Raw genomic sequence first — 72,089 nt, forward strand, 5'->3', positions numbered from 1 at the left:
ACTAAATTCAATACAGACTGTGGTATACATTCTTATTTCAATTAATATTTAAATCATGTGATAATATTATTGTTTTACAAAAATAAATTCAGTTTAAAAATGTATCTATTTCTGCATTTCTTTATTCCGTTGATTTCTTCCTTAACTTTCCTTCTTCCTAGCCGCGAGACTATGCACGTAGTTAACAAATATTAACTATAGTTTGATATAGTATCAACATTTTAATATTTTTATCAATGTTTTACCTAAGTGAATCTAAGTATTTTTACTTTCAATTTTAAATTGTTATATATTATTTGCATTTTTTTAAATATAAAAATAAAATATTACCTGTATTCAAAAGTATATAACATATTGCTTTCACAAAATTGTATGGAATTTAAGAAATATTAATGCTCCAAATCTCAAAAATGTTCTAAAGCAAAGGGTCATAGAAAACCAAAGGATCAGTTATTTTATTACTATAGTAAACTGTGGTTAACTACAGTAAACTATTGTTAACTAAAGTAACTTAACTATTGTTAATTAAGTAAACTGTTGTTAACTACAGTAAATTATTGTTAATTATAGTAAATTATTGTTAACTAATATTAACTTTGTTTGATATTATCCAAATCTTGATAGCTTAATGTCTTTAAATGTTTTATCAATTTTATTTTTTATCGTTCTAATCTTCTTTGCTTCAACAGATTTTTATGAATATATGTTTTGAATATCCTCATTTGAATATTATTCAACATTTTTACTTCATTGAATACTAGAATCTTTACAGAAAGCTGTATTACAAGTAATATCAAGACTCATAGAGAGATCATAACCGAATAGATATCATTTGTTTTGTCTCTCAGGATTTAATCATAATTATCATTTGTTTACAGATATGTGGTCCTGCCCCCATTGTACCTTTAGCATCGAAGGATACAAGTCAAAATGTTCAATCTGTGGGTCACAAAAAGGTAAGAATTTCCAGAAATTGGAAATGATGGATGTTAGCAAAGCAAAAAAAAAAAAAGAAAAAAAAACCTAAATGACGTGACTATGATCATTAAACTTACTGAACAAGAGGATGCAGACTTATCCACTTTTGAAAATGTTAGCGTTGGATATATTTTCATTGGTAATTTTCAGGGTTCTGGTTTCGGGGGACACAGCGAAAGAAGACGGAGAGGGGGACGCTCGAAATACGGAAAAGCGACTGATGAGGAAGTGCGCATCGTCCTTCTGGGAAAAACTGGAACGGGTAAAAGCGCTACCGGGAATACCATCTTGAATGACGATTTCTTTGACTCCACAACATCTGGCACTTCTGTGACATCGCGTTGCACCAGCAGACATGCCCATAGGTTTGGCAGGGACATTCAAGTTGTGGATACACCAGGGATATTTGATACCAACGTCCCAAATGATAGAGTTCAGAGAGAAATTGTCAAATGTATCGGAATCACCGCCCCGGGTCCACACTGTTTTCTTCTTGTCTTCGGACTTTCCCGTTTTACGCAAGAAGAAGAGGAAAGCGTTAACCACTTTGTCAGTTACTTTGGAAGGAAGGTTTTTCGACATTTCGTCATCCTCTTTACAAGAAAAGATGATCTGGATCACCACAGCTTGACATTGGATGATCACATTCGAACTGTTCCAAAGAGTCTGCAATCAATCATACAGGAGTGTAACAATCGCTGTATTGCCTTCAACAACCGAGCTACAGGGTCCGAACGACAAGATCAGGTAGAAGATCTTCTAGAGATGATCGACGACATTGTTCGCAAGAATCATGGAGATTGTTACACAAATGATATGTACTCTGAGGCTGAAAAGGTTATGAAACAAAGACAATACCAAATAAAAGGGAAGAAAAGGGAACGACAACGTGAGCGAGAAAGAAAAGAAATCGAACGTGAAATAGAGCAGAAGTACAAACGCCAAATGAGCGGTCACTCTCGAAACCAAAATGCACTAGAAAATCGAGTTACAGAGCTGGAATCTAAACGAGACTACTATATGAGTCGGTCTTCAGAACTGAACAAGGAGATCCATGAGCTCGAGGACGAGATAGAAAACGAAAGAAGACAACATGGTTCTCCTAGCTCCCATCTTTTAAAGAAACTCAGGAATTTAGAAGACGAGCGTACTAGATTGGGATCCGGAAAAGAGAAGGAAATGGAGGGGGAGATAGAAGATCTCAGACAAGAGCTCAAACGCATGCACAAGCACTCAAAAAAAATGACAAAGGAGAAAGACAGAATGTATCAAGAAAAGCTGGAAGAGCATGACCGGAGGTTTAGAGAGATGGAGAATGCACGTCACGAGGTAAGGCAGGAAGTAGAGACTGGTTCCGGTAATGTGGGAGAGGCTCTTCTTGGTGGTATGATGGTCATAGGGAAGCTAATATGGAAAGGAATACAGATGATCTTTTAATAGTTGAGTACTTCAATTTTCAGCTGCATTTAAATATTTTTTATAGACAAATGGGAAGACCAAGCACTTTTATTTGGAATGAAAACTGTTTTGTTTAATTGTTATTCTACTTTCTACATTACTGTACATTATAGAATTAAAATATTCTGTAAATTGTTATTGTACTTTGTACATCTATACTTATAAATTAATAAATTTTGCAAATAAACTCCGAGACGGGTGCACCAGAGTTCTTATTAATAAGAACTCTGGTGCACCCGTCTCGGAGTTTATTAACTCCTCTATGAAAACACAAGATGATGTCCATAAACTTTATTCAGATTTCACTCGCAAGGTAAGTATCGTACATTACATTAAAAGTCTATTCTCATTTTCTAACAACAGCCATGAAATAGCAAAACGGTGAGTACGGTGACGTTCCATTTGGAGTTACTGACAACTTTTAATGAAAGTGACAACAAGCAATAATCATTTCTTTATTTCATAAAACGTCATCACTGAATTAATCAATCAAAACATGATTTAAAAGAACTGTTGTTATAACCGATTAAAAAGGGGAATGTGCAAATTGTTTTCCTCATTCACCGATCTTAATATTGACGGAAACTTCTAGAACATCATATAGCATCGAGCCCGATTTTAAAACGAAAAACGAGGCGATTATAGCTGCATGAACATAAAAAAAGCTTCTGTGTGAATGGTCATTTAAATAATGGTAAATCATTGATAACACTATAAGTTGTGAATATATTTATATATCGAAAGACTATTAGTAGGTTTTCTTAATAAATTTGTATATTCCTCACTGTGAGCATACTGGCAACAAACCTGAAGTACAATTTGTACTTCGTAATACATTTGCTTACATGAAAAGAGAAAATTAATGAATAAGGTATTGTTCAAATACAATTAAAGCTGTAAAATTTTTGTGCTTTAATCAACACATTTCAGTTTTTTTTCTGAATACAGTCTTTTGTATCAAATACTTGGCCTTTTCATAGGGCGTTAAAAGCTAATGTTTACCAAAAAAAAAAAAAAAAAAAAAAAAAAAAAAAAAAAAAAAAAAAAAAAAAAGAAGAAGAAGAAGAAAAATCATTTCATCATTTAAATGTGCATATTCACTGCTTTTATCCTTGACAGAAATGAAATTAGAGCTCCTGAAGTACAATATCCATGACATTACATAGTATAACAGGTTTCACAATAAACGTCAATTAATGAAATTGTTATTTTTCAACTTTTTACAAAGGGGGGGGGGGGTACGTCTACTTCTGCTCCAAAGCTAAATGCAAGATTTTGAACAAAGTATTTGTTCCTGCTACATGTAAAAACCTGTAGCATGTCAGTAAAAACAACAATATATACATTATGTATTACTGGAATTTTCTGTCGGTAGTTGTATAAATTTCTACAAAGTCATTATCTATCATCCCTGAAAGTTCGTTGATTCTATCTTTAACCGTTCTTTTTTAAAACCGCTTGCGCTTTAAGAATAGAGCTGTCCCTGAAATATCACAGTGCAGCAGCAATAGTAACTTCTCTGAACTACCTAGATATGACGTCATAATAGCATATGACGTCATGTTACTGCAAACTTGAGCTGACATGACGGGGAGAGTGTCAAAAATTTTACATTCCTGTCTTATGACATGTAAAAAATAATTTAAACTTGATGTTGAAGTCAGCTGTCTGGATTGTTTATAAACTTCAATATAATTGTGAAAATTTGCATTGACATCATGATTTCTTTCTCTTGTCTGCTATATAGCGTAATCAAGCAGAATCCGCAGAAAAAGTTAGAATTGATACATCATGTAAAAATAAGACTGGCAGAAGTGATTAATAAGGATAAATTAAAGATATTCTGTGTGAATCTACGAGAGTACTATGTTCTCTAATTGAATCTTGCTGGAGGATAATTTGAATTATAGTCTAATTTGCATAAATTGCAGTAAATTGCAATACACTCATATGTGTGGGTAAGATGTTCTCGTGAAATAAATACTATATAAAAAAAAATTCAGACTTGCCTCAGCACTTTAAATAAACAATACGATACAATTAATTTATTCATATAACAAAAAAGTTCACAATGATTTGTTTATCACTTATGCCGATGTAAGTTGTGTGCAACATATTGGAAATGTTACAAGTGACCGTCACGAGATCACGGAAGTCATGTGACATCACAAAAATATATATGTTAATCTGATCCTACCTGATAAACTATCTTCGCAAATTGGCTTTACATATATACATAAATTTCAAACTGAAATCACAACACAGACCAGTATTTTTTTAAGTGTGTGCATTTTAAGACTTCGAACAGTGTGTGCATTTTAAGACTTCGGACAGCCTTAATATAGCCGCGTGGACAAAATGTGAAATAAGAAACAGAAAACCGGTTTATTCGCAACAGGAAATAATGCTGGCAAAATTACAAAAAAAAGTTCAATCCTATAAGTAATTTCTCATTCATTGTTGAAAGTTTCATGAAAACTGTTGAGAGATCCATGAGAAACTGCCTGCACAAAATCGATTAAAAAAATTAGCCGCGCTTGTTGCAAAGCAACAAATTAGTCTTTCATCTAAGTTTCAAGGAAATGAGATCGAGAGATTCTTGACGAGAAATGACGAGATGTCAGACGTCGTCAGTAACATGTATCAATGATATCTACGCTGATTTATTACATTTATTACTACTTTCTGAGTGACCGGAAGTGATGTGATTTGACGGCATTTGATGACCACTTTAGCTGCTATTTGTTCTTTCAAACAATTTTTCTTTTATGATGCTTACTGCTTCTCAATACTTTTGGAGATACCAGGAAAATCTTTTTGTCTCCTCTAGCTCCCCAATTTAAGGGGCCAACCCCTATTTGTTATATCAGTTGAAAGACTGTGTCATTCTGTACAACTTTTCTTCTATATGTATTCTCAAAATATTTACAGGTAGAGATATATTATGAAAAGATAACTTTTTGAATAGTTTATAAGTGCAAAAAGTTAATTAGCAGGATTTTGAAATTTTAAATTATATTATTCAAACTATTTTACAAAAAAAATAAGCTCGTGTTTATTGTTTTGATTACATCTGGTAAAATATGAAAAATGTTAAAGTGATTAGCCCGAAAGTGACAATTTAAGCGCATGAAGATCAAATTATTTATACGTTGCTCGGTAAGATGCACACTGATTCCCCCATCCCCAGTTTAGTTGCGATTTTGAGTAGTCCTATATGAGTAGTTATCTAAAATATACTTCACAAAAATCTTCGATATAACTCATGTATCGAGTGACATACCTGAATTAGATCGTTGTTGAACACTAAGTACAAGAAAGTAGAGAACATCCCTCCCTGTCTCACACCTTGGGAGACAGGAAACCATTCAGAGTATGTTTAATTAACAGCAACAGGACAGGAAGTGTCAGTGTGACAGTCATCAGTGAGAGACAGCAAGAGGCCGGATATTCCCAACTTGAGTTCATGTCTCCAGATAGTGTCAAATACCTTCTGGGTATCTTGGAAGGCAACATAAACTGGACTTCCGTATTTAATATTGCGAAATATTGTCTCTTGTAAGTTGAAGGAAGCAGTGATACATGCCACCTTTTGCTGGAATCCTTGTTGTTGGGGATTGTGGAAACGATTATTTTGCAAACAGAATGTTTTTATTCTCGTGAATAACAGCTTTTGGAAACATTTCAAAGAGACAAGGGAGTAAAGCAATTGGTCTGTAGATTTTCTAGGTTTAATGCTGCCTTTGTAGATCGCAGTGATTAGATCGCGCCTCCATGTTGTGGGCACGTTCCCTATCTTTATGAAGGAGTAAAAAAGGTGAGCAAAACATTTAGTTAGGCATAATCCTCCGTAAATAAAGGGTTCATTCTGAATGCCATTGAGCCCTGGGACTTTTCTTCGCTTGATGGTAGAAGTGATAGGATGGATCTCCTCGGGAGTTATTGAGCCTCCAGGTATCGAAGATCCCCTGTCGAAATGAATTGGTCGTTTTATTTCTTAATATGATGCATGACCTTTCGATAGTGCTTTTAAAAGGTAAATCATAATGACTACTGTCATTAAAATTGTAAACATTTTCGAGGTGTTGTGCGAAACACATACCAAGAAAATATAACCATCAATTGTCGCCCGGGAAGTAAATGAAGTAAAATTTTGATCACCAAACCGCCTCGATTTGTGGCATACGTCTGAATGATCGAGACTATAGTCGAGAAGATTTACGGAAAACTTCTAATAAGATGAAAATCGAACAAATACGATACCGTTTTAAACTTTACCATTTCCTCAAGTAACTGTTGGCTGCATATTTCTAAATTAGAATCAGACAAATGTATCACCTATCATCAAAAATATATTTGACTTAGTGAATATAAAACTCAAACGGTGTAACGTACGTTTTTATGCGACAAGTAAAATTTTATGTTCTGAAAATGGGACATGTCGTTTTGTCGATAGTAAATGATAAGCAACTTTGTATATTGCAGATGAAAAACATATATATTTTAGTGGAAGTAAATATATTATGTATCTCTTAATTAAAGGGAAAGAATCTTTTTAATGTATAGTTTACCTGAATAACTTCTACCTCAATCCCATACACCAAAACGTAAATTCAAATGTGTAGAGCAGCCCGGTTATCCGGGCTGCAATAACTTCAAATGGGTAATCGTATGTTTTTACAGTCTATTTTATTTCAGTGAAAATTCTGCAGTTTCGTGGACGTTGATGGTGAATTAATTCCCAAAACTAGCGCAGGTCACATTCGGAGACTTCGTTGATACTACTGATTACTTTTGTCATATACCGATCATACTCTTAGTTAATTAACTTGTAACCAATGTTTCTTTTAGCGCACTTGTAGTATCTGAAAGACTCGTGTCGCATTCTTCCATGGCGACCTTCACAAAATCCAAACTTGACCTTTTTTCACGTTCTAGGGAATGTAATATTTTCCCATTTGGTGTCCACTCAGGTTTAAATAAGGTCTGTGTAAACCATTAGGTATGGACAAGGATGCAGCACTGTACAGCACGGCATGTACATTTAAATCACACCAAAATGAACTGACATCGTCAATAGAATTTATTAAATATCTTTTCTTAAAAACTGTACAATTTAATCTTCAATAACCATTTCAAATTATTTAACTTTCCTACTTTTCACCTTACTCCATGCGGAAAGCGCGAATTAAGATTCACATAATACATAACATTTCACATCAATATTTAGCACTATCGGTGATTGCAGATGATCCGATGTAAGAAAAAAAGATCCCTCTTTGTATACTGTTAAAGTGGAAAATATTGGTTTTATTTTCATGTCTGCGATCGAAGCATTTTCCGGGAACATTAAGCCATCGTTAATATTGTCGACAAAACTACATAGCATCCATATATCTATTCACTTTAAAAGCATGTTTTCCTATTTCGTAAAAGTAAAATAGTAATTTATTGAAAATCATAAGATGACCATTTAAAATCATAAGATAACCATAGGTTATAACAATTGCGGGTAAAAGTTAGTTTCTTGATGCGTTTGTTTCCAATAATATTTTAAAGAATTGTTCATTCATTTGCAAATATTTAGTTATGAAAAATTTGGTGACCATGAAATTATACCATCTTTTACAGGAAATCGTGAGATATTAAACACGTGAAATTAATGACGTTTACGGTATATGATATTGTTTTACATGTTTATAAAAACCTCACTACGTAGTAAATAGTTTAAAGTAGTTTGTGTCTGAATGAAGGTATAATGTGAACCTAATGCAGAGATATCAATGCCAGGGCATCCACGTCGTTCCGTATTACAAATTCTTTTAAAAACGTAGATTGATGCAGGTTTGATCTAAGCTTATCAGCATTTAGGAAACTGACATTGAAATCATCTGGCAACGAAAAATAATTGAATAAAGCATCAAGGATGTTTAATTTATTTATATTAAACTGAATGCTACTAAATGAGGGGAGGTAAACACCAAAAATGTACAGAGATCGCTTGTGCGAGCCCGAGCGTATTAACTCAATAGTCCTAATATGCCAAATGAATCCATATCAGGTATTTCACGCACTGAAGAAAGTAAGTCTTTTTATACATGACAGTAAACATGACACCAATACTACCTCTACCTACAAAATATTCACAAGTACAGTCAACACCAGATTCAGTTCGTCAAAAACACATAATTATAGTCTTCGGAATTTCGATGGGAACTGCTAATTTATTAGCCAACCTTTCTTATAATCCTATGAAGCAGAATTTATCCAAAAACTTCTACACGAGAAGATAAAAACACTTGCTATGGCCCTCAACTCAACATTCAGATTTATCAACGACTTTATCAACTACAGTGTACCAATAGCTACTTCAATTCATTTATTTGTTTGTTATTTGTTTGTTTATCTTCCTTCAAGATTTTTCACTCAAATTTAAAAAATGCAACCACTTGCCGGTGGACAGCTGCCTTTAAACCTTTACTCAGCACTTCCTGCCCTTGAGCAGTGAGTGATCTTTTTCGTGTCGGTACCTACTGTGACGCGGAACCTCGGTTTCCTAACCAAAAAAAAGTTTACTATAGTGATAACTTTGACACTATGAAAACTATAGTGATACATGTAACTTTGACACTTTGATTTTCCATAGTGATAAATATGAAAACTTTGATTTACTATAGTGTTAACTTTGACACTATGAACACTTTGATTAACTCTAGTGACCACTATGAAAACTTTGGTTTACAATGGCGATCACTATGAAAACTGATTTACTATAATGATCACTTTGACACTTAGAAAACTTTTAAATACTATTGTGTTCACTGTGAAAACTTAGATTTATAAAAGTTGTCACTCAAATATATTTTATATCATTGAGGTAACTCTACATTATATGTCTTGTTTACATACTTGATAGCATTAAATTATGCTATTTACTATAATATAAAAAAGATCAATTTAAATAAAAGCTAAACAATTTTCATTTTAGAAATGTTATTAAGTTGAAGTCTTTGAACACCCATAGTTTATTGTTTTCAAAAAGTATAACATTAAAAATAAAATTGAATGCCAAAAATGAATTGCATGCAAAGTGCATGGGATAATTTGAAATCTTTCGTAAATTGAGATAATCTGCAAAACTGGATAATACCAATGTTGTGAAATCGAATAACTTCTATATGTATATCACAGAAAATAATATACTGTGGTAATAATTTTTTAACTTTTTTAAAATATCTAGAGACTTCATGTCTAAAACTTTTATAAACCATAATGCTGAGTTTGAAATTTTGATTTACCAGTGTGTAAAGGTTGCAACTTTGATTATATTGATCACTCTGATAACTATAGTAAAATCATCCAAAGGACCGGTCTCCGCGACGCGGAATCTTGATTGATACTTTCTCATCCAAAGGACCGGTCTCCGCGACGCGGAATCTTGATTGATACTTTCTCATCCAAAGGACCGGTCTCCGCGACGCGGAATCTTGATTGATACTTTCTCATCCAAAGGACCGGTTTTCGCGTCACAAAGTTGATTCGATTCCTTATTCAACAGCTCTAGAACAATTGCTCTAACTACTGCGCCACGCGATTGACTTCTTCAATTTATTTGTCGACTCTATCTCAGTAAATTTGAAAAAAAAAGAAACCACAGAGTATGCTACATCTGTTTCATATTGGATGTTTTACTGACTAAGGACGACTTTTGTCCTTTTACTGAATTACGACTACCCCATACCATCCAATGTGCAACGGACTCGTTAAAAAGTTTAATTCAACACTAAAACAAATGCTTAAAATGATGTTCGCAAAGAGGCCCAAGGACTGGGATAAATATATCTAAATCCATTACTGTTCGCATATTGTGAGGTTCCAAAGGAAAGTCTCGGGTTTTCTCCATTTGATCTTTTGTATGAACATAATGATGATTCTTAATGAGTTAATAACTAAAGATATTCCCGATGAAGAAGTCAAAACTACATATCAATATGTCTTTGTTCTGAGAGAAAGACTTGAAAAACATGCAAAATCGCCCATGAGAATCTAGAAAATGCTAGAAAACGTCAATGCAAATATTACAATAAGAAAACAAACAACCGTCAAATGAAAGGAGATAAAGTGTTAGTCGTCCGTCCAACGAAGTCTAACAAACTTCTCATTTCTGGAATGCGGAATGGAACTAATAGTGTCATACGGAAGACTGGACCTATAAATTACAAGATTGACCTAGGAGGCAAGACGAAAACGTATCAAGCAAATCTGTTAAAAATTATATCGAAAGAGATGAATCTAAAGTTGAAGGTTTAACAGCATGTGCAGCTTCTCTCATAGATTTCAGTGATGAAGTCACCAATGAAGCACAAGATTCAATTTTGCTGCCATCAGGAATTCAAACAGAATCAGTGAAGGATATTCATTTTGCAGAACGCCTTACGCCAGAGCACCAAGATGTGGAGTTTCTATGTGAACAATTTAGTGAAGTTTTTATTGACATTCCTAGAGGAACAAAGTTCAAAATCGAATTTACATTGACTTAACCGATGACAGTGAAACATATTCAGTCATACCGTTTCAGAATCGTAGCAATAAAAGGAAGTGATAGCGTGGGAGCAGACTATCTAAGTCGGCAGTAAACGACAGTAGTAGATAATTCAATGTATGTATGTAGATTACTGTAAATACGTTCAGAATTTCAAATATTGTGTCTAAGAGTGACTGTTCTGGAAAAAAATTGTACAATTTTCTTTTAGGGTGTAACAATCAATAGTTTAACCCTTTGGGTACCCCTTGTATTTCGTACAAGTATTACCCTTCAGTACCTCTTTATTAGCACCAAGAATTCTTTGCAAAAAAAAGCTCAGCCGATAGGTAACAATAGCTACTGTTTTTATGCCCCCGTATCGAAGATTCGGGGGTATATAGTTTTTGCCCTGTCCGTCCGTCCGTCTGTCTGTCTGTCTGTCTAGCTGTCTGTCTGTTTGTCCGCAAAAACTTTAACATTGCCCATAACTTTTGATTGGTTGGAGCTATGGCTTTCATATTTCACATACGTATTTCTTGTGACAAGACCTTTCTTTGGTTACCACCATATTTGACATTTTGACCTTGACCTTGGAGTTTGACCCAGTTTTGCATTTTTTTCCCCAATTTTAACCTTGGCCATAACGTTTGAACAATTGGAGCTAGGGATTTCATACTTCACACGTGTAATCCTTGTGACATAACCTTCCTTTGGATACCAACAACTTTGATCCCTTGACCTTGACCTTGGAGTTTGACCTACTTTTAAAAAACTTTAACCTTGGCCATAACTTTTGAACGGCTGGTGCTAGGGCTTTTATACTTCACATATGTAATCATTGTGACAAGACTTTCCTTTGGATTGAAACAACTTTGACCCTTTGACCTTGAAGTTTGACCTACTTTTGGAAAACTTTAACCTTGCCCATAACTTTTGAACCGTTGGTGCTAGGGCTTTCATACTTCACACATATAATCCTTGTGACAAATCCTTCCTTTGGATGCGAACAATTTCGACCCTTTGACCTTGACCTTGGACTTTGACCTACTTTTGGAAAACTTTAACCTTGAACACAAATTTTGAAAAGTCGTTGCTAGGGCTTTCAATTTAACATGTTTTTTTTCCTTCTGACAAGACCTTCCTTTGGATACCAACAGTTGTAATCCATTGACCTTGGCCTTTGAGGTTGACCTTCTTTTGAAAAAATTCAACCTTGGTCATAACTTTTGAACGATTGGTGCTTCAGCTTTCATATTTCACCTGTATTTTTCTTGTGAGAAGGCCTTTCCTTAGGCACCATTAATTTTGACCATTTGACCTTGACCTTGATGTTTGACTTACTTTTGAAAAACTTTAACCTTTTCTATATCTATTCAATGGTTGCTGCTAGGGCTTTCATATTTCACAGGCATATTCCTTGAGACAAGACCTTACTTTGGGTACCAACATATTTGATTTGCATTTGAGAAAGTTTAACCTTTGCTATAAGTTGCATCAGTGTTTCACAAACACATCTTGTTATTGTATTTTTTTCACTGTATTTCTTTTTCATGTATGAGTGGTAGTAAATGATCAAAAGTACTGTCCGCCATACAAACTGTTTGATGATAATGAAAATAGCTTAGTGTTTACAAATAATATTGAACTCATACATTACTAAGTGGTTATTAATTAAAGCCAAGTAAAATAAAAGGATAGTATTTCCATACGTAGTGTAAAAAAATTTACTGATTAAGGAGGGTTAATGTTTTAGCAACATGCTGAGGAGTGCACTGTATTGATGATGGTGATAACGATGAAGTCGATGGTGACGACAAGGCTTATGAAGACGATGTCGATGATGATGATGTCTACGAAGTACATGTAGCGGGAATCATTAATACTAGTGCCACTGATCCCCAACAGCAGTCCAGGATTACAGCCCAGGAGGTTGATGGATAGTGTAGGACTACTGAAAGAGTACTTTCGTATAGACGAAATATGAAGATAACGAACGGTATTCAATCTCGAAAGTCCAATGAATCGATACGAATTTGAAGCAGAGCAAACAAGGACCTCAAAATTTAGAAATGGGATCAGGTGTCATGGACGAGTGAGCATCTCCTGCCGACCGGTCACACTCGCCGTGTGCTCCTTGTCATGATCGGGAAAACCCCCCGGAAATATCCGTAGACAGTTCAGTGTATAGATAATTACCTAATAATCAGTATGAAAAACGACAGTCAGCATTTGACTCAATGACATGTTGTATGTGCTGTCAAGGTCATTGTATCGACCGAAAAACCTGCGAAAAGATGACATCATACGAGACTGTTGATATCCTTATAGTTTTTTTGTTATTTGCACCCCTCTTTTTAAGTGAAAGAAGTACTTAAATTTGATAGCACAGGTGGTGACACTGTTTGAATATTATTTGAACATTTTTTTCATTGAAAATAATATTTTTGATGATCATTTGAGTGAGTGTGTGTGAATCTTTGGACTACCATGATAATTCACTGCTGAATTTATTCGTTTTGGCCTCAGACTGGTACTCCCTTACGTTCAGACATCTTAGGGATTGCAGATATACCTTGGTAGCCTTACGTGAAGTTTCACATCCAAGTACGTGTGTACGATAATCACTTTGTAGTTGTTCGATTTCTGTTTGAAGCGACTCATTTTTTGACTTGAGATTAGTAATAATTCGTCTGAGATTCTGGATCATTTTTGTACCACCTAATTGAACTTTTTTCTAACTATAAGTTAGCTTCTCTTTGCAGAAGTGTTTGAATGGTGGAGCGCATTTCAATTACCCAATTTTTTGGAAAATCGTTTTGTTCATGTTTAGATTAATCAAATACATTAGACAAAAGAAAGCATCATCATTACAAAATATATACATACAAAGTCAAACAGTCTCTGGCATATTTTACTACTCTCGAACTACGTTTGGAAGATTTCCTCAATGTTAAATTATCTGAAGGACACCTTTCTATTTCTTTGGCCTTTTAACAAAGGGCATCGCTATAGTCTATAACTAAATTACACCTCTTTAACCGAAAGAGATAAACGAAAGAGTGAAATATGGAGATAACGAACAGTAATCAAGCTTAAAAGTCCATTGAAACAATACAAAACAGGAGAAAAGTCTCCGGAAATTTTTTTAAAAAGTTGAGGAACGAGGGTATGGACTTGTGCGTTTTATGTTTGCATTCATACACGCACGGTAAAGCAGCCAATCAGAATCATCCTAAATATTTCATAACGTAATGAACAACTGCGCGGCGAACGAGAATCGAACCTGGGCCTCCCAATCAGAGAGAAAGTTTTACCACTAGGCTACCGTTACTGGTGACGAATGAAGAAAAAGTTTTACACCACTCCTACAACTCAAATTTCATTGAAAACGACAATGGCAAAAAGTATTCTAACACTCAACCATTTATAAACAATAGACTCAAATTAATGTCATTGTAAATGCTGATTTTCCTAAAAAGTAAAGATAAAGTAAATTCATTGTCTTTTCTGGGAAAGGGAAACTTATTTTTGTCTAATTCTTCCCTCCAAAGAACACATGCAACGGAATTTGATGATTACTAATATTTTGTTAAATGAAATTGGGAAGATTATAGGCAAACGAACTTATTAAAATAATTTTAATGATTTGCAAGTATAAAATAAAGAGTTGATTTTTACTTGTCAAGGATTTTCCCCATTTTTTCCTGTACATTAGATAAACTCAGTTTGGCTGGTTTATCCTATTTAGCGAGGAAGGAAGTGAACACAACAGAGAAATACAAAAATACCATTCTCAAGAGCTAGGTTTAGAATACGGAAAAGCATTGAAGAGGAAAGCCAATATTGTTTTGTAGCGAATAAACTTGAAAAGTTACTGGAATGGGTAAGTTTTTAAGTCCATTTCTTGATGTACTTCACTTTTCATCGGAAATTTCAGGTTTAATTAAGCATTACCTCTAAAATAGATATACCTTATTTTTGCTTGCAAGGTAGGAAGACTCTAGGTATACAGTAATTATATTTAATCATTTTCATTGCATATATCATCAGGCTGGCATAAAACATATTCTTGGTATACCCGGCAGAAAAATTGTCTCTATGAATATGAGGAGAGGTACATCTTAAAAAAACTGTAATAATCTACCCAACAGGAAACATAAAAAGGAGTCGTTTTCTTTTAAAATATTAGATATTAGACAATTGTGTATACATGTATGTTCATTTTTTAGATAAAAGTATTTTTATGTAAAACAGAACATAAACCCACTTTATGTGATGTAACAAAAATGTATTCATATTTCAGATTTTTTTTATCCTTAGTAAACTATAAATTCGTTTTCGAAAATTTGAACACTTGAAATGTGCCTTTTTGTTTTGCACATTCAAAGTATATGCCTGGATTTAACAGATTACTTTCATTAGAGTTAAACACTGGCATTTTTGGATTTTTACGTCTTTCACGATTTGTTCATTATTTCATAAACGAATCCTATAGGTTTTGATAGATATATATTATTGACAATTTTGTATGTATAAAATTTTTTAATCATTTTGCATGGCAATTATTCTACTAGTAAGTTACTCAACTATAAAGTTGATGGAACTGATCCTTTTGATTGTCAATAAAATATGTCCAAAACAAGGATTATTTAGGTCTGCCAAAAAAAAATTATCGCAATTCTTCGAATTTCTTTAAAAAGAACTTTTCTAGTATTTGTTGTTTTTTTTTATTTCTATGAGGAGAAATCTAATAAAGTTTTAAAAAATCAGAGAATCTTATGTAAATTAGTTATCGGTATAATACCGTTATATGTACATTTTTAATTTTTACATTTTTTTTTAAAGATACATATTTAATTTACAAGATCATTTAATCCTAAAATGCCATAAACCCAGTTTTCAGGGACATGCTTAACTTGTTACAGAAAGAATCTATGCGTTGTTTTATTATTATTTCAGCCTCAAAATACTGGCTGTGCAATGGCTGTACACACTCCAATGAACATAGCCGTAAGAAATGTGTGCAGTGCGGGAGCAAGAATGGTCCCAGAGGTGACAATGGTAATACATATAATTATACATAATTGATAAATTTGTCAGATAATTTAGTGATTTCAAAGCCAAATTACAGGCTGCAGGCATTGCTTAATCTAATGACCTCCTAAGTATTATAACAAATGTTTGGAAAACTGGATTATAAAGAATATTAAAGCTATCATTGTTTTATTTGGAAAAAACTATGCAAACAATTGAGATCTGAACAACTAAGAAAAATTTGTGACAATCAAATTACATGCATATATATTAGCAACCTGCGAAATAGTTACATGTATAAAGCAAGTACCAAAAGTGGACAAAAATCTATTTTGAGACCAACACATGACACGAGGATTTATCTAAACAACACGAGGAAATTTTTCATCGAAACCGGCGCATAACTAAGGACGTAATGTTTCAAACTCTGAGTAAACATCTCCAAGAAACACGACAAAATCGTATAATTTTGACACTACTAATGTACTTTCGTTTAAAATTCACTCCAGACTTTCTTTGGAAGTTATCTAAACATTGATTTGATGAGGGTATCCCTAACAAAAACAACTATAGTAAACTATATTGTACTGTTAATTATAGTTCACTACAGTATCAAAGTTCGTACTATTAGAATAGAAAATCAAAGTTTTACTTATCTAACGATTACGAATCTAAGTATTATAACTTTGAATTTCAAATTGTTATATATTATTTTCTCCGATTATTACATGCCAATTTTTATCCCCTCGTAACGAAGTTGGAGGGGATACAGTAATGTGCTTGTGTGTGTGTGTGTGTGTGTGTGTGTGTGTGTGTGTGTGCGTAACGGCAGTCTCGAAAACTATAATTTATTTCGGGGTCGATGTGCTGATGCTCCGCTTTGCGGTGCCCTTGTTTATATTAAAATGAAATATTACATCTATACAAAATGTATTAAGAAATTATTTTTAAGATTGTCCCCATAGTATGAAATTTAAGAGATAACAAGGTTCTACATCTCAGAAGATTTTCTAGAGTTCAGTGTCATAGTAAATCAAAGGATTAAGTATTCACTAAAGTACACTATAATTAACTACAGTAAACTGTAGTTGCATGTAACTATTGTTGACTACAGTAAACATTTTTTAGATAAGGAAGTTTTGTTTGGTATTAACCAAAAATTGATGATTTGATATCTTTAATTTTTGATTTTTAAAATTTATCTATATATTTATTCATTCATTTTTTGAAAACTTTATTCTTTATTTCTTACCCCTCTTATCTTCTTTGATTCAACAGATATTATGTACATATAATTATGTTTTTAAATAACCTTATTTGAATATTATTCAACATCCTTATTTCACTAAAAACTGGAATTGATTTTTTACAGATAGCTACCGGTATATTACAAGCAATATCAAGACTTATAGGGAGATCAATACCTAATAGGTACCATTTCTCTCGTGATTTAATCATAACTATCGTTTGTTTACAGACATGTGGGCATGTCCCCAATGCACCTTTAGCAACGAAGGATATAAGTCAAAATGTTCAGCATGTGGATCACACAAAGGTAAGAATTTTCAAAAATTAAAAATGATAGACTTTACTTCTCTTCATGTTAGCATAACAAAATAAATCTACAACTGACAGAAGCATAATCATCAAACTTATTGAAAGAGAGGACGCGGATGATATTTACTTTTGAAAAATGCTAACATCGGATTGAAAAGCAAAACTATATGTACATAGTACACATCTTGATTACAAGTAAAACGTATGTATTTGTTTGTTCGTTTGTTGTTTAACTTCCCTCAGAGAAATTTTTACTCATATTGAGACGCCACCACTTGTCTGTAGAGGGCTGCAAATTTAGATCTGTACTCGGCATTTAGGGCCTTTGAGCAGTGCGGGATGATCTTTTTACTGCCAGCACCTACTGCGACACGAGACCTCGGTTCATACGGTCTCATCATCCGAAAGAAAGGTCTCCATAGTCCGCAGTGGGATTCGAACCCACGTCGTAAGGATCAACTCCTTACTTTGCGACCTCAGAGCAAACGCTCTAGCCACTGCAAGAGCTCGTTCCGTGATCGGAAGGTCGTGTGTTCGAATCACGGCCGCGGCTGACTTAAGTCGATAAAAAATTAGGTAGCAACTCTTCGCCAAGGGATTTGAAGTGAAAGTTGCGACTCTTTCGGATGAGTCCTTAAAAACCGAGGTCTCGTGTCACAGTAGACGTTGGCACGATAAAATAAATCTCACTGCTCAATGACCCTGAGTGCCGAGTAAAGGTCTAAATTTGAAGCCCTTCACGGTATATGGTAAGATCTCTATATTAGTGAAAATTCTCGAATGGGATGTAAAACGACATGAAATATATGGAGATTACAAACAAGCTCAAAAGTCCATTAAATATTACAAAATAGGAGCAGAGCAAACACCGACCTCCAAAACATCAGAGGTGAGATCCGGTGCCATGAAGGAGTGAGCATCTCCTGCCGACCGGTCACACCCGCCTTCTGCTCCTTGTCAAGATCGGGAAATAACGGAAAAATCCGTCGACAATTCAGTGTGTATATAATGGCCTAACAATTAGTATGAAAAACGTCAGTCAGCATTTGACTCAATGATAAATTGTATTTGCTGACAAGGTCATTGTATCGACCAAAGAACTTACGAAATGATGACTTTAAACAGACTGCTGATATTCTTTCATCAACTTGTTTGTCAATAATTTACCTCGTTTTAGAAATTGTACATACGTAGAACATGCTCTTGCGTATCGAATCAACTGAGAGACATAAACCCCGTATAACATACAATCAATCAAACAGTCTAACCACTGCGCCACGCGGGCGACTGTATATATTTGTTTTTTGAAAGTAGAGTATATCAACTAATGTCAATCAGTTATTTTTTATTTTCATTGATATTTTTCAGGTTCTGGTGGCGGGGGTCACAGCGCAAGAGGTCGAGGAGGGGGGCGATCGAAATACGGAAAAGTGACTGATGATGAGGTGCGCATCGTCCTTTTAGGAAAAACCGGAACTGGAAAAAGCGCCACCGGAAATACAATCTTAAATGGTGATTTCTTTGATTCCACAACGTCTGGCTCTTCTGTGACATCGCGTTGCACCAGCAGACATGCCGAAAGGTTTGGCAGGGATATTCAAGTAGTAGATACACCAGGGATATTTGATACCAATATCCCAAATGATAGAGTTCAGAGAGAAATTGTCAAATGTATTGGAATCACAGCCCCAGGTCCACACTGCTTTCTTCTTGTCCTCGGACTTTCCCGGTTTACACAGGAAGAAGAGGAAAGCGTTGATCACTTTGTCAATTACTTTGGAAATAAAGTTTTTCGACATTTCATCATTCTCTTCACCAGAAAAGATGATCTGGATCACCACGGCTTGACATTGGACGATCACATTCGAACTGTTCCTCAAAGTCTGAAATCAATCATTCGGAAGTGTGACAATCGCTGTATTGCCTTTAACAACCGAGCTACAGGGCCCGAACGACAAGATCAAGTAGAGGATCTTCTAGAGATGATAGACGACATTGTTCGGCAGAATCATGGAGATTGTTACACAAACGACATGTACTCTGAGGCTGAAAAGGTTATGAAACAAAGACAATACCAAATAGAGAAGAAAAGGGAACGACAGCGTGAGCGAGAAAGAAAAGAAATCGAACGTGAAATAGAGCAGAAATACAAACATCAGATAAGCGGTCACTCTAGAAACCAAAATGCTCTAGAAAACCGAGTTGCAGAGCTGGAATCTAAACGAGACTACTATATGAGTCGGTCATCAGATTTGAACAGGGAGATCCATGAACTCGAGGACGAGATAGAATACGAAAGAAGGCAACATGGTTCTCCTAGCTCCCATCTTTTAAAGAAACTCAGGAATTTAGAAGACGAGCGTACTAGATTGGGATCTGGAAAAGAGAAGGAAATGGAGAGGGAAATAGAAGATCTCAGAGTAGAGCTCAAGCGCATGCACAAGCACTCCAAAAAGATGGCAAAGGAGAAAGACAGAATGTACCAAGAAAAGCTGGAAGAGCATGACCGGAGGTTTAGAGAGATGGAGAATGCACGTCACGAGGTAAGGCAGGAAGTAGAAACTGGTTCCGGAAATGTGGGAGAGGCTCTTCTTGGTGGTATAATGACCATAGGAAAGCTAATATGGAAAGGAATACAGATGATGATTTAATATTTGTGCACTTTACTTTGACAGTTGCACTCAAAATCTTTCCTGTTTTGTTTGTTTGTTTTTGGGAGGGGGATTTGGTTTTGAGAAATCGCATGGGACTACATATTTTTTTTAAGAGCGAAAAGTGTTTTATTCAATTGTTACTTTACATTCGAATTGTACATTTTAAACTTGTAGATTAACTGTAAAATGTTCTGATTTCAAGATGTTTAAAATGTTCATCGTAGCAATCTCACAGGCGTGGTGGACGAGGTCGCGGTAGAGGAAGGTCACGTAGAAGCCATATTAACCACGAAATTCCACCTGGTTAGTTCTGGATGCTGACAGTCTTGTTTTCTATTGTTTGAAATATACAATGAAACTAAATAAATTATACAATTACTTGCATTGATTTGTGTTATCTGCTCCATTTGTCACAAACTTTATTTGTACCTATTAAAACTTGAAAAAAGAGAAATTTTGAAATAGATTGATTTATTGACCTTGACACCTGACCTGCTTATATAATTCATTTGTATTCCAAATTATCATTATCATAATATCTTGCTAGGTAGTATATCTTTTAAGGAAGGTTTTGCGTTTAAGCATGTGCAATGTTTGCCAAAATATATACTTTAATTTAATCCTGTCCCATTCAAGATTTCTTTGCTGTAAACGGACACCACTTTGCATGAACTTAAAGACATACACGCTATATAAACGCGACTTTTTAAGGAAACAAAATGATTAAATGATTTGAGAAACATGATATGTAATAAAAATAATACTTTCCATAAAGTTTTACTAAATAAGTCGTTGTAATTACTGAACAATTAAGCAAAATCAGGAATTAAGAAAGGAGTCTTTTCAAGAATATTGATGAAGGAAGTGCGTAAACAGAATATAGATACGCATGTCCGCAAGAAATCAAGGATGAGGAAGTACGTTGCATTTTGACTACAATTATGAATAAGAGGTTAATATCTGCCATTACAGAGTAGATGGTTAATACTGGATGTTTTAAAATATAAGTATCTTTAAGCATTAGACGTGTGTAATCTATATCAAACGTTATTTGTATACTAAACGGCCTAACTCGTTTTCTGTTTATCAATCTAAAAGTAGCGACGGTGTCACATGATGCATTAATTTAAAGAGAGGCATTACTTTCCTGGCAGGAAAATAAATAATTATAATTTGAGACCTTTATAACACGTTAATTTTCAGTTGTGTAATTTACAGTATTTTTGTAGCTTTATTTGGTAAGCAAAATATATAAATTTCAGACTTTATTTTTAACTGACGCAAGTTATAGCGTTTATATCTTTAACATTCCATATCATTTTTTGTAGCAAAGACATAATTTTTAAACGATTTCAAAGTGTCATGTCCCAGCAATTGTGTCCCTGGGAAAAGAAGTGTCTTAAATCTCTTTTTATTGAAAACAAAATTAAAATTTCACTAGTTTTAGCATTGACACGAATTCTGACGGATAAACAGTCGTAATAATATCCAAAAAAAAAAAAAAAAAAAAAAAAAAAAAAAAAAAAAAACTTATCCAATAGAGTTTCAAATCAAATTACCAAATGATTGTTTACAGAATTACGTAGATTTTTTTATATATATACTTTTTTTAATCCATTTGAAATCTACAACATTCATCCCCTATAACACATATGAAATCTTTTTAAAAGGCGGAAGAATACACAATAGGAACTAAAATACTTTTAATACACTAGGAACATAAGAATGTATATAAATGTAGTTTTGGCTCAAAGGCAATTTAATTGAAAAAAAAAAAAACAGTTTACCTATTGAATTGTTGTAAGAGTATAAAATTCATTTTATATTAAATATTCATTTTTACGCCAAAAAGGCTCTTACCACACCTGCTCTGAAAAATTTATTACAAGATAAAAGGAAATAATCATTTATGAAGAGAGAAAATTAGAGAATGTAAATATAAGCATTGAATCTTTATTTTTGGGTGTCATTGGTCGTATAACAGCACCTGTCCGTGCCGGAAATATTTAATTTACGATCGACAACATCCAAACATAAGAATTCGATGCTTACGGTCATATATGACTTATTTTTTTATAAGTTCAGACTGATTAAAATTAGAAAGATCTTTCTATTTGTTTTATTACTTTATATAAAGATAGGACTTTCCTGTAAATTACACAATTTAAATCAATCTCGTTTAAAGGTATTAGACATTCAAAACAATTACCTACATATATTTATTTACCGACTTCGCATTTAGTTAACAGACCCAGTTTAAAATCAATTTAACGATGGAATTGTGAGGTTCAAGTTCAAAATCGGGGAAAATTTTGATTTGAACGTAAATAACATATATCGTGTTTATCTACACTCAATCTCGTATTTTTATTTTTTAGCTCAGATACGCCAAATATAGCTTTAAATGAAACTTAAACTGACTACATCAATGTACAATGTATTTGTTAATTTTCGGGGAGAATATTTATATGCATCTTTGGCAATGCTGTAGCAATTCTTCATATTGCAATATTAACCACTCATGATCTAGAAAAGACTTTAAGCTAGGAATTCACGATTTTCTAAATCTAACCAGTTTTATGCAGAAAATAGAATATTTATAGCATTTGACGTGTACGGAACATGATATAAACTAAGATGCTTAATATTTGGACGGAGTCCAATTGTCCAGTTGTGTCTTGTATTGCCAGAAAAGACAAGGAAATTACCAGAAAAATTAATTGACACAAGGAAACAACATTCATGAAATAATTATTTCCAGTATTATAAAACATACTAGTTAGAGAATGTTTTATTTAAAATTTGCAACTCAATAAATCAAAATTCCTCCGACTTCATTGTATAAATTAATGATTCTCTAATCATGTGTGCCAGTAGTGATTTCAACGGAGGTAGGATTTTCATAGATTTATTGTTTAATATACCTTTTTGACGGTTGGTTCTAAAAGTCAGTGTCAGACTTTTTTTTAAATTTGTGTTATATATATATATATATATATATATATATATATATATATATATATATATATATATATATATATATATATATATATATATATATATATATATATATATATATATATTCGACATAAGATAGTACTTGACAGTTTAGTCTGTATAAAAATTTATGCACGATGTTCTATTTATGTTGTAGTAAATTATCAGTGAATTGATTTAACGATTTGGCAGGGAATTTGGAAGAAGATATCTTTCTCATAAGATTAGTTTAATTTTATCAATAAATTGGTTTTTATAGGATGAACTATCTGAATTTGCTATACTCTTTAAGCATCCTAGGTTAAAGTTTTTAGAACACATTTATTTTCCAAGAAAAATGCTGTATACATGTACTTGCATAATTCGACCAAAATTACAAGGACGATGCATCTAGCAATACCTGCTATCATTCAAGCGTCGGATGCTACATTTGATCTACGTTTCCTGGATGATAAACTAGTTTAGACATTTCGGTGCAGAAACCTAACCCAATCAGTTTTTAACCAACCTTGCACGATAGATATATGACCATATTTGGAAGCTTACAATTTGGTCATACTTTGGATGCTGCGTGTGACCTGTATTATTTGGATGATCAGATTCAAGTCCCTCATTGCTCAATGGCCCTGAATGCCGAGTATAGGTCTAAATTTGAAGCCTTTCGCCGATTTATGATGATGTCTCTATATGACTGAAACTTTCTCGAATTTATTCAATCAATCAATATTTTGTTAGTGGTTACCATGGCTGTTGATTAATGATAAAGTAATTTCATTTATAATTTAATGAATGTAAGGTCATCCACTAATACTTTGATGCAGACATATGCATGGTCTATGTTTTCATGATTAAAGTTCTAAGCACATTCGTTTTTTTTTCATCTTATAAGATTTTACATTATCAATATAGATTACATTCGGCAAAAAAAAAAAGGGGGGGTAATGTTTCCTTTTTAAACACATATCGCAACGTAGTTTATTTTCTTATACTCTCTATATAATTGAAGGACATTTGTATTACTTTGATAATGGCAAATGACGCTGAAAGTTTTAGGAAATATCAACTAAAACTATATTCATTTAGGTATATTTCTCTTTGAATAACTCAAGGATTTTCATCGTTGGATATCTATTTAAAACCAATATTTTTATATACTGATATTTGTTTTTGTCTAAGAACATCTGATGGTACTACCAGTTTAAATTAAAAATACATGTATCTTGAAAAATCATCAATGGGCAAGGTACTTTAAAAGGTACGTTGCGCATGACCCTAAGAACTAAAATGTATAAACAACGAAGTAGATGAAATGTTCGTAAAGATTCTAATTCATAGCCAAAATCATAGATTACAATTTTCCATGGAAACTAATAAAGAACTCTGTGCCGTCCACTCAGATCATTTTCAGAATGCTACATCGTCGGAACCCACGGGTTTTCTCTCCGTTACACTACATTCAACGAGAAAACCCGTGGGTTCCGACGATGAGAATGCTAGTACATGTATACAACTGTGTTTCTCGTGAATACTTTACAAATAAGTCTGAACACGAAATGCAGTTATATTAACTATTCAAAGGATATGGTGGAGGCCACAAACATCCAAAGAGAGGAAGAGGGCGCTCCAAATACGGAAAAGGTGTAGATAATGAAGTACGAATTGTTCTTCTCGGAAAGACCGGAACAGGAAAAAGCGCCACCGGAAACACTATTTTAAACGGTGATTTCTTTGATTCTTCGACTTCTGGCTCTTCTGTAACGTCACTTTGTACTAGCAAACATACCCAACGGTTTGGCAAGGATATTCAAGTTGTTGATACACCAGGAATATTTGATACCAATGCCCCAAATGATGTTGTTCAGAGAGAAATTGCAAAATGTATCGGAATCACTGCTCCTGGTCCGCACTGTTTTCTGCTTGTCCTCGGACTTTCCCGCTTTACACAGGAGGAAGAGGAGAGCATTGGTCACTTTGTTACATACTTTGGAAAGAAAGTATTTCGATATTTCATCATACTCTTTACCAGAAAAGATGACCTAGATCACCACGGCTTGACATTGGACGATCACATCAAAAGTGTTCCGCCAAGTCTGAAATCAATCATTCGAAAGTGTGACAATCGCTGTATTGCCTTCAACAACCGAGCCACAAGCCCCGAACTGCATGACCAAGTAGAAGATCTTCTAGAAATGATAGACGAAATCATGCGCCAGAATCAAGGAGAATTTTACAGCGATGAGTTGTACACAGAGGCAGAGAAAGTGATGAAACACCGACAATATCAAATTGAGAAAGAGAGAGAACGGGAGAAAGAGCGAGAGAGAAAGAATATTGAAAGAGAATTAGAGCAGAAATATAAAAGTCACATGGGAGCTCATATCCAGAACCAAAGCGCTCTAGAGCACCGCGTCGCAGAGCTTGAGTCCAGAAAACACTACCAATCTAGCCGAACACCTATACTTCAGCGAGAAATAAGTGAGCTAAAGGAGCAGATTGATTACGAGAGACGCCAGTATGGGAAACCAAGTTCCAACCTTTTGACCAAACTCAAACAACTTGAAGACGAGAGGGTAAGCATGGGGTCTATGACAGATAATGCAATGGAGGAGGAGATAAATGACCTCCGTAAAGAACTAAAACATATGAAAAAACACTCCAAGGAAATGGAGGAGGAAAGGGACCGATCTATCCAAGAAAAGCTACAGGAGCATGAGCAGAAGTTCAGTCAGTTGGAAAATCCTCGTCAGGAGGTTAGAAAGGAAGTAGAAAGTGGTTCTGGACTCGTGAATGAGGTTTTGATGGGCGCTATAGTGTCTGTTGGAAAGGTTGCATGGAAAGGAGTAAAATGGCTATTCAATTTCTAAAACTAAATATTTTAAAAAATATCAACAAGTGTATCATGTATTACGTACTTGTAGTTAACTTTTAAATAATTCCTTATCGACCTGCAAAAATAATGTTGAATAAAGATATTGTAACCATTGTCTAACTGAAAATATATATTAAATTAGTCTGTGGAATAAAATTAAAGTTAATGTGTTACATATATGGAATTGAAGTGAAAGAAAAATGAAATCATAAAAAAGTTAAGAATAAGATGTGGACATGGAGACTCCAAGAGGGAAGTAAACACGATTAAGGGCTGACTTGTGCAGCTGCTTAGAATCAAAACAAATTTTAATTCGAATGTGGAATGTTATTTGGATTTACATTAATTAAAGGTAACCTTGATGGTTTTTTTTTTTTTTTTGAAATATTATATATAGGCTATATTTAACAATGTTTTGACAATGTATTTAAAGGTTTATCTCGTAGAGTCTAGGGAATATTAGACTCTTGTAAAGTTCTTCCTTGTATAGAATGAAGAGTGCTTGAAAGGTCATAAAATATCAAGTCTTTATAAGGAAATGAATATTAACTCGAAGGTGGATTGCGTAATTTTCAATTGGTTAATATTTATAGAAATAATATTTTGTAAAGTTAAATCATGATTTTCCTTATATAATCATGTTTTTTTAATTATGTATCTCAGTTGGAGGAGACCTTATATATATAGGCTTTCCTCGTGTTGAATTAAGAAATCACTGTCTACCTTATTGGGAATGCGAGGGCATTAACGACAATTGAAAACGTCGAAAAATTTGACAATTGCATGACAGGCGAATAATAATTAACTGTCGTTAATATCTCTGGCATACCCAACAAACTAGACAGTGATTCTTTATACTGTTATATTTACATTTTTTTAAGTTATTAATTTTTACTCGCAAAATAGCTCCTTAATAATAATTGAGAAAAATAATTGAAGGTGAAATATCCCTCTGCTCTAAATTTCACCATTTAAAAAAAAAAAATCCCAACATTGCTTTTCATCGACAACAATAGCATTAGATTCAAATGGAAAATAGTTTGAAGTATGAAACGTCGCTTACTTTTTCAGAAATGAATATTATGTCTAATCATGATATGCAGAAAATTTGATATGGTGAACAGAAAGATCAATAATTTATCTCAACATAAAATTTAAAATATGAGGTATATATGAAATTAATATTTACTATCATACCTATCTAATTCACATTAGAAAACATAATGAAGCGTTGCTTTTTAAATCAGAATATCACATTGTTTTCTGTACTTGTAAAATAAAAAAGCATCCCTCTACAAGAGTTTCTTTCCATCTACAGGAGTTAGCGTTCTTCAAAATATTTTTTGTGAAAAAAAAAATAATTTATTGATTGTAAAAAGTCTGGTTAGTCTGCATCTGAAATTTCTGTAACAATTAAAGATTATATGTTAAGAGATAGAAATATCTCAATTTTAACAGTTTAAAGGAACTGAGCATAAATGTTTTAGGTAAACTATTAATATAAGTAATTATTATATAGTCTATTTATAGTCCCTATATAATCTATACAAACGCAAACAGTTCATAACACTACATATTCACCGGATTTTAAGCCGTATTCACCGGAGGGTCGGTGCGCGTGCAGCGGCATTGTGACGTCACAATCAACACCTCAAACAACGTTGTAAACAACGGTTGCAACGGCCGGAGCCAGCTGTGTATCTGAGCAGGAAAAACATTAACCAAACCTATCGCAGGATTATTTTCTAAACATTTCGATTTCTTACAAACAGCAAAAGGAAAACACGGAAGCACATGTAATCTGGACATTTTTTTTAGTTTTCCACGACAGAAGTTTGTAAATGAAAGTGGTATCATCATGCAGCCTTCAATGTCTTATTCATTTGTAATGGTGGATGATTTATAGTGTCTATATATGTTATTAAATCTTTGTTATTTATTACCATGTATCTAGTCACGTATTAATATGAATAATTATTGTAATATTGTGTTGTGTAACATTATACTATTATTATTATATTATTATACTACATTTAATGTCGGGTTCGTTGCCGACTTTGCGCGTGTGTCAGGCCGTTCGGGACAACGTCTGGACGTCTGTTAACGGCCTGACCACCGTGACGTTCGCAACGGCCAGATTAGATCAGTGCTTGCCTGAGACAAGCTGCGAGTAGGTATCCACCATCCCCTAGACTTGTAATATTGTTAATTGTCACTTATTTATTTATTTCATTTAATAAACCTTTGTTAACCGTTATAAATGTTTTTCTCTCTGTAAATCACTGAATCTGGATTTATACATGGAAACGGACAGGTTTCCCGTTACATTTTTGGGGGCTCGTCCGGTGATTTACAGTTGAGAACATTTTTCGGTCTATTGTAAAAAAAAAAAAAAAGAAAGAACCAAACGTATCAACAATTTATGTTCAGAATTTTAGGTGGTATCTAAAGAAAAACATTTTTTTTCTACATTGTATTTTTATGGTTTAAATGGCGTCAACACTTTTCAGTAATCTGTCCAACAAATTTAGGCAATGGTTTAGCTTTCATGAACCGGAAGCAAGGGCTAGTACTAGTGAAGAAAGGAGCGGATCTCACGGAAATAAAAATATTTCCAACAAAACTCAGGAAATTCAAAATCAGCACAATTTCTGGGATGCGGACATAAGATCAGATAGACCTACATGTATTCAAAGACCAATTGTTAACAATGACATACCTGTTACATATTTCGTGGAAAATAAAGAAGTTCATGCTTCTTGTAATGTTAGGCCTAACGCTAGTGTACCACACCGACAAGAAAACCATGGGGTTTTTCAAACAAGTCTGGAAAACGGTCACAATGTAGGGTTTGAACGAAATGTTCAGAACAATTTTGACTCGTATCTGAGTGATAACATGTCCAATCCATATGAAAAACTGTCACAAAGTAGCTCAGCTTCACAGCATGTTTTCAATCGAGGCGATCACGTGACACAAAACGGGTACTGGGGTACAGAAAGGGGAGATAAAAACGACCCATATTACTCTGGTCGAACCAGGGGAAATTATTTTGCACATAGTACACCTATGACAAATATTCAAAATCGAAATGTGGTGTCGAATTTTGAAACAAATAAAACTCCTTATCGGGAGGTTACAAACAAAATGCAATATTTTGAGCCAGAAAATAAAATTGAAAGTGAAAGAGAAAATTACTTTTTCTCAAGATGCGGACAAGATAATGTCACTTCTCCGTATCCGAGATGGTCAGATGGGGATCAAAATTCATTAAATTACCCCTCCCCAAATGTTCACTACAGTTCAGGGTCGAGAGTAGAAAATGATTATTTCGCTGAAAATAAATACGGCGCGCAGTCGGTCTATCCATTAGACTCGGAGGTTCGAACACCTTACCGGAATTATTTTGATCGGAATGATCAAAGACCTCCTGTTCAACATTCTTTTGAACAAATGAAAAACATGCCCAACAATGTAAAAAATTTTCAGAATTCTGAATGTCGTTTGATAAATGATAGTTTTAGCAAACAAATGTTTCCAACAGGTGCGCAAAAGTTCGAAGGCCCTGATCAATTGAATGAAAATAATTACTTTCTAGATCAAAGACGTAGACAAAGAAAAGAAAAAGAACCTGATCTTTTTACCGGAGAAAACGTGGAATGGGCAGATTATATTTGCCAGTTTGAACAGGTGTCACTCTGGAACAAATGGTCAGGAAGCGAAAAAGCAGCACAACTCGCAATGAGTTTACGAAGTGCTGCTCAGCGAATTCTCGGTGATCTGTCTCGTGATCAGTTAACAAACTATGAATCTCTAAAATCAGTTCTAACGCAAAGATTCAATCCCTTAGAGCGCGAGACTGCTTTCCGCTGCGAGTTCCGGAACGGAAACGACTTTCAGGAGAGACAGCAGCTGACTATGGCTACTCTTTAAAAAGACTAGCTACTCGCGCATTTCCGACAATACCAGTTTCACTTCGTGAGAGTATTGTTCTTGAACAGTACATTAACGGACTAGGTAGTCAAGAAATAAGAAGACATGTGCAATTTGCACACCCTACTACGTTAGACAGGGCTATATCTCTTGCACCAAAACATACTGAAATTCAGTCTGTCCGAGCGCTGAAAGCAACAAACGAGTCTAATAATCTTGAAAATAAAAGACCTTCAGAATTAGAAAAATCGCTTGCTCTGATGCAAAAATCTATTCAAAAATAACAGAAAGAGACAACCAAAATGGCAGAATAATTTCTCGCCGTACGCAAGATGAAACTCGAAAGAAAATTGTCAAATGCTATAACTGTAACCAAACAGGCCACATTAGTAAATTTTGCCCAAAGTCACAAACACCCATACTTGCATCAAGTCCTAGAAAGGTTACATTTTCGGATTCTGTCTCAAAATCTGGTGATTTAAACTAAATGGGGCTGAGCTCGGGACCAAAAGCCCAGCCCACAACGATTTAACTACTGAAAATTTGACAAGGCCCTCTGTAAGGTTGTCGGCAATCTCTAAGAGTTGTTGGTTTTCTGTTGTTGAGATTGGTGGTTTGAGCGCAAACATGCTCATTGATACCGGCTCATCGGTGTCTCTGTTATCAAAGGAGATATATGAGACTTTGAGTTTCAGACCGATCTTAACAAAAGTCGCAGACAAGTTAACCACAGCTGACGGTGAACCCCTGCGTGTTTGTGGGAAATCGAATTTCCCGCTCCGAATGAATGGAGTAAATTTTAATTACCCATTGCAATTATAATTGCAGAATTGGGTGATCTTCATGGTATATTGGGATTAGATTTTTTGTCTGACAACGAAATTGTAGTGGATACTTGTAGAGGAATTTTGATGTCCTCTCACTTTCAAATTCAGTTATGCTGGGAAAATAGTTTAAATCATACGTGTGCAAGAGTTCAGATTTCTGAAAATGTTCGAATACCACCTAGGTCTGAGATGTTTATTACTGGCAATGTCAAAGGTAATATTTCGGATGATGTGACGTGCATCTTAGAGCCAGATAGGGACCAGACAGGACATGATGTCCTCATACCTAAATCAATTGTCAACATCACAAAATCATCTGTGGTGTTTTCTGTCCTTAATCCTACTGACAATGATATACATTTGAAAAAAAATAAATGCATAGCTAGTATACAAGCTGTAGATTATATCATAGACAATGATGATTGCAAAGGTTCAGGAGTAGAAAATAAAGATATGTCTTTACAATCAAGTGTACCAGATAATTTGCAATCGCTGCTAGAAAATGTGTCAAATAAACTTTTATCTCTTGAGAAAAACGAGTTGAAACATTTTGTTTTACAATATTTTGACGTTTTTGTCGGATCTGACGGAAACTTAGGCCGAACTGACCTCACTGCTCATAAAATTGACACAGGGGGCGCGAAACCGATTAAGCTACCCCCAAGACGACTTCCAATATCTCAGCGAGATGTTGCTGAGCACGAAATAGAAAATATGTTACAGAAAGGAGTAATAGAACCTATTAATTCTCCATGGGCTTCGCCCATTGTTCTAGTAAAGAAAAAGGACGGCTCAACGCGTTTTGCGTAGATTATCGGCGCTTAAATGCTGTCACTGTGAAAGACGCATATCCACTGCCTAGAGTGGATGAATCTTTTGATTCACTAGCCGGTGCCAAATATTTCTGCACACTCGACTTAGCCAGCGGATACTGGCAAGTGGTCATGCATCCCGATGATAGACAAAAGACAGCCTTTGCTAGTCATAAGGGATTATATGAATTTACGGTAATGCCTTTCGGACTGTCAAATAGTCCGGCAACGTTCGAACGATTAATGGAGATTGTACTTTGCGGACTCCAGTGGGAGAAATGTCTAGTCTATTAAGACGATGTCATTGTTTTTGGAAAAACTTTTCAAGAAACTTTAGAGAATTTAAGATCAGTTTTCGACCGATTTAGGAGCGCAAAGTTAAAACTGAAACCTAAGAAATGCGTTCTTTTCAAAGACGAAGTATCATTTCTCGGTCACGTAGTCTCAGCTAACGGCATTCAGTGTGATCCGACGAAAATTATCGCGATTAAGGAATGGCCGGTATCCGAAAACATTTCGGATGTCAGAAGTTTTCTGGGACTTGCGTCGTATTATCGTAAATTCATATACAATTTCTCATCTATCGCTTACCCTTTAACAAGACTAACACAGAAAAATAAACCATTTGAATGGACCGCAGAAAGTGAAAATGCTTTCACTACTCTTAAAAAGTTACTGACAGATACCCCGATACTATCATATCCTGACATCAAGGAAACGTTTATTCTTGATACCGATGCTAGCGTATTTGGCGTTGGTGCAGTCTTATCGCAGATACAAAACGGTCAAGAAAAGGTTATAGCGTACGGAAGTAAAAGACTGTCCAAATCTCAAAGCAAATACTGCACTACGTATCGCGAACTTTTTCATTAAACACATTTTCTCCTTCGTACCGACCATTCGTCTCTCCTTTGGCTGAAGAATTTTAAAGAACCGGAAGGGGTGTTGGCCCGATGGCTTTCCTTTCTAGAGACGTACGATTTCGAGATTAAACATAGGAAAGGTTCTCTGCATGGAAATGCAGACGGTTTATCTAAACGCCCCTCGCGCCGATGTAAGAGATTTGATTGTAACCAATGTTACGGTACCTTGCCAAGCAGCAAAGACAATATCTCACAATACCAACAGGCGCGTAGCCAGAATAGAAATGATGTGTACGCAGAGAACGGCAGGGGTTGGGTGGGGTGCGTGAGTCTTGAAACACCCCCCCCCCCCCCAGTGTTTAAGGGCTCTGGTCAGGCACGTTATGTAGCTTTTGCCAGCCAGGAAAAAATTACAACTTTAAAAATTTTGTCAAGCAAGGACGAAAAAGGAAGATTGTCAAAATTCGAAGTCCCATTTCTTGTGTGTGTGTGTTTGTTGAAGGGGGGAGGGGTGTCGATCATCTTTCACAAACCAAATTTTTATTAATACATTACCAAATTACCATGATTTAACAATGGTGCAACAAACAGTGGGGGTCCACCCTTTCAATGTACATTTCTTCAATAGTAAAAGGTTACGTTTTGGGAATAAATAGTGGGGAGGCTCCCCTGATACTACGTGCCTGCTGGTGAGGGCCCAGAAGCTCCGGAGTTTTACCAAATATTTCATTCATTTTCTTGAAATATAAAAATTATGCCATTTAGTTTTTGTTTAGGAAATAAAAGACATAGTTATATTCATTGTTTTAACGAAAATTAATATTCCATGGAAACTCATTGTACATATAATTGAGGCTAAAATTTAACCGATTAACTGGTATATAATCATTCTTAACGTTTAAAAACATACAAAATTTTAATTATGAACAAAAAATATCGTATTTTAAATCATACTAGTAGATCATAGCATTCAACGATGCGGCTGAAATTTATTTTTTCAAAGATCTTTAAAAAAAAATATCAATGTATGGTAGAACAATGACAAAATAATGAATGATTAAATAAAGGATTTCAGATTTTATCATACAGCCACGATAATTTAAAATTTAAATCGACACAGTATGACACAGAATAATTTGAAACACGAATATTTTTTGGATGGTATTGAGATTTTTTTTCTCCGAATAATTCTCTCTTTTTTCTTATCTTTTTTTTCTTTTCTGAAAATGATGTGTACGCACTTGCGTATTTGCGTATAGGCAGCTACGCGCCTGACCAAGACTTTGTTGACTAAAGCATTTAAAAACATTATAAAAACGTTATAAAAACATCAAAATGATTATTTCATAAACTCTTGTTCTGACTAGTGGATCCTTTTTCTTACATATGGCAAGGAATATGGCTGTGTATTGAGCAAAATATTTCGATAAGATACGATATTTTATAAAGCGATATGCGATATATTGGATTCTTTAACAAGTCTGTCAAAAAAGTCTTGTATACCATTTAATCCATAGATTTGATAAAAACTGGGTGTTTTATTACCAAATTGGAAGTTCATGTTTCACTGTCTTTACAAAGTACACTTCAAATTCAAACTTTTAGTGATTGTAAAACTAACATGTTAAAATATAGTTGTCTATGTATTTTGTAAATAGTTATTTAAGATGTGCTATCTCCTTAATGTTTATTTCATTATTGATCATTTTTAATTCAAAACAGTTAAAAATAACCTTTGATGACTGAAATTCCCAACTTTTTCACTGAATTATAAGAAAAACTGTCTGCCCGATACGTATTGAAAGTTAATTTTCGATACGATACATTCCTGAATATTCGATACGTATATTGACACAGCCCTAGCAAGGAACGGAGAGCTTAGTACAAAACGATGTTCCCTATTTTAAAAGATGAGTGAATTACGCCCAGTACAGTAATGTGACAGTAATACAGTTATACCGAGCCTCAAAGAACAGCCAACATTATACTTCGATAAACCCACACAAAGTAACTGTATTAGAATAACCTTAATTTTTTCTGACTCCTATATCAACTGAATATAAAATTCAATCAGTTGCCGTGCGACTTTGTTGTCTTCATTGACCGATTTAATCTCTTTACAATAATATTCAGGCCCGTAGAACGCGGGGGAGGGGGGCGCCCCTTTTTCTAAGTGAAGTATTTTGTTGTAGTAAATGTTCATTTAGATGCTTGTTGTTCCGACCCCCATTTTTTGTTGCTGTAAGGTCGAGCACTGTTGTCAAATTCAAGGATTTGAAGAAAAAAACACCAAAAAGTAAAAGAAAGGTCCAACATGCCCCCCCCCCCCCCAACAACACCACCATGAAATAACATTTTGGAGTTTGGACAGTTGGACACTTTAGCAGTTTTTTTTTTAAATTTTATTTTTAAATATTATTTTGCTTGTCAGATTTTTTGGGAGGTTGCTACGGACCTGATATTTTCAACAACTTGAAATTCTCTGGCTATTCAAGATGAAAGACTTGTTCCATCAACATTTTTTGTCAATTTTCTTGCCATTGATCACATTCTATGTAATGAAATCCTATACTACGCTTGACATAGCTCTAATTCATCATCCTGAAATAGAGCAGCTATCCCTTTAGATTCTATTCTTTTGTCGAGCTTATCAACATCATCCTTAAAACTAGCACTGTGTGTTGATTGCAGCGCAAATAGATTGTCCAACTTTGTTAAGTCTGGTCTATATCCGTCAAATTTAAACTGTATAGGAGAGAAGCCCAGATTTTGAAGAGGTCCGACCATTTCACTTCCACTGTTCTTAGGCAGAAATGACACGAAGAGAAGTCTAGCGGGATAAACTTCATCGTGATACTTTTTAAACATCTCCGCAAAACTATAAAACAAGAAATATCAAATTCATCGGCCAAGAAAGAAAATACTTATTACTTCCATAACGTAGTCAAAAGTTAGATATGATGTAAAGGAATAATTAGAGCTAGTGGGTTCTATTGGAGATAAGAACATTTCCTTAAATAAATGATAATTAAATTTCTAAGCTTACTGCATATTGGTAGTTTGTTCCTTTTCAACTTCTTCCTCGTCTGTGACAATCACAAAAGTCTTCACCACTTCCTTCCTCTGAAAAAACGGAAGTAATGCCGCTGCCGGGCACGTGCCTCCCCCAGCCTTTACCTCCATAGCTAGATTGCTAACTTCTTGAACTGTGCTAGGAACGTATGGAGCGGCATGACTTTCGTCATCGAAGAAGACTAATTTAGCAGATGTAATGACGGCGAGGATACCGGCGATGATAGAACTGGTGCGGATGGCTACATCCATTGACCCGGACTTGTCCCCGAGTATGACAACCGGCGAGTCCAAGGAAAGCCTGATAGGGACATAACAAAAACATAATATTATTTTAATCCAGTGGAAAGGGGAGAAAACGTTCTTGAGTTGTTTAAATATTGCTATTATTCTTCAACTCTGTCATATCTCTAAAATATTCAATATTTTTTTTATTTGTAGTTACCATGTATGATATATAATTTACATTGCACTGCTTTTTAAAAAATTAATCCAGCGACAATATCTATTGCAAAATGCAGCTGTAAAATGGTAAGTAGGACTAAATTTGTATAGTCTGTCCCAAATGAGCATTTCCACCACGTTTTAAACGATATCAAATAAATTTTGATTTGTTTTCAAAGAAAATATCATATAACATCTTTTGAGCATTTGTTCAATTGGCTAAACATGAGACAAAATTAATTTAAAAAATCAAAGCGGCTACCTTATATTTGCAAGACGTTCCTGAGCAATATCTGAAAGCTTTGTTGAAAATGTTGCAATGTCTGGGTTGGGTGTATACATTATTTCCCCTGGGCCCTCTGGTAGGCCTTCCCAATCCCAGGACTGCAAAATCCGCCTCATTTGCTCATACTCCTCCTCTGGGTTTTGTGGTTCACCTGCCTGTAATAGCCGACACATAAGAATACGTTCGAGGAGCTTTCCAAGCGCCAGAGTGACTGGATCTCCTTTCTTCAGACGGCTATCTAATTCCCTGTCTACCTGTGGACATTTCAGTTCCTCGTAATACCTTAAAAAAAAGTCAATCGATCCACATTTTTTGTAAGGAATGTGTAATAGAGACGGTAAACAATGTGTAATCAATGGAAAGTATAAGATTATTTTAATATACATAAAAACTATAATAGTTCCCAATTTTTGCAAATATTTGGCGAGATAATCATAATATAGATGAAAAGATATATTACAGTAGTTTTGTTTTTGTCAAGGTAAAATTCTCAATCATCTGTATTTTACTATGTATACACGATGACGTATCGCATACAATACAAGCATATTTTGTAAACATAGCTTTAAAGAATATTCTTAAATAATATCCCCCAAAGACTCTTATAACGAATAAATTAAACTTGTTACACGATCATAACGCATTAAAACAGCATGAAATCTGTTTTATTTCTATTGTTAACCAATGTCACTCAATAGCATCCATTTCCCATGAAAGATTTTCTGCCCATGACCAAGCATATCTCACCACAAACCGACCTAGGTCCATTTCCATGGCAATGATGGCCATATTGAATATTGCATGCGCTACTACATTTTTCGGTTATCATTTATACTGTGAAGTTCATTAGGATTGTCCAAGCCATCTTTGATTACTAAATATGTCCCCCAACTTCATTAAGGGTAACATGAAATGAAAAAAGTGAAGATAACGAATAGTGATCAATCTTAAAAAAATCTACGAAAAATACAAGTCTGTTTGCAGAGTATAAAACACGGGCCTCCGGAAATTCCAGAGGTGGGATAAGGTGCCTAGAAGGAGTAAGCATCCCCTGTTGACCTGACACACCCCGGCCCCTTTGAGACCAATGTATTGGTCATGTAGACGGAACATTCCTTAGTCAAATTCAGTATAAAAACAAAGGCCTTACAATTGGTATGAAACACGTCAGCAAAAATACGACCCAGTAGGTTAGATTTGTTAAAAAGGTCATTATAACGACCAATGCTTAATTTAAACGAGGTTGTTGAACTCCCTGTAACACCAACTTATCTGGCAGTAGACTGCTCGTACTCAGAGGATGCTCTTGAGTATCAAAAATAAATATGTGCATTATCGTGCTGAAATTGACAAGTAAAATAAGAATTTAAACCATAAAATTGTATCCATTTTTTCCTCGCGTTGTGCTATTTTTCCTTTTATTTCGTCTGTCAAGTGGGCAATAAATGATCTAACTTTGGTGTACGGGATATTATGATCCTGTAGTATTTCATTAATGTTGCTCTGTGTGATGCTCCGAGACTTGAACACTAGACTATCCTCTGGTGGGGACTCTCCAAAACAGAAAGGTAAAAACCACGGAACAGAAAAATCCTGCCAAAAAAAGTAAAATCCATCCCAATATATCTGTATACATGTGGAATGGTTGTCAACTTTTCAATGAGTATTAAAATTAAGTGGCAATTTTTGAAAAATGGAAAATATAATGATTGATTTAAATGTACATTAAATAAATACATGTACATGATATATGTTTATCTATATTCCATTCTAAATTTTCTTTACGATATATCGTAAAGAAAATTTAGAATGGAATATACATGTACTATCAGAGTGGATTCTAAACGGTTTGCACATCAAGTGTTATCGTCATATGCATATGAAAACAATATCATATTACCTTGGTTGGATGAAAATGACATATGTCAGCCAGCCTTTTCCAAAGATCAACAGGAAAGTGGAGAGCAAAGAATTCCAACTCCTGTTTAGTTAAGGTGCGTGTCCAACGCTTCACGTGCTTACATACCGCGCCACTAGCTGATCCAGTCTGTAAAAGAATGTGCACATTTACAAGCATGCACAGCAGAAAGCTCATTTACTATTTGTTTTATGAAATACAACAGAGAATTAAAAAAAAAGTTTCCTGTCGCATTTGACTGTGATGTTTTACCGAGGGTTTCATTTTCATCAAGTTGTCTATGTCGGATTTCAGTTTTCCCATCGTGCTCGGTTTCACATTATTTTTCTGAATTTGAAGTCTCTTGTGTTTCTTTTCAAACGCTCTTGCTTGTCTGCCCGAGTCCAATAAAACGACTGCTTTTGACACCTCCACAACACCGAACAGGTTTTTTCTTTGTAAAAGTGTCTCTGCCAACTCGTGGTCCCCGCGCGCCCAGGCAGCAGCCAACGCCTTGACTTTAGAATCTTTCATTAGATAAGAAAAGCATAAGCCATTCTGAATAAAGATATTGCTCTGGATATCAAACATATTAGAAACAAACTTAAAAGCTGTAAATAAAAATGTATGTTTGTTCCCTGTGCGCTGTATATTGTAAATGATTTTAGTTAATCACAGCCCAGTCAACTCCTTTTCTAATCCCTTCTGATTTTTTTTTAATTTCTTTTATTTATTCATTCATTTATGAATTATTATTTTTGTGAATTTGTGTCTTCGATTGATGGCCTCGGAGTAGAAATAATGAGAGCATAGCTTTGAAATATGAGTTCTTAACAATTTCATAGTGAACTTATTGTCTATTTCATAAAATTTTTAAATATCGTAGTTAACGTACTTCAGTCAGTCCTGGTAAATGTAGTTCGACTTGTCAAACATTTCCTTTCCAAACCAAAAATAATGTTGTCTTTTTTTCTCTGGTATTTTGTATAAAAAAATCATATGTATAAAAAAAAATTTAAAGTAATTTTAAGAAATGGTCCTATAAATCAATTTTTTACTTACGTTGTGGGACCTCAACTTTCCACTTTTCCATCGTTCGTATTGCAGCACAGTAGAGAGACCAGTTTTCCGTTTGTTCTTTAAAATGTAGATCAAATTTAACATTTTTGGTGAAGAATCCGACTGGATCATCCTGCAGCTCTATCTCTGAATCATTCCCTATCTCTTCATGCTCTCCAATCGTTCCGTTGGGCTTACGAATTCTTCTTGATCCGCTCCTTCCACCCTTGTGTCCACGCCCCCTTCTCTGTCCAGGCATTTTCTCAATATGGATAAGATTTTTGACTTTTTAGCAACTTGTTACTATCAAAATACTACACTTTACCTTTAAATGCAAATATCGGGAAAAGATAAACTAAGTAAACACGTATCTAGATTACGCAACATGAAGAAATACTCATAAAACTTTTCTATATAGACATTTCACATATTTGCGTCATTTTGTTATTTTCCTGTCTATTTATTCTAAGGACTTATATACTAATACACAATTCCCTGGTTATTCACGTAAATGCATTTACAAACCCATCCTTATTGAATATTTTAAATGAGTACTGAACACATTTCTTGAGCGAATTAATAAATTGAATACTGTCCACTCTCCTGACTTAGAGGTGAGAAAATGAAATGTTGACGGTGTTAGTCTAGACAGTAGACTCTAAGTGCAGTGTGTCATATGATTGGCTTTTATTCTCTCGATTTAGAGATACAGGATATTTTTAAAACCCCGTTAATACGAAGAATGTTCAACATTATTGAAATCTGATATGGAAGGTAAATTATAAAGCTAAGCCATACCGACAGCTTTAACAGATCTCGCAACGCAAGTTGTTGTTTTGATTTTTCTACGACGGTTAGAAAAGTCGTGGACAGTGGACAAACACTTCAGTTGTACTTAGTATAGCAACTTCCTGAAGTTCAGGGGGTCTGGTTTGGTTTTGAATTCTTGCACAGGGGCTGACAAATACTGAATAGATTTTTCAAGTTCTTGCTCATGGGTAAGTGCATAGTCAAAATTCACTTGCCCTACCTGAATTTTTACTTGCCCCATCATAAACTATCAAAAGTAAGAAAATGATCATTACAAGCCACATTGCCACCATGTCCACTTCAAATTTTCTTGAAAAAGTGCACTTGCCCTCAGGCAAATGGTTAACAAAAATTCACTTGCTCATCCCCAAAATTCACAAGTCCCAGGTGCTGGGCAATGGGATTTATCAGCCCCTGTTGCATTACTCAGTGCAATTCCCTTCCTTTTACTTTTTAAAACCAGGGGAGTACTTAATCCAAATTTTTTTAATCTCCAATTTCAGTTGTTATATTAACTTTAATGAAAGTAAAAGAAATAAAATGACTTTTAATGCTTTCCAACTCTGCTATATAAGATTTCCAATTATCTGTGCAATGTGTACTTTTTTCAAGTAGAGATTCCTGGGTCATTTTAAAAACTGATCAATTTCAAAAAATAAAAAAAAAATCTGTGTATGACTAAGGTATGTAATATTAATCCAGGACAATTGAAAGTGTGATTAGAGCTGTTAAAATTACACATACCTTTAGAAGTACAGGGTGTCTGAAAAGAAAGGTAACACTTGAACATTTTGATAACTTTGCTAAATACCGTGTTATTTCTATGAGACTGATTTCATTTGAAAGGTCTCAATCAAAAGTTTTTACTATTTGAACAAATAATGCACCAGAATTTATGACGTTCCAACACTATGACATCATTTAAATTAAATATTTCAATATGGCATGACTCAGGTCAGAACAGCATGTTTTTATTGTCTAACAATTTTATGAAATGAAATGTGTAACAGACATTCAGCGAAAGTTTAGATCCTATTATAAGAATTGTAAGCAGGAAACATCTACAAGATTTTATGCAAATTCGAGCGACAAGGATCAGTAGTACTGCACAGTGATAAATTAACTGTTTTGTGTACTTAATTGTCACATGGAGTGATTGACCCGTATGTGTTTACAGGCACTGTTAATTAATTCAAAACGATAACTGTCACTTTTGAAAAACAAATTTGTTCCTGCACTCCGAAAGCGAACAGCAAATATGCAAAATATCTGGTTCATGCAAGATGGTGCAACAGCTAGCACATACATCTAATATTATATTAGATTATCTCAACAGTCAAAATCTTCCGTGACGAGGTGATTTCCCAGTGATACCCTGAAGTGAAGGATTGTGGACAATCTTGGCCTGCGCACAGTCCTGATTTGAGCCAGTGCAATAACTTTTTCTGGGGGTACCTCAAGTCTTCTGTTTACAGACCAAATCCAGTTGACACAAATATGCTTTTGTCAAACATCAAACGGGAAGTTAAGAAGATCAGTGAAGAAATGTGTCAAATTGTTATTAACAATTTCAAAGTGTGATTTAGAGAAGGGAAGCTCATGAAAGGACGTCATTTAGAGAGCGTCTTTAATTATTGAAATGACCAAAAGGTACTCTGTATTTAAAATGCTGTTAGAATAACATTATTTGACATATTAGCTAAATTATGCTACCAGAAAAAAACTTACATCTTTAATTTATATGTGTACATATTTTGATATAAATTCTTCAACATTAAATCAGCATACCAAAAGTATGAAAGGGTTACCTCTCTTTTCAGACACCCTCTATGTACTTTATGAAGTTGTTTTCTTCCATATTATTCAGCATGTTCAGATTATCATATTTATTTATTTTTTTCAATTAGATCATGTAGATTCTTCATTTTCTTCTGCTCACAAATGGAGGAACCTCGCTGGTTTCTGGTGAGTATAATTTTTGCTATTTATTTATGTGAACATGCGTATATTTTGAACACATTCAGTAAAGCATGACAAGACGCTGCAGTAAAGCATGCAGAAAATGAATTGAATAACAATGACTATGATGGAAAACTAAATGCCAGGTTTATGTAGATCGTAGCTTTGCATCTATCAAATTAACAATAGATTGTTTTCATGTGACATATTTTCCCTTTGAGATATTTCCCTTGGTCGCCATCTTGGAAGTCAAATTTAGTGAATTTTCCTCTTAGAGCAACCAATTTTAAACATGTATGGCAGAAATATAAGGACAAAAATCTTTAAAATACTTAAATTTTAAATTAAAGGAAGCTATTATGGACTTATATGTATATAATAAAAAAAACTGTGTTATCTTCACCTCATTGCCCAGTATGACAAGTTTAACGAAGAAATCTCGACTGGCTTGTAGACCTCCACTATGGCAACCAATGGAAAATAATTCATGCTAAAATCATGTCAATTGAAAACTATATATAGATTACTGGGAATATGTAATACCTTTGCTTTTATATAACATGCATCATAGGACAATTGGGCTGTGTAATAATGTGTCATAAAGTCGTTATCTGTACTGTAAACCAACTATTATTTGCATCATCTTTTATTCGCGAATCATCAGTTTGAAATCAATCCGCGACAATTAATTTTCTCGACCGAGGAACTATTTTCTCCAAATGCAAAGCAAAATAATTGGTTCGCGGCAATTAATATTTGCAAGTTAAAATAGGTCGCGAAACTCGCGAATATTTCTCACACGTGAATAAAAGTTGGTTTACAGTATTATATACTCAGAACTGACACCAAAGTATATTGACAGTTCAAGGTATCATGAAACAAGAGGCCCAAGGGCCTTAACGGTCACCTGAGTATACTACAACAATTTAGAGGATCCATAGAGACTCTGAGTATAAAATGAACTGAAAGGTGAAGCTTTGTTGCCCAAAAGCAAGAAAAATAGGGTGATCAGGATTAACAAAATAATTAATCTAGTATTCATTGATAGTTTATAAATTAGGTTCTATTCTGTTCCCCATTTATCACTATCACTATACAGCATATTAAAAAAAACCTATCAGTGCTTCTGTACTATTTTAATTTCTTGTTGAAATCTCTTACATTGGCCTCTCTTGGTCTTTGATGAACATTTAATAAGACAAGTTATTTTTGTTCCATTTTTATTTATCTATTACTTACAAGTCTACCTGATCATTAAAACTATGAAAATACTTTTTGTATTATACAATAAAAATTCTTGCATAATTCTCTTATTCTATTAACCTTTCAAGTACATTGTTTACAGTGATTAATTATCAAAAGTAAACGGCAAAGGGGAATAACTCCTCTCAGTAGAATACAAATTAATAGAGCCCTGGCCAGGACCAGAACACTTGTACAAATGGTCCAGATGTTAAAAAATCTGGTAAAAATACCCTTCCTTATTAAACCTTTTAATCTTTTGCCTCTGATATGCCCAAGTGCAGAGAAAATTTTTAAAGAAATAATGCATTTTTACTTCAGATTCACTATATTATCAATAGAGCCCCCCCCCCCCCCCCCCCCACCAAGAAACACTAGAGTCTCTCACCCTGGGACCAGAAGTTTGCTCATCACAAGTAATCACTTTGTTTATCTGCTTAACACTAAGGAGCAGACAGGATTATTTAATAGATTTAATGCATTTTCACTATATTATCAAGAGCCCCACCCTTACACCAGCACATCTGACCCGGGTTATGCAGTTCACTACTCTGGAAGAAGCACTCTTGCTCAGCATAACTATATACTTAGCTTCTTTGCTTTTTAACCAGAAGTAGAAAAGAATATTTTCATATTTGCAAAGAAATTTTGCTTTTTCACTATATAATCAATAAAGCCCCCCCCCCCCCCAAACCTTTTCACTAGAACCCTTAACTCTAGGGCCATGAAATTCACAATTTTGGAAGAGGCATCCTTGTGTATCATAACAATGTATTTAGTTTGTTTAAATAGTACCCAGGGGCAGAGAAGAAGATTTTCAAAGAAAAAATTCACCTTCACTGTAGGATCTATAATAGCCCCACCCTAGAACCAGAACCCCTGTCCCTGGGGCCATGAATTTCATAACTTTGGAAGAGGCATCATTGCTTATCATAACAATGTACTTAGTTTGTTTCAAAAATACCCACGAGCAGAGAAGAAGATTTTTAAAGCATTAATGCATTTTCACTATATAATAAATAGAGCCCGGCCCTAACATCAGAACCCCTGATCCAAGGGTCGTGAAAATCACTATTTTGGAAGAGTCACCCTTCCTAATATCATAACTATGTATTTAATTAGTTTCAGTAATACCCACGAGAAGAGAAGAAGATTTTCAAAGAAATAATGCACATTCACTATATGATCTATATAGCCCCGCCCTAGCACCAGAACCCCTAACCCTGGGGCCATGAATTTCACAATTTTGGTAGAGTCACCCTTGCTTATCATAACTATGTATTTGATTTGTTTCAATAATACCCAGGAGTAGAGAAGAAGATTTTCAAAGAAATAATACACATTCACTATATGGTCTATATAGCCCCGCCCTAGCAACAGAACCCCTGACCCTGGGGCCATGAATTTCACAATTTTGGTAAAGTCACCCTTGCTTATCATAACTATGTATTTGATTTGTTTCAATAATACCCAGGAGTAGAGAAGAAGATTTTCAAAGAAATAATGCACTTTCACTATATGATCTATATAGCCCCGCCCTAGCAGCAGAACCCTGACCCTGGGGCCATGAATTTCACAATTTTGGTAGAGTCATCCTTGCTTATCATTACTATGTATTCAATTTGTTTCAATAATACCCAGGAGTAGAGAAAACGATTTTCAAAGAAATAATGCACTTTCACTATTATATGATCTGTATAGCCCCACCCTAGCACCAGAACCCCTGACCCTGGGGCCATGAATTTCACAATTTTGGTAGAGTCACCTTGCTTATCATAACTATGTATTCAATAATACCCAGGAGTAGAGAAGAAGATTTTCAAAGAAATAATGCACTTTCACTATATGATCTATAGCCCTGCCCTAGCACCAAAATCTCTGACCCTGGGGCCATGAATTTCACAATTTTGGTAGAGTCACCCTTGCTTATCATAACTATGTATTCAATTTGTTTCAATAATACCCAGGAGTAGAGAAGAAGATTTTCAAAGAAATAATGCACTTTCACTATATGATCTAAATAGCCCCCCCCCCCCCCAGCACCAGAACCCCTGACCCTGGGGCCATGAATTTCACAATTTCGGTAGAGTCACTCTTGCTTAACATAATTATGTATTTAATTTGTTTAAATAATACCAAGAAGCAGAGAAGAAGATTTTCAAAGAAATAATGCACTTTCACTAAATGATCTATATAGCCCCCCCCCCCCCCCAGCACCAGAACCCCTGACCCTGGGGCCATGAATTTCACAATTTCGGTAGAGTCACTCTTGCTTATCATAACTAAGTATTTAATTTGTTTCAATAATACCCAGGAGTAGAGAAGAAGATTTTCAAAGAAATAATGCACATTCACTATATGATCTATATAACCCCGCCCTAGCACCAGAACCCCTGACCCTGGGGCCATGAATTTCACAATTTTGGTAGAGGGTTCAGTGCTTATTACAATCATGCCAACAGTTTGACTGCTTGATGTCCAGGAGTAAAGAAGAAGATTTTTAAAGATTGCATTAATTTTGGTGGTTTTAGCCCCACCCCTCAAGCCCCAGGGGGGCAGGGACCATGATATTCACAAATTTTGTTCCCCTTCACACACAGATGCCATATGCTAAAATTGGCTGAAATTGGTTCAGCGGTTTCAGAGAAGAAGCTGAAAATGTTCAAATGTTAACACACGACGCACGACAGACGACGACGGACGAAAACAGATAGCAATAGGTCACCTGAGTGACTCAGGTGACCTAAAAAGTACCATATTATTTTGAAAATATTGGTTGGTATCGTACCATTTTATCCTTGATGGTATCCATCTCTAATCATCAAACACTGGAACTGTGTAATAAATAGCTTAGATACAGTATCATATGTTCCATTTGACACTTGGACTATGTAAAACGTTTCCTAAATCATTTATGTCATAGGACACTGGGACTATATAATAACTTTGCGTATATCATATGTTTGATAGGACACTGGGAATATATAATAACTTTGCGTATATCATATGTTTGATAGGACACTGGGACTATGTAATAACTTTGTCTATATATCATATGTTTGATAGGACACTGGGACTATGTAATAACTTTGTCTATATATCATATGTTTGATAGGAACACTGGGACTATGTAATAACTTTGTCTATATATCATATGTTTGATAGGACACTGGAACTATGTAATAACTTTGTCTATATATCATATGTTTGATAGGACACTGGGACTATGTAATAACTTTGTCTATATATCATATGTTTGATAGGACACTGGGACTATGTAATAACTTTGTCTATATATCATATGTTTGATAGGACACTGGGACTATGTAATAACTTTGCCTATATATCATATGTTTGATAGGACACTGGGACTATGTAATAACTTTGCCTATATATCATATGTTTGATAGGACACTGGGACTATGTAATAACTTTGTCTATATATCATATGTTTGATAGGACACTGGGACTGTGTAATAACTTTGCATATGTTATTATGCTGAGTGCTGCTCATGACATCTTGAAAGACCAAGAAGAAAAGGACCAGAAGGATGAGAATGTAAGGACTTAGACATTTATATACCGGTATTTATAAATCCAGATTTAACATGTTTAAAGGATAAATTTGAAAAAATGCCTTTAATTTTAAGGGACACTAAGGAGGAGGATGGAGTTCAAAGATCACATGAACATTTTTGTTTAGAGGAAAAAGCTGCAATATATGTACATGTATTATCAAATATTGGTGAAAGCTTTGTTACTCAGGGCAGGAAAGCAAGACCACAGCAGGCATTCCAAACTATTAATTTTTTTAATGAAAGTATAAAAAAATATTTAAACAGAGATTTTATGTGTGTTTGTGTAAGTCTTTGATGCATTGGAAATTCTTTTATTTTTACATTGTGCAATATACAGTTTCTTTGTCCACTATTGTAGATCACAACTACTCCAACCTCATCTAATGCCACATACTTAGAATGTAATGAAATCTCCACAGGGGTAAGAAAACAAAAGTCATTTCTTATACCTAAGGGATATATACATGTATGGAAATCATGTAATACATGAACAATGTGTTTAACTATGTATATTTTCTGTGACGTTACACAAATATGGATAAATTTTACATTGTTTAATTTGCCTCATGATGAAATTCTTGTTTACAATAGTTAAAATACTATCAAGTGGTTAATTTTGATATATTTTTGTTTTGGTTTCCTTGTAATAACAAAACACAGAGAGTAAATATTAGGCAAGTTAAGAACATTGTTTATTTAACACTAACTGTGTACTGTGAATTTTTGTTACAGGCAATTTTATTGGCAGACATCATTCCGACTCTAGTAATTAAACTGACAGCACCATTCTTTATTTTTCATATTAGTTATAAGTAAGTAGGAAATAAACACTTAATAACACCCCTCCCCCTCTTCCAACCCCTGTTGAATCTGCACATGCTATCACATTAATTTAAATTTGTATTGTTCAATGAAATAGTGTGGTATCGTAAAGTGAGCAGTGATTGATGCTGAACTTTTTTTTTCTAGAGTACGTGTTTTGGCATGTGTACTATTTTCCGTAGCCAGCTTCTTGATAGTGTCATTCTCCACTGGAATATGGATGAGTATATTTGGTAAGGAAAAAATACAAGTTCAAAGATCTTATATCAATGAGTAAAAATATAAATGATATAAGATCTATACATATATGCTAAAAAATTGAGTTAAGCCTTAAACATTTAAGTTACAAAATGGTATGATCTTTATGATATGAATGCTAATTAAGATGTGTCATTATAGAGGAAGATAAAGAGTCTGAATATTTGTACACTTTGAGACTTAGCTAAATCTAGCTCCCCTTGACAAAGTTGAGATGAGCTTATACTACATCTATATCCTCATTCTAGTTTAAGTTTTAGGAGCAAGTTATTTCAAAGTAATTACTAAATCCCACCTGGACCAAACTTGCTTGGATGATGCATTTAGGGACCAGACATGCTTTGATGCTACTTAAATTCTGGCCTACATCTTCTGGATGAATGACCAGGTTAAAGTTTTAGAGCAGGTCCATTTCCAAGTAGCTGTTAGCCCTATCAAGTGCAAACTTGCATCACTGATTGTGCATCTAAGATGCACTCTACCAGACTTGCCTTGGATACTGTATCTGACCTACATTTTTTGGAAGATTGACCTGGTTAAAGTCTTTGAAGCAGGTCAATTCCTTGATAAGCCCTACCTCACCAAGCATGCATGAATGATGCATCCATGGATGTGCACAATAAGATTTGCTTTAGATCTACATTTTCTGACAGAGTGACCAGGTTAAAGTTTTTGACGCATGTCTATTCCCAAATTGTAAGTACAATGTACTAGTCTGACCAGATTTGCTTCAAATGGTTCATATAACTGATGAACAGGCTTATGTTTGAGCAGGTCCATTTCCTAGTAACTGTAAGGCTTACAGCGACCTACACCAAACTTGCATGAATGTTGCATTTAGGAATGCACACTTTCAGACCTGCTTTGGATGCTGACCTACATTTTTTGGATGATTGAAGAGTTTAAATTTGGGGAGCAGGTCCATTCCCAAATAACTGTAAGCCCTAGGCCCTACCTTGACCAAATGAGCATGGATGTTGCACCTTAGGTAGCACAGTACGAGAACATTTATTTGGTATGCAACTGTGCTATAGATAACATTCATCAAGGTGTCTGAGCTTTGTGATTTCATTTTTGATACCTATATTCTAGTATGCAATAAAAGATTCAGTGTATTCCCTAATTTCATTTTACAGGAGTTGTTTGTGCCAGTATCAGTGGAGGTCTAGGAGAAACTACTTATTTTGGATTCTCTTCTTTCTTTGAAAAGTAAATTCAATGACTTCATAATTCTGTTTGCATGATAATAAGATGGCTATATTTATCGAATTAAAATTGACAATGAATTTAACAATTTAGAACCTTTAATCTTTGTTGCTAAATTGGAAGAATTTAGAAGTAGTGTAATAGTTTTAATTCTTTTTAACCTTTATTTGTACTAGAAACTGTAAATAATTATTATAATCTTTTGTTTAGAAATGTGATCTCGTCCTATTCATCAGGAACAGGTGGTGCTGGGATATTTGGTGCTCTTTCGTACGCGGGTTTAACGTCAGCTGGTCTGACACCTCGGACAACATTACTCGTAATGACTGTCATACCTGTTCTTATGTTTATAAGGTAAATTGAGCAAACATGTATAATGTACATTCCAAAATGAAGCTTCTCAAAATGTTCATTCATATTTAGTCTCTTTTTTTTCAAAATGTTACCATTTATATTCATGAACAACTTTTATTTCAGCTTCTTTTTTGTGATAAAGAAACCAAAAAAATTCTGTCAGAAGGAATACATAGTAAAATACAGCGAAGACACCAGTAGCCTGTTAAAGGAATCTGATGATGCAGATGGTAAGCTCCAGTGATGAAAGATTAAGAAATTTTTGTGTATGAGTACATGTAACATACATATAGGATCTCCCATGATTTGTAGTTGGATATGATTTTTATCCAACGAGTTGTGTGTTTTTTATCCCCGAGCCTTGGCGAGGGGATAAAAACACACAACGAGTTGGATAAAAATCATATCCAACTACAAATCATGGGAGATTCTTTTTATCCCATGTTTAATACTTCACAACCAATGTTTTACACTGTTTTATATAGGACTCCACTTTATTTTACTTCATCGCGCTAACGCAAAAACCATTGTGATGTCACAACTGTGGATTATGAAAAATTTATCCAATGAGTCATATCCACGGGATAAAGGGGTAAACATGGGATAAATATATTTTAACAAAGTTGTTGGGAACTTGATAACATCACCATTACTGGACTGTTTTAAAAAAAGTGCCTACATTATTGGAGGGTGCCATGATTTATGAATCACCTTTATCAGTGATATTTTAGTGCTGTGTAAATTACTGGTATTGTGCTGTTTTACAGATATTGAACCTATAAATTAATTTGCAAATATTTACATTTCAAACTTTTTTTTGGTAATAACTTTGAAAGTTAAGTGACTGTGTTGATTTCTTGATTTTTACAACTGAATGTAAATTTTGCCAAGTGAAAGTTCAAGTGCCTAATATGCATGTCAATCTCTAATGGCTGTCTTTCTGTCTGACGTCAGTTGGAAATGTGCAAAGCCCATTATGCAAATTATCCTACATTTCCAAGTGTCGTTGATGTTCTGGTGTACCCAACAAACTAGACAGTGATTCTTTAAATCAATTCAGTGATCAAATAAAAGAAAAATGTGTAGATCTTTTAATTTAAAGTAATAAGAATTAATGCATAACAAACTTTTCAGCAAACTTAATCATTTACTAAATTTTTTTTCCAGATAAGATAAAAAGAAGACTCACAATTAGAGATAAATTGCAACTTCTTAAAGTAAGTAAATGGATGTACACATGTAGGTCTTGTTGGTATTACATGTAATACTTAATTTAATAGGGGCCATTATAATTGCTCCCTATTAAGCATTTCCCTGTATTTAATTTTATATCAGTGTACATATTTTATACATTAATTATACAATAATTGAAACAAAGATCTTGGTAATTTTTGTATCAGAATATTTGGTGATTTCGATATCAAAAGAAGTTAAAATATTGGCTTTATATATTTTGATGGACTTTTGCTTTTAATACTCTGTATAAGAACTCTGTGTAAACATTATGGAAATATTGGCACTTTATTGTTTTGGCAATTTTTTATGATCCACCAAATAAACCTACTTTTGCAGCAAGCCAAAATTACCTGATAAATGGTATACAGTCATGTAGATAGCCTCAAGCAGATATACTTTCAATTGATTGATCTTAAATAAAGAGATTGAAAAGAGATTTAAAACTTTGGGGAAAAAAAAAAGATGTTTGTTTGTACCCAAATGCTAGTATACTTATGCAGGTTTCATCTTTAACAAATGTACATGTTAAAACCTCTAGAATGAATAGAGTGAAGTTAATTTGATCACAATTTTTTTTGCAAAGCACATGCAGCTAGGATAAGGCTGTCCGATTAAAATTTCACAGTGTACCAGCCGCTGGTACTTCTGTGAACTACCAAGATATGATGTCATAATAGAATATGATGTCAAGTCACTGCAAACTTGAGCAGTCATGATGGGGAAAGTGTCATAACTTTTACATTCCATCCCATGGCATGTAGATTTTATTTCAACATCAACATTGATGTTTAAATCAGGTGTCTGAATTGTTGTTTAAAGTTTCTCTGTGCTGTTATGATGGTGATTATTTGCCATACAATATCGTAATTCCTTTTTCTTTCTGATAATGTACGTATTCAGACAATTATAACAAAAAATGAATATGAAACGCTCCCCCTTACACGTCTGTAGACAAAGTTAGAATTTATAAATCATGCATATATTAGACTGACACAAGCGATTAATAAAGATAAACTGAAGATGTTCTACGTGAATCTACTAAAGAAGTATGTCTTCTAACTGAATTTTGCTGGGGGATCGTATGTAATTTATCCTATTTTGCATAAATTGCGATGAAGAGTGGAAAATGCCCCCTTGTATGTGGATAAGTTGAATTTGTCGTGAAATATTTTCTTAAGGAGTAAAACTCAGACTTGCCCCCAGCATTTTATATGTACCCAAGAATACGTTTAATTGATTTATGTAACAAACTATTCTCAATAATTTTGTTTTTCACTTGTGCCGATGGGATTTTTGTGCAACAATTAGGAAATTTTGTAAGTGACTGTCACGTGATCAACACAGTCATGTGACATCACAAATATACTTTTTCTCAATACGTTATTAAACTCTCTTTACAAATTTACTGCACATGTATACATAGATTACAAATTGAAATCAAAATCTAGCTCAAAATATAATAGTGTCTTTCTAATGCATATTAAGCCTTCGGACAGCCTTAACATAGCCGCACATGTGTATGTCAGGTTTATTGGATAATTTTTCAGAATATTTAATTGATGAAACAGTAGGAAGTCTTGGTATTTCAAAAAATAGTAGTCAGGGCATACATTTAGTATAATTATGATATATAGCTCCTTAGAACACTATGCGAAAATAGTTTGGTATTGGTTATATAGAGACAAACTGACAGGAAGCATAATAATTCGGCATAGTACATCCAAATAATAACACTATAGTATAAAAATTGACCACAGACTTACTTGGGAACAGAATCATCTTTTATTCTATGATGTCAAGTATATATAGAACACTTGTTGAAATGAATTAATTTTAAAGTTTTCATTTGAAAATAAATACTAGTAGTTTTTTCCCCTGTATTTGTAGCCCTTGATGAAGTATATGATACCTCTATGTGTGGTATATATAGCAGAGTACTTCATTAACCAGGGATTGGTATGTAATGAAAAAGTAGAGATACATTGTATTTACAATTTGCAGTATGTAAACAACCAATCACACTTCACTGTATTTACTTTGATTTTGAAAGATAATCAAATAATCAGCTTTCTATAGCATTATGGATGAAATACACCGAAGAAATTTTCTATTTTTCAGTATGAATTGCTGTATTTTAATGATATCTGGCTGTCTGAGAAAGAACAGTACAGATGGTATGTATGCCATCTTTAATTCATTAGGGCTGTGTCAATATATCGAATAATCAATACGTATCAATATTCAGGAATGTATCGTATCGAAAAAATAACTTCCAATATGTATCGGACAGGCAGTTTTCCTAATAATTCTGTAAAAAAGTTGGGAATTTCAGTTACCAAAGATTATTTTTAACTGTTTTGAATTAAAACTGGTCAATAATGAAATAAACATTAAGGAGATAGCACATCTTAAATAACTCTTACAAAATACGTAGACAACTATATTTTAACATGTTATGTTAGACTCACCCAATTTTTATCAAATTTATGCATTAAATGTCCTTTACAAGACATTTTTGAAAAACTTAATAAATAATCCAATATATCACATATCGCTTTATAAAATATTGTATCGTATCGTATTTTTGCTCAATATCATAAATTTTGCTCAATACACAGCCCTACAATTCATACAAACTACAAATACAGGTATTTTATATTGCATACATTGTATTTATCACTTGTTTACCCCTCATACAGTGGATATATAGCTCATATGATATTGTTTTCATATCAGCAGTTGTGATGTTGCAATAGTTTTTGCGTAAAAGTGATAAAGTCAAATGAAGTGGATTCACATATAAAAACAATCGGGAAAGTAATAGCTATATGTTAAACATATGATAAAAAGGATCTACAATTGGTCTGTTGTTGGATATGATTTTTATTCAACTAGTATGTTTTCTAGAAAACACACAACTCATAGATAAACAGCATATCCAACAACAGACTATGGAGTATCCTTTATGTACACTGCAGTCACTGTGGTAACTAAGTGAATTTTCCAGAAAGTTGGCCACTTATTTGCACAATTCTTTCATCATTTGCTCAAGGAAGAAGCATTTGGAGTAGAAGTTTTGAAAGCAGCAAACTGCATAAATTTTTACAAAATAACAAACCTGGTTAACCAAGAATGGAAGTGTTCAAGAAAAGAAATATTATATATAATTATAAATTCACTTTGAACAGGTATCAAGTGGACTACCAGTTAGGAGTATTTATCTCAAGGTCCTCAGTCAATGTGTTCAAAATCAACAAGTTGTGGATACTACCAGTTTTACAGGTACATAGAGAGAGAGAGAGAGAGATCTTTGCATTTTTTCACTTAATAACTAAAGTGAATAACAATATAATTATGTAGATTTATGATCTACTTGGTGTCAGATGAGAATGCTCTCTTGACTTGCTGACTTAAAGAATGTACTTTGGAACAGAAGTTTTTTTTTTACTTTTAATTACCTTTATTATCTTGCACTTAACCGAAATCATTAGGAAAGTTAATTTTGTCTGAGAGGAAGTACAAACTGAGTTGTTACATCTTATTTTTCACATTGGATTTGCCAATCAGTAGGATGTGTTATGAAGACCAATTAAGTTTTATGTCTTGCAACCAGTTGAAATCCAGCAAATATGTTCACTATGTGACAAATTAACTTAACTGAAGTATTTTATTAAACTTTAGGATCTTTAATACCTAGAATTACAATTAAAACTTGTTTTTTCAGGTTGCCAATGTTGCAATACTCACCACGCAGGTCTTTCTGAGATTCATTCCTAATATCTGGGTCATATTTGCCATTGTTTTGTTTGAGGGCCTCCTGGGAGGAGCTGCCTTCGTCAACACTTTCTACAAAATTTCAGAAGATGTGAGTTGAAAAAAAATCAGGTGGTCATTGACAATTGTTTGGAACTGACAAGTTTTAAAGTAAACCATGTTTATAGTCAAACTACCAGGAATGTTTCTATATATGTACCAAGATATCACATTTTAAAATATTTAGAATTGTAACGTTTGATGAAGTTAAATGAATTTTGTCAATTCTGGAGATAAATATTTTTTTTAATAAATAAATGTATTTTTCAGATTGAGGCAGAATACAAGGAATTTAGTCTCTCAGCAGCCACTATAGCAGACTCTTTTGGAATCACCCTTGCTGGCACCATTTCTATTCCAACTCATAACCATATATGTTCACTCAATCTTAAAATGTGACAATGGACTTTTTTATTTGCATTGTATCCATCTATAAAGTTTTGCTGTTAAAGACAATTATCAAATAATATTAAAAAAATATTCTTCTGTTCAGTGTTTACAGTCATATAAATATGGAAATCTGAGATTACTGGTCTTCCTCTCCTAGCAGTGCTTCATATTTTATGTTTGCAGTTTTGTTTTGTTTTCTTTTCAAGCTTTGTTTATTAGGGCCCCACTTGAAATGCAGGAGCCTTGTTGGAATCACATTGTCCATCTGTCTGTCCATCAATGCTAATGTTATGATTTGTTAACACAGAACAGTTTTCAATGTTACTCTTTCAAATTTTGTACAGACTGAAGTACTTTACTATAAGAGCAAGACACCTGTAGATTTTGCGATCATATCACTTTGTCTGTCTATATGTATTCCTAAATGTAAATCGATCTTAAAACAATAACAAACAGTTTTCATTATAACTACATGTATTTCAAATTTTATACAGAGAGCATTGACTGTAAGAGGAAGTCACCTATTAATTTTGTAGTCTGTTTGTCCCTGATTCTCTATGTCTGTCAATACTTTTATTGTGATGCTATACCTCAAATTTCTCCATACCTTTTCAAATCTTGTTTAAATAATTTACAATTAGAGATAGAAAACTATCAATTTTTGGGTAATATTGTTTTTATGCCCTATATAACATATATATGTAGTATAGTTTTTGCCCTGTTCATCTGTCTGTCTGACTATTCTTACGAGAGTTACACTGTGAGGTAAATCTTGCGTATTTTCCAGCACTCTGCGGTTACTTTTGTATTATGGGGTTAACCCCACAATAAATTGGTTTATTCATGTTAGATATAACAGTGCAAGCTTAAAAAAAAACTAAAATAGACTTCACCCCACAAGGATTTTCAGACATAATATAGAACTTGTCTAAAGTAACTATGGACATGCAATTTCACCCCACTCTGGAGTAAAAATATGAGCATAAAACTGCAGTATGAAAGAATGCACAGAAAGACCTTTGGACATAGACACCCCACTAGTATGGATTTAATTACATGTAACTACTGAAAGTAACCCCATACTGTTATCTTTTACACAATGTGTCTCTCAATTGTATAGCTGTCACAAAAAAACTTTAACCTTGCCCATAACTTTTGATTGGTTAGAGATATGACTTTCATATTTCACGTGTATTCCTTGATGACAAGACCTTTCTTTGGATACCATCATATTTGACCTTGATGTTTGACCTATTTTTGCAAAATTTTATGAGACTATAACCTTGGCCATAAGTTTTGAACAGTTGTTGCTTGGGATTTCAAACTTCACATGTATATTCGTTATGACAAGACCTTCCTTTGGGTACCAACAAATTTTACCTTTTGACCTTGACCTAGGAGTTTGACCTACATTTAAAAACTTTAACCTTGGCCATAACATTTGAAAGGTTGGTGGTAGGGCTTTTGTATTTAAAATGTCTATTCCCAGTGAAAAGAAATTTTTTTGGATACCAACCACTTTGACCTTGACCTAAGAGTTTGACCTACATATGAGAAAACTTTAACCTTGGCCATAACTTTAACGGTTGGTGCTAGGGGTTTCATACTTCACATATGTGATCCTTGTGACTAGACCTTCCTTTGGATACCAACCACTTTGACCTTTTGATCTTGACCTAGGAATTTGACCTACTTTTGACAAACTTTAACCTTGGCTATAACTTTTAAACATTTGGTGATAGGGCTTTCATACTCATGTGCATTCCTTATGACTAGACTTTTGTTTGAATACCAACAATTTTGATATTGACCTTGGAGTTTGACCTACTTTTTAAAAAAAAACTTAAACTTAGGGCTTTCACATTTCACGAACATGTGTATCACTTGTGACAAAACCTTCCTGTGGGGCCCTATTTGACCTTGACCTTGACATTTTACTTTAAAGTTTAACTTTAACCTTCGCCATAACTTAGGCTCGAATAGTTGGTGCTAGGGCTTTTCAAATTTCACAGGTATATTCCATGAGACAAGACCTTTCTTTGGGTACAAACATTTTTGATCTCTTGACCTGGCCTCAAGACCATAAACTGAGAACAGACTAAAGTCAAAATATCAAATGAACATAACGTCTGAAATAATTTTGATAATCAAACAAAAATTTCATCATGTGTTTGTATTTAAATATTATATACACAAACATGCAATTCTTAAAAACATTTGTTAAATAAAACTCAAGATATTCAGAATCAAAATTTCGGCTGAAGTCTATTCTCAGTTTATGGTCTCGGGGCCTGGAGTTTGACTTGCATTTGAGAAACTTTAACATTCACTATAAGCTGCCATACGGGGCATCAGTGTTTCACATACACATCTTGTTTTGTCTGTATATGTCTTCATGTACAGCTATCCTTGCATGATAAGTTAAAAAAAAAATCATTGTTTCAATTTCAAATTTTACACAGAAGGAGTTGATTATAAAAAAGACTATACTTTTTTTTATCAAAAAATTCTGTCTCTCTCTGTATGTACGTCTATATATGTCTGTCCAATCTTTAAATATTTTAAAATTCTCACACGTATATGAGTGATTCAGTGTCATCATCTTTACGTGCCATATTTTGTTCCTAAAGAGGGATTCTTCCCTGGTTTCTGACTAGACGAAATAATCTAAGTATATATGCTTGTATGTCTTTTATACGTAGTTATAATGTACTTAAAAGATCATATTTTTCTTTACTCGTCATAATTGTACAATTTTAGATAGAAATGGTAAACTGAGTTTGAAATCCAGCAGGGACTATATAATTGGCGCAACTGCGGCATATGAAAATATCTCCTTTTCTGCCTATCAAAATCACTTACAGAACAATACATTTAGTTAATTTTTTTAAACAATCAAAGACTTAAAGAAATTTTGAAATTAGTTAAAATTAATTTTTAAAAAAACCCTAAGTTTTAAACTAGAGCAAATAATAATGATTTTCTAAACAATCTTCAATTTTGTTAGCTTTTGAAAGCTTCAGATCTAAAAACAGATTTGAGCAAAAAATAAATAATAAGGTTTTTTCTCTCTTACTAAACGGTCAAAGCTTTTTATTTTCATATCATTTTGTATATTTTTATGAATACTTTACCATATGTGAAAATAAGGAATATTTAAATATAAGAAGTATATAAAAATAACTAGTATATCCTAAAAAATTAAGAACAACAGAGGAAATTCGGATTAGCCAATATCTCTTTTAGTTAAAAAATGTCAATTAATTTGGTAGAATCATCTGATAGACCCGATATGGTAGCATCTTTTTGTGTAAAAAGAAAAACATTTTAACTTTTAAAATAGAAGTAAGCATCACATGATTAGCAGCAGTAATTTTTTTACTCTAAATGTCAAGGTAAAAGATAATGACCTTGACCTGACCTTGCTTCTAAAATAAAACGGTCAAATTCAATCTAACTGATACCATCACAAAGTGATAATGTCTTCTTGAATCTATGAAAATTTCATTAATTTTTTAAATACAAGAAATATGAGCAGAATCCCTCCTTAACATTACAGAGTACAGTTCTCATTTTCCTTTGACATCCCGTAGAAGGACCCTCTCTGGCTGTCATTTTTCTTGACAGTTAAAATCTTTAGATTTGGCTTCTGTACTTCTTGATGTTAATATATTGGATACAAAATATTTTATACTGAGTCTTGTATACATTGAACATGTAAATCTTTGAACATTTTCATATTCAACAACATTCATTTGTGGAATTTAATTAAATTATAATTAAATTTCTGTTGTGTTGAAGTAACTAGGTCTTCTTTACTATGATGATAAAAAAAATCAAGGGAAAAATTAATACTTGCAACCACAGAAAAAGTAAAAGACGATCCCCATGTTTTGACTTAAGTTTAGCAATTTAAGAAATACATGTACGTCTAATTTATGCTTCCTACACGATACACAGGTGTCTTAATGTTACCATTTGTTAAATATTTATGTTTGTGCAGGCGCAGATCTAGGTTTTTTTTTCGGGGGGGGGGGGGGGGGGGGGGTCCACCCCAGTCGACAAAAAATTCCGACCCAGAAATTTCTTGACGAGCAAAAAAAAAAAAAAAAAAAAAAAAAAATCTAAAATCCCTTTCTCAAACGTGAAAAAAAACCTTTTTCGTGATGGTAATGGTGGAGTCCACGTTTTCCATGGGGGGGGGGGGGGGGGGTTCAAAGTCATTTTTTATTTACTTCAGTATAGACCTTAGATAACTTCAAATTCCGGTCCGGATCCCCCCCTTCTAGATTCTTGCATGTTTGTGTGAGTGGAACTATTTACAACATAATTGGAATATCACCTGTTATTTTCAATGCTTTCTTCCTTTTGGAAAGTGATGGAATCCCTTATTTCTCAAAATTTCCTTGTATTATTAATGGCTCATGATTACCCATTATGTATAATTATACATAGATGAAATTATTCATGGATCAATAAATTGAAAAAAAAAAACTTAGAGAAGTAACTGTTGACCTTTCGACAGATGTCTAATTCAAATATAATTTTTGTCATAAGATATATAATAGACATTGTATCAATAAAGAATATGAACATGCTTCACTAACGATATGAACGTTTAGTGGATGATTATTCATCAATAAATGTAACATAATATGCGGAGGATTGTTAATGGTTAACTTTACCACAACAGCATTTTTGACATGGATATTAAATAGCATATGCATACCTTGCTGTGTACATGTTATTTTCAGCTCTACTAGTCAGAGACCAGAAGAGCTTATGCGATAGTAAGGTGTCCGTCGTCTGTCCGTCCGTCTAGCTGTCTGTCTGTCTGTCCGTCTGTCTGTAAACAATTTTTAAAAAAAAACGCCACTCCTCTTACAGTTTTGGTCTGATTTCAATATAACTTGGCACACAAGTAGACTACACTAAGATACATAATTTAGTGCATCGGTTTTTGATTTCGATGAACGCTGTTGCCATGGTTACTAAACATAGAAATTACTTTGAAATTTCTTTAGAAACGCTACTCCTCCTACAGTTTTGGTCTGATTTAAATATAACTTGGCACACAAGTACACCACACTAAGGTACATAATTTAGTGCATCGGTTTTTGATTTTGATGAATGGTTTTGCCATGGTAACTAAAAATAGAAATTTCTGTAAAATTCCTTTAAAACATTACTCCTGCTACAGTTTTGGTCTGATTTCAAGCTAATTTGGCACACAATTAGACTACACTACGATACATAATAGTGTGTATCGCTTTTTGATTTCAGTGAATGGTGTTTCCATAGTTACTTTAAATAGAAATTTCTATGAAATACTTTCAAAATGCTACTCCTCCTACAGTTTTTGTTTGATTTCAATATAACTTGGCACACAAGTAGAGTACATTAAGATACATAATTCTATTTATTGCTGCATGTTGCAAAGTTTCAAATCCGAGTGCAACTTTTCCTTTACGTACAGACCAGTAGAGCTACAGTCTCATCAGAAACTTCTGGTTATAAAAAACAGTTGTATTAGTGATATTTTTGACTTCAATCTTGTTTTAGCAAAAAAATTTTTACATGAGCACTTGCAAGTTTTCCTGAGTTTTAAGCTCTCGTGACTTTTATGATCACGCATTGACCGGCGTCCGCCTAGCTGTCTCTCTGTAAACTTAATAAACCACACATTTTTGACTTCGCTAGAACTATAGAGCTAATTTCAACCAAATCCTTCGGAAAAAAAGAAGGACAACATCCTCTTTCAAAGGGAGATAATTAAGAAATAGTGAAAATATGCTAGCATCTTAAATTTTTTTTCTAAAGGACTAATGATCCAAAAAAAAAAAAAATACGGTCCAGAAAACAAACAAACAATTGAAAGTTTCGTTGGTTAATGTTGATTAAAAATTGTTAAAATCTTTGTCCCTAGGGTAGGTTCTTGCCCAATCAGAAATCAAAGTTTTGCAAAGATATATACGAAAAACTCTTAAAGAAATATCTTCTGAAGAACATCATTGCAGGACAATTGTTAGTCTTGTTGACATGCAAGCATCCTGAAGGCAATGCTTATTCAGTTTTGTTCAAATCATGGTTATTGGGTAGAGGGGTCACGATAGGGGATCAAAGTTTAACATGGGAGTAGATAGAATAAAATCTTTTTCTCAAGAAAAACAGGACCACGATAAGTCACTGATATGCAGGACATGATAATTCATTTATATACAAGTATCTTCAGGTACAGATTCACGTTCATTCAAATCAGTGCATTTGGAGTTAGGATGAGGCTTCCATAGACGGTCATATTTAGCATATATGTACCAGTAAAGTACCCGGTATTGAAGGATGACCTACATGGCTCTCAGTAGTAGTTGCAGCGGGTATTGATGGACTCTGTATTTTACATATTCCTTCTGCTGAAGGTCAATTATGCATTACAAATATCATTATTATAATCATTATTTCTAGTTGTGTATTTATTCATAACAAATGAAACGCTATTTTAATTATATTTAAAGATATCGATCGGAAGATACCGATCAAGTTCATTCTCAAAAGTCCATTTTAACAGTATAAATTATGAGCAAGCAAACACAGTCCTAAAATATCAGAGATACCAGGAAGGAGTTAGATTCCCTGTATACTAGTCACACCCGTAATCAGCCCCTTGTCATGATCGAATAAACGGAGAAATTCGTACACAATTCAGAGCAAATCTGTTTAGGTCAGACGACACGTTCCTCAATAATATATAATTTTTCTTAAGAATTTGTCATTGAAGTATTGCTACTTTAACAAGTTTCCTCACAAAAAATTGAGGTACCTTACCATGCATTTTTGTGCAAGATACCAGATGACTGTGTTTCTATGTAATTCTATTGGAAATATCTTGAATTGTCAATTTTTTAAAAACATTTTGTTTGGCCATTATTTCCATTTTAAATACAATTTTTAATACAAATTGCTAGGTCACGTTTTCCATTCTGAACTGACTATAAGGATTTATCCGTTTACCCATCAAGACAAAGGGCTCACGGCTGAAAGTATCTATGTAAGTAAACTTGTGCATATGAAACAGAACTATTATACATGCTGTAGGTTTAGATTGTTTGTTTAAATCATGTGCAAGACTAGTAGAATGTAGCTTAGTAAATATGTATACTTGTACTCAATGACTGGAAATGGTAAATGTACTAGGTTCTTCTGTAAATGTGTTTATTTAGTAGATTAGGGTTTCTTAATTTGTATGTTTGTCCATTAAGCCCCCCCCCCCTCCCAACCCTTTTGTATGACCGGAAGTCAGAGTCTCTATACAGGAAGTAGACTCATTGTAAACAATAACATGTGAATTTTCTATTTTTGGTCTGTTCCTTTCATACCCCTCTCATAGCCAAGTAAATGTTTTACAACCTAATTTTCCCAATTGATATTAATTATATATTTTTATTTTAACTCATTTATTTTTATAATGAAGGTATTCAGTAGACATGTTATAATACCTGTAATGAATTGTGTGTTCATGAGATGATGTTTAATTAACGCATGTTCTTATTTGTGGCATTATCTTACACTTTCATTTTAATTATACAGAGTATCATTGTTTTATATCTTTTATTATGATTGTAAATGATCACTTTTGCGACGGACATTCACGAATAAACAGCTTTAATTTTAAGACTGTCTCCTATCCTATTTTTCAAGTTTAGAAATCTTAGTTATCACTACAGTCCCCAAAACACGGTGATAACTCCATGGTACCTGATATCCCGAAGTTTTCAAGGGTTCATGATTGTTCTAATCTCTGTTTATGTGGACTTTTGAGCATTAATACTGTTCGTCATCTTCATATTTTATCATAAAAAATGAATACTTGATTAATGGTAATGAAGAATACACTTTGGTTTCCAAGGATGATATCAAACAGTAAAAGTGGGAAGAAAATTTCAGCATTAATTTGTCTGCATCTTGCCATTCCTTCATGCAATTGCATGTGTAGATTGAACCTTTTTATTAGCTGGAATCGATAGCAAGTTTACCGATTTATAAATAACCATTATGAAACACAACAATCTGCGCGTATTTCTCATGAATCGTTTGGTAATAAGAAACTTGAAGTCTTAAACATCATGATTCAACAATTATCATTGTTCCTCTTTGCCGCAAGAATTAATGTGCAGCTGGAATTGAAAATTGTCAAAAAACTTGCATTTTTCCATATTTGAGACCCCTTGACATAGTAACCATTCATCCCCAAATCATCCTCACGAAACTAAAATGTTTCAATTAAAGATAATAAACCACATGAATGATAAACAACATGTGTAAACTATTAACTAGAAGTATCAATTTCTATTTCGATTTTTCTACTATTGTTAGTTTTAAAAATGTCATAAAATTATGTTGCCAGATGATTCATTATAAATCGAAAATCCTTAATCTTTACAAATTATGTTACACATGCCATGCAACTGGATCATATTATTATAGTAATATGAACCTGTAAGGTGTCCTTCCTTTTAAGCTTACCTGAGCAAGAAGCTTAAAATTATATGAACGAAATCACGAAATTAAGAAAACAAAATCCTCTAATGTTAATTTTTAGTCTCATGCTATTATTAGAGATAGTAAAAAAACAAAAATCCAAAAAAGACATAGAATACTTAAGATTAGATCCTGAAGAGAATCACATTGAGTATGATAAACGTACTGGTATTTTAGCTGATAGGACTACAGGGCTTTACACCGTGATTTTTGTAAAGAAAGTATGAATAACATATGTATCTCATATTCTAACAAGCGAAGATTATCAGCTTATTTGATGTAATTATAAAACATAAATACAATTTTAATGCATATTGTTAGGCCATTACATGTATTTCCATTTTTTAAAACAATTTTTAATACAAATTGCTAGGCCATGTTTTCCATTCTGAACTGACGATACGGATTTATCCGTTTACCCATCAAGACAAAGGGCTCACGGCTAGGGAATGCTTACTCCTACATAGCACCCGATATCCCGAAGTTTTCAGGGTTCCATGATTGTTCTGCTATCTGCATGTTTATTGGACTTTTGAGCTTAATTACTGTTCGTTATCTTCATATTTCATCTTAAAAAATGAATACTTGATTAATAGTAATAAAGAATACACTTTGGTTTCCAAGGATACGAAACGGTAAAAGTGGTAACACTGAAGACCATTTCCGCATTGGTTTGCATCTTGCCATTCCTTCATGCAATAAATTACATGTGTAGATTGAACCTTTTTATTAGCTGGAATCGATAGCTAGTTTACCGATTTATAAATAACCATTAAAACACCTCAGCCTGAATGTATTTCTCTTGGATCTTATGGTGAATAAGGAACTTGAAGTCTTAAACATCATGAAGATGAAAATTCAGAATTGTCAAAAACTTGCATTTTTTCACACTTGAGACCCGTTGTCAAAGTAACCATTCATCCATTACATCCCAGATTCTAAAAAAAATATTTCTTGAAGAAAGCCTTTACAATGTATATCGAACATAAATATCATACATGGAGGAAATCTGGGATCATGCGTGTCATGTCACACTCCTTCTATAAAAGGTCAAATTCTTATAGAGAATGTCTCTCAAGCATTCAGGAAATTGTTACATATGTGACTTAATTTGTCAGTATTTAAATTTCATTATCGAATACATAGCATTCTTTCGTGGTATGATTTTGAATGAAATAGAAGTGGGGGGGGGGGCTAAATTTATTTGTCTTTATCCTTATGAAACTTAAAATGTTTTAAAAATGGTTATAAAACCAATAGAACGATAAACAACATGTGTTAACTATGAATGTCAATTTCTGCTAACATTTTCGATTTTTCTACCATTGTTAGATTAAAAATAAGGTGTCAGGTGATATACTGTAATTCAAAAATCTTTAATCTTTACAAATTATGTTACACGTGCCACATGGATCATGTAATTAAAGACATTTGAACACGTACCTGTGTCCTTCTTTAAAGCTCACCTGAGCCAGAAACTTAAAAGGGTTTTTATGATCGACGATTTTTCGGTATATGCACCTGTTTGCATGTATTTACAATTTTCGCATAATATTTTACTCTTCTCCGGATCCAGAACCAAGGGGTCAATTTAAAGCAAATTTACCATAAAGTACTGAGTGTAACTGGATTAATAGGTTCAAATGGAAGGTCGCACAATTTTTCAAGGGGGATAATTAAGGAATACCGAAAATACAGTTGGGTCACATAAAAACCTTATCAAGAACTACTTGGCTAGAAAAGACCGAAGGAACGTTACCTTAATCATTGCAAATTTAAGCTTGTTCAAATCAGGCAAATCCGGGCTAGGATCGGGTTGCAACAGGGGTCAAAATTTTACATACGAATTAAAAAAAAATTTAAGAATCTTAATTCTCAAGAACAGTATAGAGGTTAGTTATCCTTATACAAACATTACCATATATTGTAGATCCAGTATTATTCAAACCGTGGTCTCTAGGGCTAGTAGGGTGTCAAAGTTTTATATGAAAAAACATTCGAAAAGATTTTAATTAAAAATCTTCTTGAGAACAGCAGGATGACAATTTCTGTATTGACATGCAAGCATCCTCATTTAATTAGAGTGGATTCTTTTTATTTCAAATCGTGACCAAGAGTGGGTCAACTATGAAAGGTTATAATAGATTACACTGTATATTGTAAAGGAAATGTTTTTTTTTTTTAATCAAGAACAGCATGACTGTATACTGTTGTTTTAATATATAAACATATTCTTGTTATGAAGAATCTGGTTTGTTAAAGTAAGGCCAAATGGGGTTATGATGGGACCAAATATGGTTATGATGGGGCCAAATGGGGTAAAAGTAAGACCTCTGGTGTTAGGATGGGGCCAAATGGAGGTAATAGTAAAACCTTTGGGGTTATGATGGGACAAATGGGGGTAAAAGTAAAACCTCTGGGGTTATGATGGGGCCAAATGGGGTTAAAAGTTTTAGAATGAAAGAGAAGGAAAACTATTTCAAACGTTCCTGATGAAAAATAGCAGGGGTATAATAAGCCAAATAAGAGCATCTTTATGTACTAGTAATGCGTCTTGACCTCTTATTTAGGCAAGGACGGGACCACGTAGAGGGTCAACGGTTTACATGGAATTATAAAGGAATATCTATAAAAATAATGTTTGAAGAGAGCAGGGCTACATTAATTCATATCAAGATAAAGCATCCCGAGGTCTGTATAAACTATATGTCCAAATGGAAAAGAATGGGACCACGACTGGTGAAAAGATCTAGATCTTTATACAGAAATATAGAGACTTCTAAAAGAAGGAGAAGACAGCAATTTGTTAAGTTGACATCAAGCCTAATTATATGGCAAATCTAAATTGTTGACATCATGGAATATCATTTTTATATGACAACTGGTTACATTGGTCTACATGTACATAATCGGGTGAGCATTTTGAACGATGGGCTCTCTCTCTCTCTCTCTCTCTCTCTCTCTCTCTCTCTCTCTGAATTCCTTCGATCAATTATTTAACACGCGATGTGTCATATTGCATTTATCATTATTGCAAAATAAATATTTCGATTTTATATGAAAAAATTCTTTAAATTGAGTGAAGATGAAGAATTCTGCCAGTACTTCAAAGTAATTGGCCTTTGGTAAGTATATCTCCGATATGTATGTTGGCCTTTTTTCTGTCTTAATCAAATATTGCCAGTCGTCCAACGTTACATGTTACTTTTTGAACGCATCACCAGTCTGTAATTTATTATTTAAATTTATTATGTAAATTTTACAATTTTATTAAGCTATGATGCAAATATGCCTGAATTTCTAAAATATTATACATTATCCAGCCCTACCCAACAAACGCTGCCAATGGCACGGTTTTGTGTAATTTAAAAAAAAATGTGAGTAAAACAAATGCTTCATGCTGATTCAAAACTTTTTTCTTATGAGATTTAAACTATATCGCCACACATGTTGGCATACATGCATTTAAGAGTAATTTTGGTAAGCAAAGATTTTATTTCCATTTATCACCAAATAAAAAAGACGTATTTTGGACAACGTGGTAAATATAGCTGGACGATCACAATGTTGTGTCGCATGAAACCTACTTTTGGTCACATTAATTCCTGAATGTACATGTATAAATTTTTAATAGACAGTACTGTTTTACATCCATTCATGGGTCTCCAAAAACATTTGAATTACTTCCTTTTTTCTAAAAAAAGAAAAAAAAAGAAAGAAAAAAAAAAAGGATTCCGGGTTTTTTTTCCAAACTTTTGCAATTTCAAGAAACGTTATAACTTGAAAAAAGGAAACAATGCACATGTGTTCTGAATATTTAACGCATTAGATCACCCGGACTATTTAACATTTTAGGACGTACGAATACATTTGGGTCGATAAACGTTGCATGAACACGTACAGTGTACGTAATTTTAAGACGCAGGTTTTAATTCATATTTTTCATTAATTATAATAAGTTTTGTTTTAGGTACAATAGAAAGATGTCAACTTTAACTGTTTTCCTGGTATGTGGTATTGTCTCGACTGTGCAAGGTTATTACTTGACCAGAGGTGAATTTTCTTTTTTCTGGGAATGAACACATGTCTTTTTTGTTTTAAGTTTCCTATAATAATTTATTCTTATTTATTAGAATAAAAATACTACTAGTATACAAGTAGTCTGACAGACTGATACAATGGAGCCGAAGTTGTATATTCAGTCCCAAAATCATACATATGAATGATACAAAAATGCAAAGATAGAAAACCAAGTCACTGATTTACATTTTTTTACAGAATGCCCTAAGGGATGGGTGTCGTATCGTAGACACTGCTACCTGTTTTCTGAAGAAAAAATGAATTTCAAGCATGCAGGCAATGGTAGGTACAGTATAATCTTATGAACGATTTAGTGTATAAGTTTTTTTTTTCGTTCGGTATTATTTTCATTCCCAATTGCCAACTATATATTTTGCCCTGTTTTAAATTCGCCCGTGCGGATGAGAAACGAGTGAAAGAAATGTTTGTCTTGTTTGAATCCTCCCCGTTGTAAACCCGTCCACTTGCAATGAGGGCAAAAGGGGCAAAAATAAAACACGGAGATAAAATTCCCTATATATAGTAGATAAACCATGTCATTACAAGGGGTAAAAAAATTCTTCGGATAACAATACGTATGAGATTGATTATGAAAAAAAAAATCGTTGTTTTATTTAGAATTATATTTAACTTATTCTTTAAAGTAAAAAAAAAATTATCGAGAAATAGATTTAAAACTCAGAATGACAATTAGGCCTACGTGTATTTTCTCTGGAATTTTTAAAAATTCTTTCTTAAAAAATTTATATACTAAATATGATGCATCATAAAGGAATCTAATAATAAATGAGTGTTTTAATAAAACAGATATACTGTGCTGAGGCAGCAAAAAACGGCCGACTTGTTCAGGTACACGATGCGAAGGAAGAACATTGGATCGAACTGCAGTTAAAGCTAAGAGGTAAAGGTTTCTCTGAGAAATATTTTTAAAAATAAAATGTGAAGTTAATGTGAGAGAGAGAGAGAGAGAGAGAGAGAGAGAGAGAGCATTCTGAATTATTCTAAATTTTGTGTAGGTTGTGATAATTCCTTAATCACGCAAACAACAGTTTTGTCATATTATACAATGAAGTTTTTTTTAAGGAATGAAAAGTGTATGGATGGGCGTTTCGGACATCCTGAAAGAAAATAAGTTTCTCAAGCTCTCCGACGCCGAAAGAATTCGATTCAGAAATTGGAATTCACATGAACCAAATAATGCCCGAGGAGAGGAGCATTGTACAGAATGGCGGCCGAATGGTAAATGGAATGACCAGTCATGTGATGATAAGAACAATTTTGTTTGTGAGCGACCTTGATACATACAGAACATTTTGAGAATATTCTGAGAATGAATTTGTTGTCATGAAAATAGCATATAAACTAAAAAAAAATGTTTTATAGAAATGATAAATTGCGATAATATTTTATACAAATAAGCCTTACACTTGATAAATGTTGCCAGCAAGAAGGGAAGAGATCAATTTAATATACTAAAGCAATAAAATAAAAATGTTCAGCTGACAAATGAAATCACTAAAAGTATATTTTGCAGAAAAGAAAATGCTTAAATCCTAGCCTTTATTTTATTTTGCTACTGAAAAGGCCTAGTTGACGTCTGCATTTATGTAAATAAATTACGCAATAAACTCAAAGATGACGTCACAATAGGCCCCCTTGCAACACATTTTTTTTGGATTGGGAAGGGGGATAAATTCCCAATCTTTTGGATGCCCTTGGTCAGGACTGATCAGATTAATTAATATTCTGAAGTCTTGTATTTTCAGTCATTAAAATACCAGTGCACGGTTGATGTTTCAATATATTTTCAGATTTTATAATTCCACGCACAATATAAGCGTGTTCCATCTGCATAAGTTTATAATGTAGACATTGTCGATAATATTAATTATGCATATAAAAACAAAGGCTCATATTTCACCTCGTAAAATTTATTTTTTACCCGTATATTCTACTTAAGATCATTCCACATATACCAGAGTTGTAATTTCTTATCTGTCGGGGATCCAGTGAAGTTAAAAGAAGACTGGAATGAGAAAGCGACAGAAAGGTCCAAAAAAGAATTTCGGACAAAAAATGAATAAAAAGCTGTATCGGATGAGGGGTTCACTTTTCAGCAAGGTTACCTGTCACTAAATTCTTTCACCCCATTACGGCGGTGTATGTGTAGCACACAATTTAATATAAGTATATACGTATATACTGTGGAACAAAATTATCTGTCAGTGTGGACAAGTCTGAAAAAAGTTATTTATCAGGCACGAAGAATCAGGGATGCAGGGCCACTTCCCACTTTTTTCCAAACTTTGAAAATGTTCATTGACAGACTGCCCCCCCCCCCCCTTGGCTGTAGCATAGGTAAAGTTTAGAAATCAGATCTTTGTTACGCTCCGAAATTCAGACCATCAGAATTTCGGAGCGTAACAAAGATATGATTTTAATCAGAATGGAAATTTAGTGTATTGGGGAAAAAATTGGTTGTGAAAAAAAATTGTGAAAAAAGTTTGAACCTACCGAGACACGGGGCCTCGGTTTTTAAGATCTCATCCGAAAGACCCGCAACTTTTTAAGGTCTCATCCGAAAGACCCCCAACTTTCGCTTCAAAGTGCCGCTTGACGAAGGAACACTTAGGTCGGTCGTGGCCGTGATTCGAACACACGACCTTCCGATCACGGACTATACCTGAAATGGATTGAAAAGCATAAATGCCTGTAATCTTTCTCTCCATAGATTTGGTATCGAAGGCTTACAATACTTATATACTTAAAGATAGGCTCTCATTTTGAGCAAAACCTCAAGCAACAGTATTTATCTATAATTATATGTACGTATTTAAAAAAATCGTAAAAGTGTTCTTCAAAGTAAGTAAATGTTTATACATGTTTATTTTTATTTTATTTTTTAATTAATTAATTTATTTATTTATTTATTCATTTTTTTGGAAAAGCTATCCTGAATTGGTAAAAAAAGCCTCAATAAGTTGCTAAAGAAAATGCGATAGAAAGTTGCCTATGCCAACTATCCAAGATAAGTGCTGCACATCTACCAGCTTGTAAAGGGGGGTGGGGGTGATACTTGATTCGTGCATTTGAGAGAACCATCCGGTGACATATAAAATTATTAATCGAATGACAGTACTTTTTTAGTTTTTTTTTCGGGGGGGGGGGGGGGTCGGATGACGACAGAAACGTTTTAAACACATTTTGTTTAGATAAATTCGCGTTAGACGCTGCGACTTGTTGGGAAGGATGGACTGGGGAATTTGCCCTTTCCATGTTATCTATTAATTAAAATTTCTAGGGATGTCAAAATATTTATTTTCTTTAGTCGAATATTCGATTGCATTATTCGAACGACAGTCGAATATATTCGAAACTTTTTCGGAAACTAAAAATTTATGAGATCAAGTCCAATTAAAGCGCAGTATGACGAGATAATTTTATTATGAAAACAACACATTAATTGACACTAATTCACGCGGAAGTGAAGTGTTTCTAATCACTGTACTTTCTACATGTAAAGTCAGCAGTTTTTAATGAGGAAAATTATCTTATCGACTGTGTGTGAGGGAAGACGGTTTCTCAATTTTAGGATGAGAATTCCAACTCTTTATCACTCTTTTATTGAATACTTTTTCCAAAATATCTTTAATGCTTTCTCATAAAATTTTATAGGGAATCTGACATTCTATAAAATAGTGTTAAAAGTTTTAATGCAATCTTAAAAACAAACCAAGGAATTCGCATAAAAAATAGTCTAACTTTAAACTCTTGCTTGAATTGAATAATCGGATACTTATAATAAAAGTACTATTAAATAAAGGAATAACAAAATTTTGTGTTGTACTCTGGAAATCTTCAGAATAAAGTCTAAAAATATTGTAGTGAGCAAATGTCAAAAGCGATTTGTGCATATTTGTATAAATGATAGAGGCTGTATTCGAATGATTAAAACTCTGTATCAGACAAGGGCGGCCAGTGGGAAAATGGATTATCTGTAAAAAAAAAAAAAATCTGAACAGAAACTTTGAGTTGGTTAAGTCAAGGAAAGAGAAAGGCGCTTCACAGTTGCTGATTTGTAAATGCAAAATTACGCGGTAAAATAAAAAACAAAAATAAAACATGGACAAATAAAATTGAATTATGCTACTTGTACGATTGTTAGCAAAATAAATTAAATTTGATAGAGAAACGTTTTTTATAATTGGGTATTGGACTAAACTGTGTGATATGTAAAGGGGGAATTTTTTTTATGAAAACACCATGACGCAATGTTTTTTGACTTTGTAACGCAGCTCCGTGGTTACCAAACATGTTGATTTTAAAATTAAGTAAATTGATTTCTGTTAAATCGAATGAAATGAAACTTCACACATCAACAAAATAAATATTTTTTATATAAGAAAATGTGTTCTTTTTTAATATTTCTTGAGAGTAATATAACGAACTTTCCAACAACCCTCGTATTTGCGTAGCGTCGCTAGATTGACGTCATAACGTCATAGTGTTATTTTCCAAAGAAACTATCTATATTCAGATAGC

At 33.8% G+C, this 72,089-nt stretch overlaps 7 protein-coding genes across 8 annotated transcripts in view; 6 read left to right on the plus strand and 1 right to left on the minus strand.

The window, feature by feature from the left end:
* The window catches only part of LOC133188029 (GTPase IMAP family member 7-like), a 5,940-nt gene extending 3,522 nt beyond the window's left edge, over positions 1–2,418 (plus strand). Inside the window, exons 3-4 of the mRNA XM_061323421.1 lie at positions 879–963; positions 1,116–2,418. Coding sequence (XP_061179405.1) covers positions 879–963; positions 1,116–2,415 — 1,385 coding nt within the window. The 3' untranslated portion in view covers positions 2,416–2,418. The remainder of the gene's footprint in view (positions 1–878; positions 964–1,115) is intronic.
* A 12,421-nt stretch (positions 2,419–14,839) lies between these two features.
* On the plus strand, positions 14,840–20,295 carry LOC133188030 (GTPase IMAP family member 4-like). The gene is made up of 4 exons (XM_061323422.1): positions 14,840–14,843; positions 15,920–16,021; positions 17,472–17,549; positions 18,920–20,295. The coding sequence occupies exons 1-4, from the start codon at positions 14,840–14,842 to the stop codon at positions 20,200–20,202; spliced, it is 1,467 nt and encodes a 488-aa protein (XP_061179406.1). The 3' UTR covers positions 20,203–20,295.
* A 2,762-nt stretch (positions 20,296–23,057) lies between these two features.
* On the plus strand, positions 23,058–26,066 carry LOC133188031 (GTPase IMAP family member 7-like). Its single transcript, XM_061323423.1, has 2 exons — positions 23,058–23,096; positions 24,781–26,066. Exons 1-2 carry the CDS (start codon positions 23,069–23,071, stop codon positions 26,064–26,066), a joined length of 1,314 nt encoding a protein of 437 aa, XP_061179407.1. The 5' UTR covers positions 23,058–23,068.
* Positions 26,067–30,631: 4,565 nt separating this feature from the next.
* Positions 30,632–31,641, plus strand: LOC133188032 (uncharacterized). The gene is made up of 2 exons (XM_061323424.1): positions 30,632–30,743; positions 30,833–31,641. The coding sequence occupies exons 1-2, from the start codon at positions 30,632–30,634 to the stop codon at positions 31,639–31,641; spliced, it is 921 nt and encodes a 306-aa protein (XP_061179408.1).
* Positions 31,642–34,885: 3,244 nt separating this feature from the next.
* LOC133188033 (uncharacterized) lies at positions 34,886–39,523 on the minus strand. The gene is made up of 7 exons (XM_061323425.1): positions 39,268–39,523; positions 38,479–38,732; positions 38,209–38,355; positions 37,681–37,901; positions 36,285–36,590; positions 35,553–35,879; positions 34,886–35,384 (listed from the first exon to the last, which is right to left on the minus strand). Exons 1-7 carry the CDS (start codon positions 39,521–39,523, stop codon positions 35,078–35,080), a joined length of 1,818 nt encoding a protein of 605 aa, XP_061179409.1. The 3' UTR covers positions 34,886–35,077.
* A 403-nt stretch (positions 39,524–39,926) lies between these two features.
* LOC133187792 (battenin-like) lies at positions 39,927–55,022 on the plus strand. 2 transcript variants are annotated; one of them, XM_061323194.1, is made up of 15 exons: positions 39,927–40,038; positions 41,982–42,039; positions 46,735–46,834; positions 47,212–47,274; positions 47,586–47,665; positions 47,823–47,908; positions 49,070–49,142; positions 49,350–49,493; positions 49,617–49,723; positions 50,661–50,710; positions 52,617–52,685; positions 52,848–52,903; positions 53,918–54,011; positions 54,454–54,594; positions 54,813–55,022. In XM_061323194.1, the coding sequence occupies exons 1-15, from the start codon at positions 40,032–40,034 to the stop codon at positions 54,939–54,941; spliced, it is 1,257 nt and encodes a 418-aa protein (XP_061179178.1). In that variant the 5' UTR covers positions 39,927–40,031; the 3' UTR covers positions 54,942–55,022. The 2 variants fall into 2 exon arrangements, with proteins under 2 accessions (XP_061179178.1, XP_061179179.1); XM_061323195.1 differs by having other exon boundaries at positions 41,991–42,039.
* Positions 55,023–67,424: 12,402 nt separating this feature from the next.
* On the plus strand, positions 67,425–68,845 carry LOC133187791 (mannose-binding protein C-like). Its single transcript, XM_061323193.1, has 4 exons — positions 67,425–67,520; positions 67,746–67,829; positions 68,355–68,448; positions 68,631–68,845. Exons 2-4 carry the CDS (start codon positions 67,818–67,820, stop codon positions 68,843–68,845), a joined length of 321 nt encoding a protein of 106 aa, XP_061179177.1. The 5' UTR covers positions 67,425–67,520; positions 67,746–67,817.
* The last annotated feature ends 3,244 nt before the right edge of the window (positions 68,846–72,089 follow it).

This window comes from Saccostrea echinata, unplaced genomic scaffold (assembly GCF_033153115.1).
Source record: "Saccostrea echinata isolate AGI-Se365-2 ecotype Australia unplaced genomic scaffold, CSIRO_AGI_Sech_v1 ptg000015l, whole genome shotgun sequence".
Taxonomy (NCBI): domain Eukaryota; kingdom Metazoa; phylum Mollusca; class Bivalvia; order Ostreida; family Ostreidae; genus Saccostrea; species Saccostrea echinata.

Coding starts and splice junctions, on each gene's coding strand:
- LOC133188030 (XM_061323422.1), top strand. Junction 16,022..17,471: donor TGGTCCCAGAGGTGACAATG/GTAATACATATA, acceptor GTTTGTTTACAG/ACATGTGGGCATGTCCCCAA. Junction 17,550..18,919: donor AGCATGTGGATCACACAAAG/GTAAGAATTTTC, acceptor GATATTTTTCAG/GTTCTGGTGGCGGGGGTCAC.
- LOC133187791 (XM_061323193.1), top strand. Junction 68,449..68,630: donor ACTGCAGTTAAAGCTAAGAG/GTAAAGGTTTCT, acceptor GTTTTTTTTAAG/GAATGAAAAGTGTATGGATG.
- LOC133187792 (XM_061323194.1), top strand. Junction 47,909..49,069: donor AATATGGATGAGTATATTTG/GTAAGGAAAAAA, acceptor TTCATTTTACAG/GAGTTGTTTGTGCCAGTATC. Junction 49,143..49,349: donor TTCTCTTCTTTCTTTGAAAA/GTAAATTCAATG, acceptor TCTTTTGTTTAG/AAATGTGATCTCGTCCTATT.
- LOC133188032 (XM_061323424.1), top strand. CDS start 30,632: ATGCTCATTGATACCGGCTCATCGGTGTCTCTGTTATCAAAGGAGATA. Junction 30,744..30,832: donor CAAGTTAACCACAGCTGACG/GTGAACCCCTGC, acceptor TTATAATTGCAG/AATTGGGTGATCTTCATGGT.
- LOC133188031 (XM_061323423.1), top strand. CDS start 23,069: ATGTGTGCCAGTAGTGATTTCAACGGAG. Junction 23,097..24,780: donor CAGTAGTGATTTCAACGGAG/GTAGGATTTTCA, acceptor AACTATTCAAAG/GATATGGTGGAGGCCACAAA.
- LOC133188033 (XM_061323425.1), bottom strand. CDS start 39,523: ATGCCTGGACAGAGAAGGGGGCGTGGACACAAGGGTGGAAGGAGCGGA. Junction 36,591..37,680: donor AAAATGGATACAATTTTATG/GTTTAAATTCTT, acceptor CTTTTTTTTAAG/GTATTACGAGGAACTGAAAT. Junction 35,385..35,552: donor GAACAAACTACCAATATGCA/GTAAGCTTAGAA, acceptor CTTGTTTTATAG/TTTTGCGGAGATGTTTAAAA.